The 60,356-nt window shown below is 37.6% G+C and overlaps 4 protein-coding genes across 8 annotated transcripts in view; all 4 read left to right on the top strand.

Annotated features, from left to right (window-relative positions):
* Positions 1 to 3,951: 3,951 nt before the first annotated feature.
* LOC139115961 (endoribonuclease LACTB2-like) lies at positions 3,952 to 19,637 on the top strand. Its single transcript, XM_070678432.1, has 7 exons — positions 3,952 to 4,137; positions 12,555 to 12,718; positions 15,362 to 15,491; positions 16,037 to 16,139; positions 16,842 to 17,066; positions 18,540 to 18,621; positions 19,173 to 19,637. The coding sequence occupies exons 1-7, from the start codon at positions 4,016 to 4,018 to the stop codon at positions 19,214 to 19,216; spliced, it is 870 nt and encodes a 289-aa protein (XP_070534533.1). The 5' UTR covers positions 3,952 to 4,015; the 3' UTR covers positions 19,217 to 19,637.
* Positions 19,638 to 26,706: 7,069 nt separating this feature from the next.
* On the top strand, positions 26,707 to 37,284 carry LOC139115960 (organic cation transporter protein-like). 2 transcript variants are annotated; one of them, XM_070678431.1, is made up of 10 exons: positions 26,707 to 27,336; positions 29,065 to 29,168; positions 29,559 to 29,713; positions 30,375 to 30,546; positions 31,400 to 31,579; positions 31,846 to 31,928; positions 32,251 to 32,459; positions 33,136 to 33,244; positions 34,338 to 34,547; positions 37,149 to 37,284. In XM_070678431.1, the coding sequence occupies exons 5-10, from the start codon at positions 31,421 to 31,423 to the stop codon at positions 37,273 to 37,275; spliced, it is 897 nt and encodes a 298-aa protein (XP_070534532.1). In that variant the 5' UTR covers positions 26,707 to 27,336; positions 29,065 to 29,168; positions 29,559 to 29,713; positions 30,375 to 30,546; positions 31,400 to 31,420; the 3' UTR covers positions 37,276 to 37,284. The 2 variants fall into 2 exon arrangements, with proteins under 2 accessions (XP_070534532.1, XP_070534531.1); XM_070678430.1 differs by having other exon boundaries at positions 26,709 to 27,336; positions 27,909 to 29,168.
* Positions 37,285 to 37,846: 562 nt separating this feature from the next.
* LOC139115959 (organic cation transporter protein-like) lies at positions 37,847 to 52,137 on the top strand. Of its 2 annotated transcripts, none has more exons than XM_070678429.1 (10): positions 37,847 to 37,966; positions 42,766 to 42,869; positions 43,265 to 43,419; positions 44,093 to 44,264; positions 44,832 to 45,012; positions 46,340 to 46,422; positions 46,727 to 46,935; positions 49,455 to 49,563; positions 50,570 to 50,779; positions 51,267 to 52,136. In XM_070678429.1, the coding sequence occupies exons 2-10, from the start codon at positions 42,793 to 42,795 to the stop codon at positions 51,391 to 51,393; spliced, it is 1,323 nt and encodes a 440-aa protein (XP_070534530.1). In that variant the 5' UTR covers positions 37,847 to 37,966; positions 42,766 to 42,792; the 3' UTR covers positions 51,394 to 52,136. The 2 variants fall into 2 exon arrangements, with proteins under 2 accessions (XP_070534530.1, XP_070534529.1); XM_070678428.1 differs by lacking the exon at positions 37,847 to 37,966 and adding an exon at positions 39,169 to 41,603 and having other exon boundaries at positions 51,267 to 52,137.
* A 6,126-nt stretch (positions 52,138 to 58,263) lies between these two features.
* LOC139115958 (organic cation transporter protein-like) overlaps positions 58,264 to 60,356 on the top strand; it is a 21,613-nt gene continuing 19,520 nt past the window's right edge. For 2 of the 3 annotated variants that reach the window (XM_070678426.1, XM_070678425.1), the window contains exon 1: positions 58,264 to 58,945. In XM_070678426.1, coding sequence (XP_070534527.1) covers positions 58,580 to 58,945 — 366 coding nt within the window. In that variant the 5' untranslated portion in view covers positions 58,264 to 58,579. The remainder of the gene's footprint in view (positions 58,946 to 60,356) is intronic. The other variant, XM_070678427.1, reaches the window with a different exon arrangement.

Genomic DNA, 60,356 nt, shown 5'->3' with positions numbered 1-60,356 from the left:
ATCAATTTTTTTTCTTCTCAAACTTTCAAAATAAAAAGTGCTTTAAAATCCTATTCCAAATTAATGCTGTTTGCGTTTGCTTTTGATTTTTTCTCTGATAAAAGAGAGTTCATAATCCGTGGCACAATTTGGCCAACCAATAAACCAATTTGCATTTTCAAAAAGAAAATCGAAATGGAGCTAATTTTCAATTTTCAAATGGTTTTATCATCATGATTATTAACTTTTAGGCCTATTTCTAAATTTAAAATCTTTGGGCTGAGATTGAAATATAGGAAACAGGTGTATACTGCTGTGAGGATGGCACTTTACGGCCATTCAAATTTCCCTCTGACAGACTCTATTTCCCACAATGCGTATTTCCGTTTTTTTTTCAATTTCCAATATACCAAATGTCCGATTTTCCCATTTCATTTGGGGCGTGGCCCAATATCTTTTCATACTATGGCGGAAATAACTGTATCGAATTGGAATGAAGGTGTAACATTTATCTCAGTGAGACCAAATGTTACGATAATTGGCACAAGATACTTTTAAAAATTAACGGGAATGAGGGACTGGTCAGTTTCTTCGGCCTTGGAGGCCCGTGGATTCATGGGGGTCACCCTGTTTTTCACTTTGGTGATGGGGTCACCTATTTTGAAATGCCCAATAAGGGGGTCAGTGTGTTTTTAAATTTCGACACGGGCTCATACTTGCCTAAAATGCATCAAATGCATCGTGCTAGCCATGAATTTCATCATTCAGTTTCATTTCTCGGCGCGCCCTTCGGGCGCGTAACTTTACTAATATGAGGTTATTACAAAAATACCGCAAAGGATGCACGAGGACATTGGCGCAGCGTATCGCTCGACGCGAAGCGGAGGGTGATGCACTGCGCCAATGTCCTTATTATTATTATACATTTTACATTCTTCACTGGGACATCAAATTGTCTAGCTGTGGAAACGCAGCTATCTGTTGGCGGGTAGGGTGCGTGCCTATGCAGGTCATCAAAAGGTCAACCCCGCCTTTTGATTACTCCGCATAGCGGCACACGATACCCCGCCAACAATAGCTGCGTTTCCACAGCTACAAATTGTCTGAGTAGTGACCGTTTTAGTGCAATATCAACATTTTTTCTTCCGATTTATAGTGCGAATGTAGAACTCAATCTCAGACGGCTTCTGCAAGCTCTAAAGTGTGTGTACTACACACGTACGTACAGAGCGCGCGAGGCTGAACAAACTATGACCAGTCCCTAACATCGTCTCACATACTGGAAGACAAGAAAAAAAACTGTTTTACGTGCTATCCATCAATGTCACAAACTTGTACGGTGTAAAAATTGTAACAGCCATCAGCCAAATCAGAGTGCGGCATCCACATTTAATTTTATTTGATTAATTTATTCATGATCACCTGTCAATCTTTGTACGCAATGATGTTCTCCGTACAATGATCTAGGTACCCTGTCATAGTTTTTAAACCGTATGCCGGCCAACTTTATGAATCGCATACACAACCCTATCCAAATCTTGACCTTGAAGGCGATAGTATCATGTTTGAGACAGTATCGTCTTACACTTCGTTCCCTGATTAACATAGACAGTAGAGTGGGACTCCCCCTCCACTGTCTAAGATTAAATCGGCGCAATTTGTGGCACAAAAAGCAGCATCGCGCCAACATCGGCTTGGCTCTCTATGGGAGCCCTGGCCAACGGAAACAATAATTTTGCTACGTGCAATAGCGCCAAACGGAGTTTATAGGTGATGCTATGAATGATAGGGTTGGCAGCTTGGCAGTCCATTGCGATTTTTTTTTCAATTTAGCACAGAATAGCAACCAAATTACTTGTCAGCTTGAAAGAAAAAAGTGTGATGTTGGCTTAGTGTGAAATACGTTCAAATTATGAATAGAAATTAAGTTTATGAAATCGAATTTAGGACGATCGGTAATCGGTCTACTTGGTGGTCTCCGTTTTTAAATTGCACCATTCCTAGTCGCCTTGCGTTCAGTGATACCGAGAGGCGGCATCGGACCGGTGCCACTGCAACTTTCAGTGACCTTTCAAGAGTACACCCCTCACAAAACAAATTCTATCGCTCTAAATACATCGTTATCATTGTACATTATACCATATAACGAGAATAATAATTCGGGCATGATTTCCGTGATTTAATTTCAAACTTCAAACTTATGCGCATGGAAAGAACGGTAAAATTTCGCACTTGGTTGCAAACACATCTTTGTGGTAAATCACAGTGATATAGGGGAAAGGGTGACGGACATCGTTTTCATCACCAGAAAGTCGCAATGAAATGTCACCGTGGTAACAGAGTGTTGGTAGACAAGTTTGCTACAGATGGGGGGGGGGACATGTGGATGCGCTATCCAATCATGCGATCTCTAAGTCGGAAGCAGTCACACTTAAAGTCCAAGCCGAAATGACAAAGTAAAATATTATTGGCTGATAATTTTGTGCAATTATCGTTACCGGGCCCGCCCTAAGTACATTTGGTCACGCGGAGACAAATGTTACACCTTAATTCCAACTCGATACAATTATTTCCGCCATAGTATCCAAAGATGCTGCAGCCACGCCCTAAATGAAAGGGGAAAATTGGTTATTGGTATATTGGAAATTGAAAAAAACGGAAATAGTGCATTGTTGGAAATAGAGTCTGTCAGAGGGAAATTTGAATGGCCGTAAAGTGCCATCCTCACAGCAGTATACACCTGTTTCCTATATTTCAATCTCAGCCCAAAGATTTTAAATTTAAAAATAGGCCTAAAATATAATAATGAAGATGATAAAACCATTTGAAAATTGAAAATTAGCTCCATTTCGATTTTCTTTTTGAAAATGCAAATTGGTTTATTGGTTGGCCGAATTGTGCCACGGACTGTTCATCTTGATACACATATGGCCATGTAACATTTTCGTTGAAAAAGGTGACCTGAGAAGTTACTGCATATGAAATACAATTTTTTCCAAGTAAAAGTTCACACAAAAGATGCGCGATTGCCATTAGTTGCCTTGTATGTCACAAATTTCAATTTCAAAGCAAGTTGATCCAGATATTGTTATCTTCGCTAATGCTAGCGTGCGTGCATTCACTAGAAAGATATGCTGGTCTCAGCCTATTCAGTGACACCCATAAACTCTTCACTAAACATTGAAACTGGCAAGAACTAATCAACTCATAGAAACCTTCAAGGTATGATGTGGTGGTAACACAACCTACTACCTTCAATAAAGCAGGTTGGTCTAAAACAGTGAAAAATTCTTTCTTCACCAGATGAGCCCTCGCAGATGAAAACATCACCGTAACCCATAAATTGGGCCAAACAACTTTAAAAAAGGGGAAGGTTTTGCTTCAAAGGCAATAATCAATGAAATGTTGTTTCACCAGATGGAGTGTAAAATAGGCTTATTTTGTTTTCGCTAATGTTTAATATTCTGCGTTTGACTTATTCTCAGGGTCTGTTGATAAATAATTAATGAAAGATGTTAGACATATAATTTCAAATCGATAATTAAACTCAATTACACGTTTGTTCTCTTTAACTTTAATGACGAAATTAATAATAGAGATCAATGAGATGCAACTATTCGAATATTGTCAATGTACACATCCACTGAAGTAGGATTTCCTTTTTTTTTTGCGTTTCACAGCTCGACTCGCACCGCAGCTCCGTCACCATCTGTTTGCTTTATTCGCCGTTGAAGGCGCACGATAAAGTCTATACAATCGTTGTTTTTGCCGGCGTCATAACAGTCGGTGATAATATCAGAATTTCTTTCAAAGGTCACGCGAAAGTGATTCATTTGCTCCCAACATAAGATCCTAGAAATATCCAACGATAACCGATGTGAAATACAGGAAATAACTGACAAAGCGAATTAACACTCCAAAGAAGTAATACCCCCCTCCTACCCAATGGATTCTTCCTAAAGCTGTCAGCTGTTCTGTACGGGAAACGGCGTGACCCTGACCTCGTTAGATCGAGCAGTCGCCGCTGTTATTAGCCATGACTGCCGTGTTACCGAAGGTGGAACAGCTTTCCCCAAGGGTTATTCGGATCCTTGGGGGTAATCCAGGGCCTTACACGTTACAGGGTACTAATACATACGTGGTTGGAACGGGAAAGAGGTAAGAACAAACCATAATACGCTCATCACAGTACTGCACTGCGCTGACCCTGCTTTGCTGGCTGAAACCTTACTCGCTCGTGTATATGACGCCGATCCATGGTCCCTATTGCAGGCTATATGGCACAGGAAAGAACCAAGTTATATAGATCATGAAATTACAACGATGATTCTATTGGTATAACAGTACCACGGCACTGTCCTCTTCCATCTCAACAGACAGCGGATCAAAATGTTCACGGTGGTATATTATTGACTTGCGGTCAAAGGTCTTTAACCTCTATCATTAAAACCAATGTTTGTCGCCACAGTGAGTGAGCCTACCCACAATTCCCCTTGATTTGTTCACTCAGACATTTTTTGCTATAGGCTTTTTCATTTTATCAGTTTCTTATAATTTTTAAGTTACAATTTAAGTTCAGGATTATTTGTTAAAACTATGTTCCAAAATTATTGATTATGTTTAAAATTCAAGAGTAAATTGAATGAGAAGTCGATGTTTGGAGGTGCTAAAAATTGTACACTTGTCAAGGTAAAGATATCAGCAACTAAGATGGTCTCATCATACCACCTGTCAGACATGCAAATTTCCTTTGTTACGAACATTAAAAAAAAATCAATATCCTTTCTTTTGCCAACACAGATGCAACTTATTCCCTTAGTTTCCTTGAAAATATTGTGTATGGCTGTCAAAAATCTATGTCGACAAAATTACAAAATTACTATCTCCTCCGCGAAAAAGGGGTTGATCTTCTCATTATTCACAGTGAGTAATCAAAAAATTATGATTATCAGAACAATGTTGCCAGAATTTTGAAATATGGACCGAGTTGTTCTGTGTACAGAAGAAATTTGCTTCAGTTCAGTGAGTGATCTCCGTGTGTACAGATCATGGAGAATTGTGGGTAGCCTCACTTACTGTGTGTCGTCAGACTTCATTTATCGCATTGAATTTGAAGTAGTTACCTGCAGCTGGCTATTCAAAAATGAAAGGGTGATTATGTCTTCATTTTGTGTAACTTTCATAGTCACACAAACAGTACTTGTACTGTTCGTGATCCTGAAACTATATTAAAAGAAAAAGAATCCAAAACAAGGTCTCTATAATATCTCAGAATTTCATCGATTGAGGAAATCCAAAGCAGTTAATTTAAACGCCTGAAGGCGAGGCTGTGCACGATGTTACCGAGAATAATTGTCTTGTGTCAGTTTTGCAGTTGACTGTATTATCCGGTTGCTGTCACAGCACCTACCCGGATGCAAACGCGGGTCATAACGATGCTATGTTTGCCTGATTCCTATAGAAAAGCAATTTGTCAACCTTCAAATGTTATTGTCGCCGAAAGCGTGCATTTGGTACTGAGAGTATTGTGACCCGAATCCTTTGTCGTCACTCAGTACAACAGTTATGTTTCAGTATAATCTAGTTCAATTCGCACCACAGGGAATCCAGGCTCCTAGTTATTAATTTCAATAAAAAAATGAAAGTTATTATTATTATTACCACCACCACCACCACCATCATCATTATCATCATCATCATCATCATCATCATCATCATCATCATCATCATCACCTATATAGGAAAGAGTAGTTTACATAAGGGTTGGCGAATCTTGGTTTGAATTTTCGCTGCACGGTGATGAAGATGATGAGGATGATGCTGCTGATAATTTTCATATTTTTACTAAAATTAATAACTAGGAGCCTGCATTCCCTTGTTCGCACCAGACTTCATGTATATTTCGTATGTTCCTTCGGGGAAATACAAACTGTGTAAGTGTCAGAAGTGTGGAATGAGTATCACATTTCCCCTGGCGGATTTCAAATTGGACTGTTTTTTTCCCGAGATCTTTGAATATTTCGTAACTGCGTAACAGTGATTTTTAGTCAAATAATACGGATAGTAAAATGCTGTTAGAAGGACTCGCTCTCACGATCTTTGCCAGTGTATGGAGATTTCTACTGGTAGTCCGTGGGCTAGAGGGGGTCTACGTGCACCCCCCACACAGGATAACAAACCTGTATTTTTCAGAAGCCTTGGGATCCCTAGAATACGAAATGGAATTTTAACAGAAAAAATATAGGGATGGAATAGCTGTTATGGTCATGTTTTGAAGGGTACCGCAAAATCACGATTTTCCAAGCCAAATGCATTTTCGTCAAATCTGTCTTCTTGTAAGTCATGTGCTGAGCTCATTTGTTAACATAACCTCACTTGTTTGGTATCATTAGAAAGGAAATTTATTCCTCTTTAAGATGACATATTGAACTATGCAATATCTTCTACAGTTTTTGTAAAATATAACCAAAACTTACCCCTTACCCAAAAATTTAACATTGCAAATTACAGTAAATCTCAAATTCTACCAATTTTTTAGCTAGGCATAATAAAAAATGCAATGTTTTGTCTGAAATCTGTTTTATTTGATACAAGGACATGTCAGAAATATGAAATAGACTTTTAACAGAAAAAATATTGGGAATCTACAGCTGTAACAGTCATATTTTGAAGGGTACCGCAAAATAACAGTGTAGCAGATTTGCATGCATTTTTGTTAAAACTGTCTTCCTGTAAGTTATCTGCTGAGCTTGTTTTTGAATATAACCTGGCTTGTTAGGTATCATTAGAAAGATAATTTACTAATCTTTAGAATGACATATTGTAACATGCAATATCTTCTATAGTTTTCATGATATATAACCAAAACTTACCCCTTACCCCAAAGTTTACATTGAAAATTTCAATCATAGCTAAAACCAAATTCTACAATTTTTTTAGCTTGACACAAAAAATCTGGCCGTTTTTGCTATTAAATCTATTTTATTTGGTACAGGGACATGTGAGAAATATAAAATAGACTTTAACAGAAAAAATATTAGGAATCTACAGCTGTAACGGTGATATTTTGAAGGGTACCGCAAAATAACAGTGTAGCAGATTTGCATGCATTTTTGTTAAAACTGTCTTCCTGTAAGTTATCGGCTGAGCTTATTTTTGAATATAACCTGGCTTGTTAGGTATCATTAGAAAGATAATTTACTAATCTTTAGAATGACATATTGTAACATGCAATATCTTCTATAGTTGTCATGATATATAACCAAAACCTACCCCATACCCCAAAGTTTACATTGAAAATTTCAGTCATAGCTAAAACCAAATTCTACAAATTTTTTAGCTAGAAACAAAAACTCTGGCCGTTTTTGCTATTAAATATGTTTTATTTGGTACAGGGACATGTGAGAAATATGAAATAGACTTTTAACAGAAAAAATATTAGGAATCTACAACTGTAGCGGTCATATTTTGAAGGGTAGCGCAAAATAACAGCGTTGCAGATTTGCATGCATTTTTGTTAAAACTGTCTTCCTGTAAGTTATCTACTGAGCTTGTTTTTGAATATAACCTGGTTTGTTAGGTATCATTAGAAAGATAATTTACTAATCTTCAGAATGACATATTGTAACATGCAATATCTTCTATAGTTTCATGATATATAACCAAAACTTACCCCATACCCCAAAGTTTACATTGAAAATTTCAGTCATAGCTAAAACCAAATTCTACAAATTTTTAGCTAGAAACAAAAACTCTGGCCGTTTTTGCTATTAAATCTGTTTTATTTGGTACAGGGACATGTGAGAAATATGAAATAGACTTTTAACAGAAAAAATATTAGGACTCTACAACTGTAGCGGTCATATTTTGAAGGGTACCGCAAAATAACAGCGTTGCAGATTTGCATGCATTTTTGTTAAAACTGTCTTCCTGTAAGTTATCTGCTGAGCTTGTTTTTGAATATAACCTGGTTTGTTAGGTATCATTAGAAAGATAATTTACTAATCTTTAAAATGACATATTGTAAAATGTAATATATTGCATACTTTTCATGAAATATGACCAAAACTTACCCCATACCCCAAAATTTACATTGAAAATTTCAGTCATAGCTAAAATCAAATTCTACCATTTTCTTTACCTAGACATATAAAACAGGCATTTATTTGTATGAAATCTATTTCATTCGGTAATGGGTCATGTCAAAAATATAAAATAGACTTTTAACAGAAAAAAGATTGGAATTCTGTAGTTGTAACAGTCAGATTTTGAAGGGTACAGCAAAATCTCAGTATTCCTGACTTGCGTGCATTTTTGTTGAATCTATCGTCTTGTAAGTCATCTGCTGAGCTTCTTATAGAATATAATGTAAGTTGTTAGGTATCATTAGTAAGATTATTTACTAGTCTTTAAAATGACATATTGTAACATGCAATATCTTGTACAGATTTTTATGAAATATGACCAAAACTTACCCCATACCCCAAAATTTACATCGAAAACTACTGTCATAGCTAATGTCAAATTCAAGCAATTTTTTACGCAGACATAAAAAATTAGGCAATTTTTTGTATGAAATCTGTTTTATTTTGTACTTGGCCATATCAGAAATATGAAATGAACTTTTAACAGAAAAAAATATTGGGATTCTATAGCTGTAACAGCTGTATTTTTAAGGGTACAGCAAAATCTCAGTATTCCTGATTCGCATGCGTTTTTGTTAAATCTGTCATCTTATAAGTCGTCTACTGAGCTTGTTATTGATTATAACCGGGTTTGTTTAGTATCATTAAAAAGGTAATTAACTGGTATTTACAACAGGCAATATCTTGTATAGTTTTCATGGAATATGACCAAAACGTACCCCATACCCCAAGGTTTATATTGAAAGTACTGTCATAGATAACGTGATCAATTTCCGTGAATTTTTAGCTAGACATGATAAAAATAGCTCTGTTTCGGTATTAGATCTATTGTATATGGTACTGGGTCATATCAGAAATGTGAAATAGACTTTTAACAGAAACAATATTTGGACTGTATAGTTGTAACAGCCATATTTTGAAGGGAAATGCAAAATCGCAGTACCGCAAACTGGCACCTTTTTTGTTAAATTCTTCTTCTTGTAAGTCATCTGCTGAACTTATTTTGTGACACAACCTGGCTTGTGAGGTATCATTAGTAGGGTAATTTATTCTTCTTTAAGATGACATATTGTAATATACAATGTCATTCATAGTTTTCCTGGAATATGGTCAAACTTTACCCCATACCCAAAAAGTTCAAATCGCAAATTAAGGCTCATCTTAAATTCTACCATTTTTTGCTGCAAATAATACAAAAGGCAATTCTTATTTAAAATCTGATTTATTTGTTACAAACGTATGTTACAAGTATAAAATTAACTTTTAACTGGAAGATGATACAATTTAGTAGCCACTTGGATCATTTTTGGAGGGGGCACTCATATATTGCAAATGTATGTGTTTCGGCAAATTTGCCTTGATACCTGGGTACCCTTCCAAATATGATCCAAAAGGCTACAAAATCATATTATGTTCCTGTTAAAAGTTAATTTCATATTTGTAACATACTTTTTTAACAAAAACACAGATGTCATAGATTGCATACAAGCATTGCCTTTGGTATGTAAAGTTAATAAATTGTAAAAGAAGGTAGAGTTTCAGATTTGCGGTAATTTGCAGTGTAAACCTTGGGGTATGGGGTAAGCTTTTGTCCTATTTCATGAAACCTAAACAAGACATTCCATATTACAATATGTCATTTTAAAAACTAGTAAATTACCTTTCTATTGATACCTAACAAGCCAGGTTATGTCAAAAATCAAGCTCAGCAGATGACTTATAAGAAGACAGATTTAACAAAAAAGCAAGCGAGTTTTCAATACTGTGATTTTGCGAGACCCTTCAAAATATGACTGTTACAGCTGTAGAGTCCCAATATATTTTCTGTTAAAAGTCTATTTCATATTTCTGACATGTTCCTGTACCAAATACAACAGATTCAATAGCAAAAATGGGCAGATTTTATATGTCTACGTAAAAAAATGGTAGAATTTGGTTTTAGCTATGACTGAAATTTTCAATGTAAACTTTGGAGTAAGGGGTAAGTTTTGGTTATATATCATGAAAACTATAGAAGATATTGCATGTTACAATATGTCATTCTGAAGATTAGTAAATTATCTGTCTAACGATACCTAACAAGCCAGGTTATATTCAAAAACAAGCTCAGCAGATAACTTATAAAGACAAATTTAACAAAAATGCATGCAAATCTGCAATACTGTGATTTTGCGGTACCCTTCAAAATATGACTGTTACAGCTGTAGATTCCCAATATTGTTTCTGTTAAAAGTCTATTTCATATTTCTCACATGTCCCTGTACCAAATAAAATAGATTTAATAGCAAAAAATGCCAGATTTTTTGTGTCAAGCTTAAAAAATTGTAGAATTTGGTTTTAGCTATGACAGAAATGTTCAATGTAAACTTTGGGGTATGGGGTAGATTTTGGTTATATATCATGAAAACTATAGAAGATATTGCATGTTACAATATGTCATTCTGAAGATTAGTAAATTATCTTTCTAACGATACCTAACAAGCCAGGTTATATTCAAAAACAAGCTCAGCAGATAACTTACAGGAAGACAGTTTTAACAAAAATGCATGCAAATCTGCAACGCTGTTATTTTGCGGTACCCTTCAAAATATGACCGTTACAGCTGTAGATTCCTAATATTTTTTCTGTTAAAAGTCTATTTCATATTTCTCACATGTCCCTGTACCAAATAAAATAGATTTAATAGCAAAAACGGCCAGATTTTTTGTGTCAAGCTAAAAAAATTGTAGAATTTGGTTTTAGCTATGATTGAAATTTTCAATGTAAACTTTGGGGTAAGGGGTAAGTTTTGGTTATATATCATGAAAACTATAGAAGATATTGCATGTTACAATATATCATTCTGAAGATTAGTGAATTATCTTTCTAATGATACCTAACAAGCCAGGTTATATTCAAAAACAAGCTCAGCAGATAACTTATAAGAAGACAAATTTAACAAAAATGTATGCAAATCTGCAACACTGTGATTTTGCTGTACCCTTCAAAATATGACTGTTACAGCTGTAGATTCCCAATATTTTTCTGTTAAAAGTCTATTTCATATTTCTGACATGTCCTGTATCAAATAAAACATATTTCAGACAAAACATTGCATTTTTTATTATGCCTAGCTAAAAATCGGTAGAATTTGAGATTTACTGTAATTTGCAATGTTAAATTTTGGGGTATGGGGTAAGTTTTGGTCATATTTCACAAAAACTGTAGAAGATATTGCATAGTTCAATATGTCATCTTAAAGAGGAATAAATTTCCTTTCTAATGATACCAAACAAGTGAGGTTATGTTAACAAATGAGCTCAGCATATGACTTACAAGAAGACAGATTTGACGAAAATGCATTTGGCTTGGAAAATCGTGATTTTGCGGTACCCTTCAAAACATGACCATAACAGCTATTCCATCCCTATATTTTTTCTGTTAAAATTCCATTTCGTATTCTAGGGATCCCAAGGCTTCTGAAAAATACAGGTTTGTTATCCTGTGTGGGGGGTGCACGTAGACCCCCTCTAGCCCACGGCCTATGGTATTAAAGAAATGCTAACGTATTGTGGACAAAAGAAATGGAAAATGACACGGAGAAAGTTATTCACAAATTTAAAGTATCGCAGATAGTATTTAAATAATATTTCAGCTCATTGTTTATTTTTTAGGCCTCATCAATATTGATTTAGGTATTGGCAAAAAAAAAAATGTTCACTACATTTTCAGGCCTATGACCCATACACGTATTACTGCAACCTGAAAAACTACGATACAATTTACCCTCATCTTTCGCAGAAGGAGCCGTAAACCTTTGAATCAATGACACGGAACATCCGTTGCGGGAGGGGGGTCTCGCCACGCTTGGGTGCGCCTTTTATCACCGATTGCGCAAACACAGTGAACCCAACATCAAAACACGGGTAACACCATAGCCCTGCAACGTCCACCTTCAACAACAAACAAATAGACAGACAAACAGACAGACAGACAGACAGACAGACAGATAAGTAAACAGACCAATGAAATGATAACAACATCAAGACACTGTGGATATTGGCAACCCAATTGCTACACCAATTGGCGCCGTGATGAAAGTGAGTGACTATCAGTGTAGTCAGCAAAGCAAACATGAAACAGTCGAGCCTCACTCTTACTTACGAATATTCCTTGACTGTCATCAGAGTGTCGTATCATAAACTGCATCAAGTTGAAGTTTTGCTATTTGAAAACGTAGATTTAAAATCACGGCATTATATTTCACTCTTGTCAAAGTTTAGATATTTACAAAAAAACCACTGTCGATGTGATATCGCTTTCATAACATCCGATAATGTTCACCCCATCAGCCACTATTTTGGTGCACGGAATCAGGGATTTGAGTTTACTACTAGTATCTGTCGAATCAGTTTATCTGCTTGGAATGATTCTTGCACTTCATTTTTGTAGCCGTATCTTGATAGATACGGGGGAGCCTGATATAGAGGAGTACTTGAATTCACTGACAACCACATTGAGTGATCACAGCGTTCAGATTGAAGCTATCCTGTGCACGCACTGGCATCATGATCACGTGGGTGGCATTGCAGGGATATGCAACAAGGTACAACCAGGTGAGTGTTTGTCCGCCAGTGTGATTCATAGTTGTTAGTCAGGCCGATGTTTGTGACGTCATCAATCTTTCCCATAAACGCTTGCGGGTTTCGTAATTGCCGCAGCGGCTGTTTCGGCGGTAATATTCTGAAGAGCAAATATCAGCATTTGGCAGATTACCTGCTGTTCATGATATGCGATCAGGAGTATATGAACCGTGATAATGTTCTGTCTCGTGTGCGACAAATGTTAACGCTGGCATTGCTCAAACCTTGTCAGGTTCAGACACCATTCTTAGACAACATTGTTACAAACTTTTGGATTCACTGCGTCGCCGTAAATGACTCACGGGACTCTGTGAGCAGCTCTGAGTTCGTGAGAATTAAGGGATGGACCATTTGACCTTGGGAGGGGGGTGGTCACAATGAAATTGTGAAAATTTTTTTTTTACTATCGTAAATTTCTGAATTTTTTTTTTCCAATTGAGATTAGCTGTGCAATTTTTTTTTTCAGAGTAAATTTTCAGATTTATAATTTTTTTTTAGTTCGTCGCTGTCTGAAGATAAAGAGGGCAAAGATGTGGTGCCAAGCACCATAAGCAGCCACGCAAGCGGTCACAGGGGGGGGAGAATTTGGAGAGGGGTGTCCCCCTGCTGCCGTTGGAGGTTTTGAAAAATAGAGATTAAAATGGTGTTATTTGGTGGCACTTGGGGAGTATTTTTGCGGGGGGTGGTCAGGAGGGGGTGTCCCCCTCCTGCCGTTGGAGCTTTTGAAAAATAGAGATTAAAATGGTGTTATTTGGTGGCACTTGGGGAGTATTTTGCGGGGGGGGGGGTGGTCAGAAAGGGGTTTGCCCCTACTGCCGTTTGGAGCTTTTGAAAATAGAGATTAAAATGGTGTTATTTGGTGGCACTTGGGGAGTATTTTTGCGGGGGTGGTCAGGAGGGGGGTGTCCCCCCTCCTGCTGTTGGAGCTTTTGAAAAATAGAGATAAAAATGGTGTTTTTTGGTGGCACTTTGGGAGCATTTTTTTCGGATTACACATCTTCCTCTGAAACATGGTCTTCTTGCTCCTCAGTAGCTTCCTATAGTTTTGAAAATTGACTATTTTGGTTTCCTGGCTTCCCTTTCTACTGCGTGGTGAAATGGCTACATTCACCCCACCAAACATCATGCATATCTCATGATTTATAATTGATTTTGACAAGCTGAGAAGCTAAAATAAGCTAAATAATATAGTTAAATTTGCATATTTGTGTTTTTAGAGCAATTGTTGCCCTTTTTTGATCAAAACATCTATTTCTCTGTAGCAGCATGTCCAAATTGATTGGATGTGTATAGATGTGTTGAAATTTCAATATTTGTCTTTTTAGGGCAATTTATGCCATTCATGGTCAAAAAATCTGTATTCTCTGAAAGGGCTTGTCCAATTTCTTTGAAATTTGCTACACAAAACGATTATTCATGCAGATTTATTCAGTATTTGCTATCGACGAGAAACTTTCAAAGTTCAACCCCTTTTGTGTGTTTTGTGTTGGGATTTGTTGGATAGATGGCATTCTACGTAGTGTATTGTTGAATGTTTAAAACATGTGTTGTTGTTGTTTTTTGAGGCTGTTTTTTGAGAAAAAAGAATTGAAAATGCCTTTTTAAAAGCAAAATAATACATAATGACTTGATATGTTGTTTTATCGGTATTGACGTGTTTCTACTTGTTCACCCATTCTTGCATTCATCATTGCAATAAAATGCTGTGAAAAAAATGAAACTGATGTGGCCTGCATCTGTTTACCTTGATCTTAAAAGGCGAATACAACTTTCTGTCTTGACAACCATACCATAGTTTCAATGTTTTACCTAGTGTACCTGCTTGGTTTGTACGCAGGAAACAAGTAGAAAACAGGTTCTATAATTTCATAATTTTCAAGTGATCAGAATACAAAAGTCCTGAAAAGATAATATAATCACAACTTCCAGTATAAGGGATACAGTCACTCTAAATGTATAAATTAAAATTAAAAATGTGCCGGGAGGATGTACTAAAAAATACAGAAAGTTGCTTTCTGTCAGTAAAATCTAAAAAAAATTCAAAATTTTAAAGACTTTTGCAGATTTTTTTTTTTACGCCTTTGTCTTCTTATTTATTTTTTTTTATTTTGCAAACTAGTTTGAAGATTTTTTTTTTCCTAACTTTCTGCTCTGAAAATTTTTTTTTTCTGTTTTTGACCACCCCCCTCCCAAGATCTAATGGTCCGTCCCTAAGCACAACGACTTTGCCTTACCTTGTTCAACAACATATAATGTCTATTTCTGATAATGTTGCTAGGCAGGGAACGTTGACTTTTCTGAGAAAATCTCGACGAGAAAAATTGTGCGAATGCTTTCCTCCGACACTTCTGTGTTAGATTATATCCTTAATCAACTTTAAAATACGTATTCCCTTTCCCTCCTCAAAGAAAATACATCACATATCAAAATATTATGATAAACACTGTTTACATATCTGAAGGGCTTAGTGTTTTAGAAACTTGGATAAGCGATCAAGAACATCGACACGGATTGGTATGATGGTAGAACCGGCCCATCACCGACGATCATAGATTTACCTTTTCCGATAGTCGCCATGGATATTTAAATTATAACATATTTGAACGCCATCAACAGATTTTCTGCCGAAAATTTCCAAATTACCAAGAAATCCCGAATCCAAAGAAGACGTGATAGGTTCCGATACTATGAAGTTCAACTACTTGAATGACGGTGACCTGATAAAAACTGAGGGCGCTACTTTGAGGTATGTGGACATTGAACTCACTTTTTCGATCTGCCCCGAAAGATTTTGTGGTGTGCGGGCGCCCTGAGACAGTCCAACCCGTTCACGACTGCGTCTACGGTCACGCACTTAGTTTTATGTATACGTTTCAATAGCAGTACTTATAGTCATTCTCAATACATGCACGTTTGCTTCCTGTACAAGGCCAATCATCAGATGTTCCAAATTATTTTGATGGTAAACCATGGAGACGACGTCACACCGCCATGCCATTGTTGAGCGCAGTCTCGTGTTGTATTAGACTCTTAATATATTCGGTCTTTCTTGGGGAGATTAATATACATTAATACTCGTGAACGATATCGGGGAAAATTTGCTGTGTATAAACGTTTCCCTTCTACTTCCATGGGTAAACTAACGGCGCCCTTTCATTATTTACTTAAGCAATTATATCAAACCATTTTTGCAAACACTGGCATTTTGGCTCATTTATGATGATAACCTACTTTAGTGCATGGAAATATGCGTTCTTCTGGAAAGTTTATGTCTTCCCCGCATGCGCACAGGGTTGTATACACTCCAGGACACACGGACGATCATATGGTACTGCTTCTCGAAGAGGATAATTTTGTCTTCACTGGTGATTGTGTGCTTGGAGAAGGAACATGCGTAAGTCAAGATTCTACTGAACTATGATGACAAACTTAACAAGTTGAGAATTGAAGGATTTTACACTTTTTAAGGTCGGTTGTCGATACTGTAGGTTATTTTATTTCTAAAAGAATTCTCAGTTGAGTTATTTTCCAGTTGATAATTGTCATGCGTGCTCAACAAAAACTTGCTTGTTCTGCATATCACATAAACATTTTGAAAAACGAAAGAAAAACCAGAATCCAACGTTAGGCTAACTTGCAATCACGACTTACATGAGTGTAAATTTTTCCACGCAAATTATGTTAACGATAACAAATCTTCGCATATACGCTGACCTGACAATGCATATGAAAGGGTTAGTAACTACTCATCATAATATTTCATTATTTTTTGTTTCAATGTCACCTTCACTTTCATGTTCTACTCTCCAAGGCTTATGGAAACACCTACTGCTTACTATTGAGGTTTTCATAGCGATATCTGTACGTGTAAAATACCTTGTTTTTGTTTACTTTTGAATTCTTGTCCGGACCAGATTCACTTGCCAACAATAACAATGCAATCTACACAGGCTGAGTTGACAAGCTGAATACTGTATATCTCAACCAATCTGAATAAAATCAAGAAACTGTAGTTGACAGTAAAGACAAAAATAGTCAAGAAATTAATTAAAAGTGAAAGCTACTGGTCATTTAACTACCTCTTGCATTTCCACAGGTTTTTGAAGATTTGTACACGTACATGAAGTCTCTACAGAAAATCGTTGACTTGAACCCCAGCGTGTTGTATCCTGGACATGGTCCTGTAGTTGACAATGCTGTCCCAAAGTTAAAGTACTATATCGATCACAGAAACATGAGAGAAAAACAGATTATCGACACACTACAGAAAAACCAAAGCGGATTTATGACTGCGATGGAATTAGTGAAAAATATCTACACCGTAAGGCTTTTAGGTCCTTCCCCAGTATTGAAATGTAATGTCCTGCATGTAAACATATACAGAGTAGTCTCTCCTACTGTCTGTAATATAACTAAATCCTTAAATACGCAACACCGCAAAGTAGTGTAATACACACCTAGCAATGGAAAGTTTTATACTGTAGACTACGCCCAAGTTTTCCCCTAGGAAGCTTTAAACCGTCGTTTCCGTAATCGAGAATAAAAATCATCATGGCCATCCTTAGAGAGTAAGATTAGAGTAACAAGTCGCTTAATTTCGCCGATATTGAAATTCAAGATGGCTGCTACTCTATGTGTTAGTTCTTTGAAGAAAAATAGATTTTCTTAAAAAGCAAGTTTGGTTAAAGTATTCATTTAATAGTCCCTTTACACATTATAATGTCGTGTGACAGATTCGTTGATGTTGCCATAGTATACGCGTATTGATCATTTTGGCTCTGTCGACGGAGGTCTCGCGTGGATGTAGGTATTTAAGGTAGAATGTACCTCGGGGATTTACAATCGGACGACGAAATTTTACAACGCTGTTTTGGTCTACTACTTTTACGTCCCCATATCGAAACTCATGGAGTAACTAAAGTTTTCACCGCCTTATATTTTTTGTGAGAATCTAAAACTGTCAAATTGTCAACCCAACATTGAAACAGGTAAGGCTGCCAGAGTTTGAATTTCAAATATCGGTAAATATCGGGTAATTGGTTTCTGTAGTACCAAATTCTGCACAGTGACCCCTTATTTTTATTCTTAATTTTGAAGGGGATGGTTTGAAGTGTCCTTACTGCAACTTTTAGCACAAGTTTAAGTCTTTAAATATCTAGTCTGTTTCTTAAGGTGTGCTGCGTGTCTCGGGGATCAGATCTTGAGACGGGTAGTCGGACGGAGCATGTGAATTTACCGCCTTCCAGTTGAAGATTCAGCATAGAATGAGAAATAACTTTCCAAAATTTCCATCTTTTACATTCTCAATCAACTTTCAAATCAAGGCTGAAAATTGTAGACAGTTTCCGATCTCCTGAATTTTGGTCGATTTTGATCGCCTCCATGCACAGTTATACATTTGGTAATTACGGTGCACTCTAAAACCTCGATAACCACAGGAAGAATAGGAAGTATTCCAGGGACTATTAGACTAAGACTTGATGTAAGTCTGTGGGTAAAAAAAATAATTTAGTAAATGCCACGCAGTAGAGTAATCCGACTGTGTTTTCTTACTGTCATGTAGTGGCGTTATCGCGAGATTTAGTATATCCAAACTGATCCAATTTCAGTCCACATGAAAATAAACAGAACCCAGGCACTCCTCCAGTAAAATAAATTTACATTAGATTTTAATGCAATGCTCTTCCCCTCGTATTTTACGTACACATTTACTTTAGCTTTAAATAGACAATGTAATTACAACATCATTCACACACTGTGAATCTGTGTCATGACCTTTGAACTTTTCTCTCAGGACACACCGGAGCATCTGCACATCGGAGCACGGAACAATGTGAATCATCATCTAAGTAAGCTAGAGAAAGAAGAAAGAGTAGGTAAGTTATTTAGTTTTTCTTGTAAACGAATTCAAGTAACTCTGCAAAGAGATTTTGAATGTACCGCTCTCTAGTGAACAAGCAAATCATCCGACAAAATTGCAACAAGTCAGGCGAAGGATAGTAAAGAACCATATGCCAATGATACAAGTTAGAGACACATTTTTTTATTACAGCACAGACGGGGGAGGGGGTCAGTTGATTTTCATAAGTATCCGTCCCGTCAAAAAGCAGTTTCATTGTTCAAAAATATTTTTGAGAAATAAAATCATATATGTAAATGGCTTAAAATACTACCAGCGATAAATGATAATATTGACCACTTTATTTTACATTTTCTGACAAGCACTATAACCCCTCTTTATATTGTTGCCAATAAAACATTCAAATATAAAAAACAACCATATTCCACGTTATATCTTAACTAGAAAGTTTAGAAGAGGTACAATAATTCTGAAACACACACTTATTAGAATCTGTTGACGGTTTAATTATAAAACAAACATCGTCCTACAAGGTTGTTTTATATTTTTATGCATTTTTTTCAATAGAGAAAAGGGAAGATGAAGAAGAGACGAAGTGGCGACTGAAGTAGTCTAGAGCACATTTCGGCGTGACTTGGTGACGTTCTTGTTTTGAATATCAAATTTTGGATTCCGGCGGTAACTGAGGTGCCTCCACATTGCTTTTAGACAGGCATGGTGGTCTTGATGTAACAGTGACATTTACTCACATCGTTCAGGTAAAATATTCTGTGGAAATCATCGCAATCGTCCAGACAAGACTGTAATCATCTGTTGGAGTTCTCATTCTGATCGTTGAATGGTGACAAATTTATACATCATGAGCAGCATGATGTGCGCTATCTTTCCGCTTAACCTAACACAATTGTTTTCCGAAAGCGTGACGAATTTGCAATTTTGCATTTTCAGGGTTACAAAAAATGATAGCGTTTGATTCAAATGTGTCACATGAATTCCTTGCAGAGAATTATAAATAAAATCATTGTCACATCATATCATTAACTCATTGCGAAGTTAATTTGTCTTTAAAAATACCTTCATTATCAGTCAGATTTTAATATTGATTCTTCACATTCATCGCAAATTAAAAGGTTGCTGTATGTTTTATGTCAATATCACAGCCGCCCTCTATGGCCCAATATGTCGCTTGTTTAATTTAAGCAACATTAAATATCTAATGCTATTTAGGTGAACATGGGGTAATTATCTTTAAAGGTATACAGTCACCTGTAATCTAAATAAGCCCATATATGGTCAAAGGGGATTTCCTTGGTATTCAAAATGCCCATGTGAGGGTGCTGTTTTTAAAAAGCGGCCACCCGCTTAAAATCTGTGATTGGTTAGATTTTCTGTTTCTTTATTAACTGTGGCAAAAGTGGAACATGTGACAGTATACCTTTAATGCCTTTATTTCACCAGCATGTTTTAGAATAATGGAATTCTTCCACAACATGAAGAGCAGGTTGCCAGTGATACAAAGGCGGTTTTAGTTTAAACTTTTTGTTAGATAAACACGTAAGGTAGAATATTATTATAATTGACATAAAGAAGGTAGAACTATAGAAACTAAAAACTAAAGATGTGTATAAATTTTAACTAGGTCAATTTTCGCAACCAGTCAGTATAATGAATTGGCGAAGGGAGTTCAAGCAGCCGCTGGCTAATTGGCTAGATATTTGAATATTTGCTACAAACTTACGTTTGAAAATAAAGTGCGCGCGTTTCATTGGAATTTTTTGGACAACAAATGCATAAATATTGTAAAATTGCACCTTTGGAAATTTAGGGAAAACTCTTTGTAAGCTTTGTAATTTGCATGATACAAATCAACATCGTTATTTTGAATGTGTTTTTGCTAGAGAAGTGTGGAAAAGGACAGAAAAAGACGTGTTCAAGAACTTGTATAATACATGGATATATTTATCTTGGCAAAATATAGTATGTGGAGTAGATTTTTATAGAAACTTGAATAGTAAACTCAACTTAATTGTGTTAGTAGCAAAATGGACAGTTCACAAATTTCATTTTTCAGAAACAAACAAGTTACATCTGAGACAATTATTGCAATATGAATTAAAACAACAGAATTTGATTTTATCATATCTTTTTCTGTTACACCATAAGTGTGTAGCATTAACACCAGCTTTGGAAAACGTTGTATGTGCATTTTGTGATGTAAAATTTATTTTTCATTGGGAATAAATGAAGAAGGAATTTTAAAGAAAAAATCTTTAATGGTATTCAGAATAAAAAAGTTTATGCATATGTTGCTCCCTTTTAGAACCGAATAAACTCTGTTAGTTTTGGAAGGGATCTGGATCGAACTAAAATAAAAATACATCACGAGATAATCTCGTGATTTATCGTTAAAAACGAAGATTTTTAACTCATCTAATCATATAACCAAGACAGCCTAGTAATTGGTCACAAGTCCTTAGCCCGGGCACTTAGCAAACCCTCATTCGCCGAGGTTTGCGCCTTTAGGATGGGTGCTGAGGAATCTAAAACTTGAACAATACTTCTCGGGTCTACAGAGTGGGTGGATACATAGACGATGAATTTCGCAGTGTTAAATCGAAAATTAAACACTTTCCATAGAGTTACATAAAAACTAGGAGCTGCTTTTTTAATTTCAGTTATCGACATAGTTAATTAGTCTCTCTAATAAAATGTCAACATTTGCACTTTTAACCATTGATATTTCTATTTGTTTGTGAAATAGGCGAGGACTTGGCATTGTTGATCGGGTCAAATCATCTGGTGACACTATACCGAAAGGTAGCTATTGAAGGCTAACACGAAATGACTCTTATTGAAGGTATTTCTTTTGGTGATACGATCGCGAGTGAGAAATGGTTAGCCATCTTTGATTTGCTAACCGTTATATCGAAACACTACCGATGAAAGGGCATTCGTTGGGGCCAAGGTCTGTTACCGAAGGGTAAGGTCATGTTTTTTGTGCGATTAGGCCATTGAGATTGTACTGGGCAAACGATCTAGCATAGCAGTACCTCCCATTCCGGGCTAGCGGCTCCAATTGTTCGTGTTTGATACTGGACAACGAACAACGGCCAGTGGGTAACTTGGGAAAGGCTGACGTTCGTACATTCACTTCTTGTATTAACTGACGTCAACGAAAAATCGATTGATTGAATATGTACATCAACCGCACTATATGTAAATGTTGACCTCGACCATAGATGTGAAAAAATAGACATCCATGCCTCAATAGACTTCATTTGCTCATGGTCACATAACGCACTATGAACTTCGACGGGATTTTAGCTGCTGTTGGCGAATTCGGACGCTACCAAAAATTCTGATTTTTCTGCTATGGCTTTCGAGTATACCAGCTCCTTGGTGTAGCCTGTCAAACGCATTTTACAGTGCGTCCACAGACCACTATTGTCGGGTGTTCGCCAACCAAACCTATCAACAAGACTCGCCATTGAAGAACTGTACAATTCCGTATGACGCAAACAACGGCTGGGACCAGTGCCATAGATACGACATCAATGTTTCTGATGGTATATCGCCTAATGTTTCTTTCTCTCGAGATGGCAAGATCAAATGTGACGGCGGCTGGGTATACGACAGATCTACATATGAAAACACCGTAGTATTTAACGTAAGTGACCGTCAACGCAGACGTAGCCGTGGCCTTAGCGCCTACGTGTTTGTCAGGAGTGATCGGCTAATGGCTTCGCCGCCCCTAGGGTGACATAGTCGGCGTACCTACAGCCAACGGCCTCAGTCACTTGCGGTTAGGTGCACGGAGGACGACCCCTCATTATTTGGGGTCCGGGTAAGAGTTAGGAATGGGGGCTTGGAACCTAGGGGGAAATGATTGAAAAGAAGGGTCCCTAATTTTTACTATCTTCACTCCCTTCCCCTCTTTTGCAGTATCCTATTACTCTATCCACGTCTTCTTCAGCCATCCTGCTGATACCTATGTGGAAGCAACGGTGATTAACGACAGAGAGTGAGGTGTTAGTTTTTAAATACACATTTTTACACAACAACCAATACCGCTACCGGGGCTCGAACCCAGCAGCGCAAGCATGTGAAGCACTACCTATAACCTGTGTTCCACGAGTTGCGAGGAAGGTATGCAATGTTCCATATAAACGTTTATATGATAATGCTAAGCAGGAACTGATTAATTTATAATGTTCACTTGTAATGATTTGAAAGTCTTTTACGCATTTTCCTTCTTTTATTGAATTTATGCCTCTGCATTGATTGCTTTATTGCCTGTCTTTATTTTTTCTTTGCATTGTCGTGTTTGTTGTGCAGATTTGTTATTGTTTGAATATTTTTTCATATTATTTGTTGTATTTGCATAGTTAACGCATAAAATTGTCGCTTGTTTAGGATGTTTTATATGTTGAAAACTTTGTGTTTGATATTTATTGTTGAATTTTGTCATTTGCTGCCTTTTTCAATACGAAAGGTGTGTGTTCCGTTTTTGACACGATACACTTTGTATAAAAGTGGTTCATCACTCAACATTTATGAAATGCAATATTTCATTGCTATTGTAGATGAAAACGTGAACAACAATTCGTTGGATATGCCACGAAAATTACATTATAAAAATTCCACCGATCGACGAAGTGAATTAAGTACAGAAGCAAACGAAATTCGCTGCCAATATAATGATTTAGAGTCCATATACTGTCACTAGCACGAACTCATTTCTTCGTCTGGTTTGTGCATTCCCAGTGTCACACATCAGCGGCAGTGGCCTCCTTACCGGTAAACTTAGGCGTGGCATTAGTTTGTAGACCGTCCAAAAATATATGGCACAATATGGTGTTATGTGCAGTGTTGAACCGATGAAGGATAACTCGAAGGATAAAGAATTGAAAATAGTGAGTCAAAATAGTGAGTCAACATTTTCGGTGAAATTCCAAATTTAAAGTTAAACTTCTTGTACGCATGTGCACTTGTAACCACCCTATGTTAATCACGTACAGTTGTCAAACGTCTATAAGTGCATAGATATCCCTAGTTTTATATTGAAAAATAGTTTTCATAGTTTTCTCATGTACTTCTGTGTATACTGAATCAACATTATTGATGAAATCCAAAAATATGTTTTTGTATACATATGCATGTTTTACCTTCCACCTGAAGCAAAGAATTACCAAACTCATACATGTATAAATGTAGGGATATAGCTTTTTATGGCAAAGATGTTAATATATTGCCCAATAGAATCCCATGAAGTATGATTTAATATTGTTGGACGAAGCACTATATCCGGCCACATTTTGCTTTCCTTTGGGGACTTCAAAATTATAGCAAGTCAGAAGAGACTTGAACGCATAGTGAGTTTGTTGGGGGATTTGAAAAAAAATCTTCGTACTGTACTGTACTGTACTGTACTGTATTGTACTGTACTGTACTGTACTGTAGTGTACTGTACTGTACTGAACCGACTATACTGTAGGTACCATACTGCACTACACTGCAGTGAATTGCATTACAATGCAATGCCATCCAGATGATACTGATCTCTTTAACCTGAACATTACATACTGTAGCCTTAGACCAAAATGTTGCTTGTCCCTTTTCATCATAGAATCAATAATTACACCAACAAACGTCTTTAACTTTACATACGAACTTCATGGGAGGCATCGTGGGGCAGTAGGTAGGGTAACGGTCTCACTTTCAGAGGATGGTGAGATGAAGACCCGGTAAGTCCAGAGTAACGGACTTACTGTCGGAGGATGGTAAGTTCGAGACCTTAACATTGTGTTGTGCCCTTGAGCAAGGCACTTTACTCCTCATTGCGCCATTGCTTGGTTAGTAGGTTACGGGTACCTTATCCTGTAATTGAGCATTCGCCTGTTCGATTATGGATTAAATAAAATTAAAAACATAAAATTCACCGTATATTTCAACCTTAATAAAAGAAGAAGGTTGAAGTTTGTTATCTGGCGCCATCACCTATTTCGCCTGTAAGAAGTCGTAACGAGCACATTCAAATTGTTCCCAGGGCCAGTTCAATGAAATGGTGCACTTTGCTCGACCCTCATTAAGTTTGATGTTACATAGACCAGCTTTTATCATAAGTTAATGTCGAATGCATACGGCAGTCTTTATGTATGATGAGTTTGTCCTAAATATAAATGTTAACAAAAATCACTTACAAAACGATATGCCTATGACATTGTCATGCTGTCCCCGCGTTGTTTATCGCAAAAAACTGCGCTTTCATAATTAGTGAGTTGGTGTGCTAGTGATTTCATTTACATGGATGGGCAAATGTGATTGCACAACTGATGTGGTTCTCAAAATATTATGAAATACCCTTTTAAGTTCTATAGTTAGATGAGTATGTATTTTAAGTTCTTCCTCAGGAGACAATGCTTCATCTCCCGAAAAGTTTGCAGTGCATTTTCGTTTACAATATATGTTTTAGACCGATAAGTGTCACACAGTCAACCGTTTGTTTTTGTTCTGTTTTGTTGTGGCTGTGGCAGGAGGAACGCCAGGGAACAGCAAGTTCATGTCCAGGGGGACGATGACACGCCGCCATCTGACGACAGCGATCACTTGGACAACTCATCTCCACATGCCGTCTTAATCTCAAATGATGACACGCAATGACAAAATTTGGAACGATAGTTTAGCACGCAAGGTTTTGCACCGTTACATGATGCCAAAGAAAGCAATGGTTATCATATTCCTCGACTATCTAAATATACATACGTTTTATTCAAAAACACTGCCTGGAAACAATGTGCACGTCACTCTGCTCACCAATGAATTCGCGTTCGAAACCGGTGAAAACTGTTGACACGATGACGGTCACACTTGCGCGTTGAGCCATCCTGTCCGTTGTCTCATATGCTCGATGGATCTGTTAACTGTATAGTTTCCACGGGCTGAACTTTTACACATAGTTCTCCGAGTCTGACGAAGAGGCTGACATCTGTTCAACTTTTTGTTCAATGCTCTCCGGGTACAGATATCTGGACTCAAATTTGTATTATATGTTTTTGTCGTTCGCTTCCAGGGGCTCATTTGGATGTTCATAGCTTTTTATGTAAAAAATTGTGAACATCGAAAATTTTAATTTTCCCTAGAGAGTTAGAGTTGGATCTCAATGTGAATTAAAGATATGGAATTTGATTTAATCGCATCTGTATTTCTGTTATACTTTAAGTGTGCAGCATTACCACCAGGTTTAGAAAATGTTGCATATGCATTTTGTTATGTAAAATTTATTTTTTATTGGGAATTATTAAAAAAGGAATTTTAAGGAAAAATACATTTAATGGTATTCAGAAAAAAGTTTATGCACATGTTTGCCATCTTGTAGAACCTAATAAACTCTCTTAGTTTCGGAAGGGATCTGGATCGAGCTAAAATAAAAATACATCACGAGGTTATCTCGTGATTTATGGGGGAATAAAATCCTTAAAAACGAAGATTTTTTACTCATCTAATCAAATAGCCAAGGCAGCGTAATAATGGGTCATTCTGACAAACAAGTCACTTAGCCAGGGCACTCAGCAAACCCTCATTCGCCCAGGTATGCACCTCTGGGATGGGTGCTGAGGAATCTAAAACTTGAACAGTACTTATCTGGTCTAACGAGTGTGTGGATATATATTGAATCATGTAGACTTTTTCGCAGTCTTAAATCGAAAATTAAACACTTTCCATAGAGTTACATAAAAATTAGGAGCTATTTTTTGATTTCAATTATCGACAAACTTTTAGGTAATCAGACTCTCTAATAAATGACAAAATTTGCATCATTAACCACTGACATTTCTATTTGCTGGTGAAATAGGCTAGGACTTGGCATCATTGTCGGGTCAAATCATAGGTGAAAGGTAGCCATTGACGTTACTAACACGAAATGGCTCTTATTGACAGTATTTCTCTTGTTGACGCGGGTGAGAAAAGTTTATACTATTACTATGTATACCGACATAAATTTTTAATATGAGTAATGAATATTTATAAGAGTAGCCATCTTTTATTTGTTAACCTTTATATAGAAACACTACCCATAAGGGCATTTGTTGGGGTCGAAGGGTGAGGTCATGTTGTTTTTGTGCGACTGGAGATGTTTTTCTCGAGCTTGGTTTCAGCAATTGCGATCGTACTGGGCAAACAATCTAGCCTAGAGTACCTCACGCTGTTCGCGTCTGATACTGGACAACGAACAAAGGCTTTTGGACAAAGCATAGACCCTCGAGGAAGGCTTGCGTTCGTACGTTCACTTCTGGTATTAACTGACGAAAGCGAAAGTCTGTCAGTATATGGATAACCTCCATAGTGAAACGTTACATAAGACAGTATGAACTTCGACGGGATTTTAGCTGCTGTTGGCGAATTTGGACGCTACCAGAAAATTCTGATTTTTCTGCTGTGGCTTTCGAGTATACCAACTACGTGGTGTAGTCTATCAAACACATTTTTCAGTGCGTCCACAGACCACTATTGTCGGGTGTCCGCCAACCAAATCTATCAACAAGACTCGCCATTGAAGAACTGTACAATTCCGTATGACGCAAACAACGGCTGGGACCAGTGCCATAGATACGACATCAATGTTTCTGATGGTATATCACCTAATGTCTGTTTTCCTCGAGATAACAAGACCAAGTGTGACGGCGGCTGGGTGTACGACAGATCCATTTATGAAAACACAGTGGTATTTGACGTAAGTGACAGTCAGCGCAGACATAGCCTTGGCCCTAAAGGCACAATGGGTGTATCTTTTAGCATTATTTTTGTGATTTTACTTCCAAACTTAAACAAGTTCGTGGGAATGTACTCATTGAGGGGTGTTTATACAAGTATAATAAACTGTCCACTGGGACTGCATGTGCAATTTTGAGCAGGATAAATAATAAACACACGTTAAACCATGGAGTTAGAAAACATGAGACCGATCTTTTTGTAAAGGCGCGTACATTGTCGTATGTCCTCCACCATACAGATTCCTTGAACTCAAGGACCTTTAGGTTTGTTTATTAATTAATTAATTAATTCATTTACTGGCTGGGAACAACGGGCTTTTGCCCAATTACAGTTCAAGCACAAGACATAAAGAAGTAACAAAAAGCACAACAAAGAAACAAGACAGTAACAACACAGCTAAAAAGGATAATCATTGGTAAAAACAAAACTAAAAGGAATTAACATTATCTCATGATTTAAAATAATATTCAAATTTTTTCATAGTTCTTTGTAAAACTGCTAAAGAATGAGCATTGACTCTTGATACATTAGGTTTAAAATGCTGTTTTGAGCGAAAACTGCGAGACGGCACATGCAAACAGATACGTTCTAGAATTTCGCAGCTATTATAAAAAGAGAACATACATTTGTAAAAGAAGGTCGCATCCAGAAAACTCCTTCGCTCTTGCAGAGGTGGAATATCGAAAAAGGTACGTGTGGGTTGTAGTAACCAGATGAGTAGGTTATGCCAGTTTTACCGCACAAGTATTTAAGAAATTTACATGAACTCTTTCAATACAGTGAAAGAGATACAGCTGGTGTGGAAACCATATTTTACTTGCATACTCAAGCTGGCTCCGGAAAAGTGTTATACAGTTTAGGGCAGCCATAAACAGATTGAGATAGAGCTTGCTACGTTTCTGCCTTTGCTTGTTCTTTTACATGCTCGTCAATTGATAGTCTCCTCAATAACTGTCATAGAATATCTCATTCAATCTCGCACCTTATAAGAGCCAGTGTGTAGGCCCGCCGGATGAGAGTTCCAAAGTGCAGTCTTTGTAAACGTGACTACATGGTTCTCGTGAGGTGACTATCAGCCAATGAGAACAGCACAAATCTTGCAAAAGTTAAAATGTCATCTGCACAATTTCATCGCATCGGACAGGCTTCGTCATTTTGTCATATTACAGATGTCCGTTATCCACCGTTGAAGGTCATTACCGTGACACCAAACATTGCAGTTCCACTGGGTATAAATATGCATCATTGGAAGGGTTTCTAGCAAAACATGTACACTTTCCATTTTTTTACCATTTTTCTAACCTCATATGTTTACATGCATCACACATCGAACCATAGATTTTTTGAGGGACGCTCACGATTCCAGTGAAAGTTTTTGATAAGTTCCAAAGTTCGACCGCTGCCCTGGATTTTGCAGGACAGTTATACTTTTCCCTTCAGGCCCGATCCACTTCTCCACAGTTAATGATTTTTCTTTTCAGAGAAGGGCGTGGCTCCCCTCAAAAGATCTAAGATTCATCTCCATTGCAACGATATTCACAAATTAACGCAGACTCGGCGAAAACACAATTCCTTATCCAGTCATTTAGCATGATATCAATAGCTCAGTCACTGTCCCTGACCTTCAGCTATGCTTTGCTTGCCGACGCGGGTGAATAACATATAGTGAAATCTTTGCATCTTTTAGTTCAATTTGGTGTGTGACCAAGACTGGATGAAGGAGTTGTTCAAATCCATCGTTGGTGTTGGTCAGCTGGTTGGTAGTGTGGTACTTGGACAACTAGCGGACATGTAAGTGGTAAATTTAGTCAGACGGGTGCAACAGACGCCGCCGTAAGGGCACATCAGGGTTCGTCGGTATGATCCGTCTAGAACAACCAGATAGTTGTTCACAATTATATTTTGGACGAATATGACAACAAATGACAAGTGGCTGCTAATAACGTTACTTGTTAGTTTAATGACACATAAAACATAATCAAATATGCAAAAGGATAAAAAATTGGATATGCTTTACATACAGTAACCTCAGATATGTTTTCTTGTAAGACTTTTGAACATTTCATTACCATCACCACCACCAGCATCATTGGCATCTTCTCAGTCGTTATCATCATCATCATCATCATCATCATCATCATCATCATCATCATCATCATTTACAACTATCTATTTCAACAGTTTTGGAAGAAAGCCTGTCATTATAGCTGGGTCGTTCGTGTTAGCCTTGACTGGTGTTGGTACGGCCTTCTCATCTTGGTTCCCAATGTTTGTGGTTGGACAGTTCCTTATTTCGGCACTCGGTATGGGAGTCAGTCTCACTCTATTTATTCTAGGTCAGTATTTCAGCGCCTTTTTTCGCTAGACATATCTTCTTCAATATTTTCTCCAAAGTACACGCTGCAGTAGACAGTCCATTGTCCGCTTGGTAAGGTCGCTGTATTATATTCTCCCTAGCTTAGTTGCTTTCAGGGAAAGTCACTGCCCTAGTAACGTTTAACAAATAACAAGTAAGGACAAGTCTACCTTCAGGCCACCTCATACCTGGAAATCACTTGAATCACGGACTTTCCTTGGAAGAAGCACACCAAATACAACTTTAAGAGGGGTTTAGAATAATGTGTTAGGGTTAGTTTAGGGTTTGCATACTTAAAATGCTTTATATCCTACCTACGAAAAAAGAAGGCCGTGGTGCGGATGCTGAACTCTTTAAAAACTAAGTCGCGAACAACAACAATTTAGCATCATTACTAGCCCACTCACTTCCCTTCTAGTAACAACATGCGCGAACATAGAGAAATTGACGATGCTGTAGATGTTCCGTGTCCCCTCCTGCTCCCCACACCTCCCACCCACCATACTGTAGGTTTAATAACTGTAACTCTCCGACTTGTCAAGGACAAGAGAGGTATCTTTGCACGTCATTTACCTCACTATATGTGGCAAAACTTCACACCAAGTTGACGACACTATAAATGCGATCGTCGTATTTGACAGGAGCAGAGTATGTAGGTTCCACATACCGTACGTCTTCGTTGGTGTTTGTGAAGAAGGGATCAACAGTCGGCTATTTAGCGTTGAGCGGGATCGCTTACGGATTGCAGGGAAACTGGAGACATCTTCAGCTCGTCACTGGATCAGTTTATTTTCTATTTCTTGCGCACTGTTGGTAGGTGTTTTCTGGTTTTAACGTATGCCAGCGTATGACGACATGTGTTTAAACTCTATGTTTTGCGTGTAAAGGACATTTAAGTACATTTTGAAGCCATTGACAGAATTGGAATAATGCTCCTTTGAGCCTAACGCAATATTTTACTTCAGCATTACGAGGCCATTCACTACTCAACGCTTGTAGATCCCTGGTGTCATTGACCTATGAAAATTAAATGTCCTCCCCAGCTCTCTCTCTCTCTCTCTCTCTCTCTCTCTCTCTCTCTCTCTCTCTCTCTCTCTCTCTCTCTCTCTCTCTCTCTCTCTCTCTCTCTCTCTCTCTCTCTCATTCATATTTCAAATTTGATGAAATATGCGGCATTGTCATTAGTTTTACTTCATGGTTGAGACCAAAAAATTAAATCATGCAATTTTAAAAATAATGACATCGATTCTATCTTGGCTTGGGGTTTGTAGGGTTGATTAGAAAATAACAATTGCGAACAGTCTCGTTTGTTATCAGATCTAATGTGTTCTATATTCTTGTAGTATATAATATTAGACGAAAGAAAATCCTGACATTTTACGAAAAATTGGCCTGTTGGGTAGCTTGATGTAGATATAGATCATAACCATTTTGAGAATGTCATTTCTCGGTTGGTGATTAGGCTCGTTCTTGGTCTTGTCGTTGATGGCGCTGATCTCATTTTCAAGTTCGCTATCCACAAGAAAAAAATATAGAGTTTATCGATTCTTTAAAAGACTAAATAAAAAAATAAATACATTAATAATTACATAATAAACAAATACATAAATAAATAAAAGATGTCACAGTGTAAAGTTGTAAGTTTTCATTTTTGTCTTATTTCTAGGTTGCTACCAGAGTCAGCAAGATGCTTATACAAAAGGAAAAATATAAAAAAGCTGAATCAGTAATTAAGAAGATGGCCAAAGCAAACGTCGCTCACATTCCTGAGAAGCTTTTTTCCGATGTTAGCGGTAGTGTGCAGGAACCCTCATCGGACAACACTGTAACCGTAAAAATTGTAAAGGTTTGTACTTAAAAATGATGAAAGCAACTACACTTCATATTTACCTAATTTTTATGACGCTGTGATCCACGCATGCTTAAATGATCATATAACAATGCATATTGGAAGATGATTTTATTATACTATTTGTGAATATATATATATATATATATATATATATATATATATATATATATATATATATATATATATATATATATATATATATACCCAGATATTTTCCTATTGGTTGAAGGATCTAAACACTCGTCGATTTTGTTTTCTAGGTAAAAGATCGACAGAATACGATGCTTGATTTATTCAAAACACCGAAACTCCGAAGTCGGACTCTTAATCTGTGTTTCAATTGGTGAGTAATTAACCAAATTCATGCTAACGATTTAATTCCACAGGTAGTCCGTTTTTACGTCATGGTTGTGTACTGATAGGGTCGCTTGTTAAGATGCCACGGAGAGAGCAATAGCAGCCGATGAAAGTAATTGTCAACGCAAATTTAATGAAAGAATTTGAGACGATAGAATCATAGACAGTATAAGGTAAGCCCCTGCTGGTGTTTATTTTATTTTAGGAACCACCATAGGTATTTTGGGAAAGGATGTCTCTGTATAGGCACCAAGTGCAAAGTTCTGTGCATCAGCTGGAAGTAATCAAAATATCATTTTCCTCTTCAGGTTCACAAACAGTTTCGTGTACTATGGAATAACATTTAACACGGACACCCTCCACGCTAACCCTTATATTTCGTCTGCTATCGTTGCTGCAGCGGACATTCCCGCTGCGCTGCCATCCTGGTGGGCAGTTCAAAAGTACGGAAGGCGGTGGCCACTGTGCCTCTCCATGGCTCTATGTGGTCTCTTTCTTTCTGGAAGTGCTTTTGTCAGTAAGTGTCAAGCTTAATCAATGTTCAAGTCCGAACTCCCCTATACTCCAACCCCTCTCACCAAAGGTTTCTTAAAGTAGACTGCGCCTTAAAAGTGAAGGACTCAAACTTGTACCGAAACTTACCTCAACGGAATTTTCATCGATTCTTTTACTGAATGAAGAAAAAATGGTCAGGAGTCACTTCGCAAACTTTGGTACCAGAGAAGCAAATTACCTGATATTTACCGATATTTTACATTCGAATTGGCCGCCAGCCATGTGTTAACTCTATGGGGAAAATACAATTTTGGATTTTCAAAAAAATAAATGATGAACATCTTTCTTATACCAAGAGCTTAAAGATGAGCTCCAACTAGTGGCAAATCAGATAAGTTTTGACAAAAAAATGACAGGTCGAATATCTCTCCCCGAGGCGCATTCTGTCTCGACATCAATTTAGTCAAACATACGCTCTTTACATATTGCATTACATACTTTAAAATCGGCTCGAACATTATATATTGTCTGACAGGGTCACATGATAGCTTCAAACGAATTCAACGGCAACTCACTGCTGCATAGATTTTTTAAGTGTAAGTAGATAAAAAGTGTTTCCTATTAATTGAGTGGACATAAACGCTTAACAAGTGCAGGTATCTCCCTTTGAAAAAATTCGTTTCTTCTCTCTTACACAGATAACCCTACTGCATTGATAGTGCTGGTGGCGGCTGCAAAGTTTTTCAATTCTGTGTCCTTTTCCACTATCTACATTTTCACGGCTGAACTCTTTCCGACAACTGTAAGGTATCGTCTTTTCCTCTTGACATCTTCCTTTCCAGATCTGGTTGTTGACTCAGAAAATTGAAAGTTTCATCGGTCAAGAACGCAGGTGATGAGCGATAAAGCGCTCGTCTAGACCGACACCATTTCAGTTTTTCCTCAACTATGAAGTAACCTATCGTTAAAACCGTTCAGTTATATACAGCGACCGTGGTGAAGGACCGGCCCTTGTCAGGTATCCATCACTGTATCAGGGAGATACACCCATTCGGGAGACACTAGAGGGCTGCCATTCGTGTTATGAAGATTTAACTTAGATTAAATAGCTGTAGGAAACATACACTTTCCACCATCGTCTACTTGTGCTCCCTATATCATTACTGTACTAAACAAATAAGATAGAGCTTATCTATCAAGTTTTGTTGATACAAGTTTATGTAAATGTGGGCCTATACTATATATTTCAATGCATCTTTGAACATTTTGATAGTTAAGTCGTGTAGTGACAACTGTTGTCTAAATTGGGACACGGCTATGTCCGTACGTCATAATGTATTGGAACTACCGTGACGTACTGGTTAGGCTTTGCCCAATCTCTTTGATTTATAGGCTATACTTTATCGTCCGCCTGTCGTTTACCATATTTCGGCAAGCTTCAAAAGGTGTAAAAAAAGTATCAAGCGCTATTTCCTGATAACGACAAGGCAAAATTATCTATAATTTATTCGGAATTTTGTGTGGCATTATGTTACGAGATCAGACCAAAAGCAGCGGGCTGATGTTCAGCATCGCGGAAGCTGATATCCAATCAGGTGGCTGAATCGTACCGTTATCATTAAATAATACAAAAAGACATCCCTTCGTTGCTGTGAATAGTGGTAAGGGACCAATCAAATATAACATTCCGAGCACGCTGCACATCAGCAGGAAGCAGCAGGAATGAAAACCGATGAATAACAGACAAAATTTGTCCAAAGTCTGTCTGAAACGGTGTCCTTCCATCGAAGAGTCAATCAGCACTATATAAGACTGTCGTATGTTTCTAGACCTAAGTTAACACAATGGTTAAAACTCTTTAAAGGTTTTCTCAATTCTCGTCTTTGATTGTTTCAAACAGAAATTCTGGCATAGGCATAACGTCGACTTTGGGACGTTTTGGAACTATTATGTCACCCTACGCCATGCTGCTGGTAAATATCTGGCATCCTTTGCCCTTTTTTGTCATGGGACTAACATCGTGTGTTGCTGGAGCTCTAGGACTTCTATTGCCAGAAACACTCAACCGTGATCTTCCGGATACCCTTGCAGAAGGAGAGACGTTTGAAACGTAAGTTGGCTAAAAACGAAAGAAAAACAACAACAACAACAACAAAAACATAGTTTTGTTGTCGCCATTTGACTTCTCTTATTTATCACTCGACTACATAGTTTATTAGTTTAGCTTTTCCACTTTTCAAACTTTCATGGTTTCTCATTAACGATTTGAAGATGTAATTTGGAACAACTCTGTAATAAGCAAATATTGTAGAATGGGGGAATGGGAGACTTGACCTGAGGACTTGAAAATATCAAGGGTATGTTGGGGCACTTGAAAGGTTTTGGGAACTTGAAACAAAACTGTCTCTGATTGATATGAAATATGTATTTGGTTGTCAATTTAAGCTATAACATTTGGCTACTTTGTTTCGTGTTTTCACTGCACTTTCTTGTTCTACTCCGTGAAAAGTATGAAAAGCCCAGCACTTCCATATGTTGACAGTCAGCAGTGTTATGTTTAAAATTGAAATGAAATCAGGACTAGAATTCATTCGTTATCACTAACAATGATTATGGTCTTTACACATAATACAGCAAGCTTTGTCAGGGGAATTATGCAATAGTTTACATGAAGACTACCATGAAAAGTGAGATAATAATTTTGGGTTAAATTTCAATATAATATTTGTTGTCCGCATCTTAGCTTTTGGACCCTATTTGAATCAAGAACATTCGTATCAATTGTCAAACACTTGTAAAAGCACAGATTATTTAAATTAGTATTGTAGATTGCAATGTAAAGTGAATCAACATTTGCAGTGAAATTCGAAAGTCAAATGTCTTGTACATATATGCACTTGTAACCACATTATTCTAATCAAGTACATATATGTCAATTATCAAAGGTCAATAATAGCACAGATGTTGCTAGTTTTATATCGGAAAGAATATTCACAGTTTTGCTGAAGACTACCGTGTATAGTGAATCAACATTCTCTGTGAAATTCCAAAATTAAATTTTTTGTGCAAATGTGCACTGATAACCACCCTATGCTAATCAAGTACAGTTATATCAATTATCAAACGTCTATAAGTGCACAGATATTGCTAGTTTTATATTGAAAAAAAAATGTTCATATTTTCTCATAGACTACCAAGTATGCTGAATCAATATTATTGATGAAATCCAAAATCAGTTTTTGTACACACATGTACCTTTTTACCTGCCACCTGAAGCAAAGTACGTTTGCATGAACAAACACATACATGTGAAGGATATATATATCTAAGGATATAGCTTTTTATGGCATAAATATTATTATATCATACCCGTATATTGATGGCGCAAATACAGCGATCTGATTGGCCGAGACGCCAAAAGAAACGTGGTATATTGGCGATATACCACGGCTGGCATACGCACGAGCTCTCAGCTTGAGCAAAAATCCGTTTTTGAAAATCCACGCCAGAATTTCAATACACTGTTATGATATAATAGCAATAAATCAGACCCAGCGACGGTATACCACTCGATTTTGACCAGTTCACTTTATATATGCACCCGCTATCGCTCGTGCATACATGTCGTTAACTGGTCAAAATATCGTGGTATACCATCGTTGAGTGTGATTGATTTCTTAAATATATTTCCCAATAGAATCCCATGAATTATTATTTGATGTTTTTGGACGAAGCACTATATCGGCCACATTTTGCCTTCCTTTGGGGGGAATTCAAAATTATAGCAAGTCAGAAGGGGACTTGAACGCACGGTAACTTTGTTGAGGGATTTGAAAAAATCTGCGAACTGCATCGTGCTGCACCGACTGTACTATAGGTACTGTACTGCACTACACTGCATTGAACTGCACTACAAAGCAATGCAGTGCAAGATGATATTGCTTTCTTTAACCTGAACAATAAATACTGAAGCCCTAGACCAAGTTCGATACCCTAAAATTGTGTTGTGCTCTTGCGCAAGGCACTTTACACCTCATTGCGCCACTGCTTGGGTAGTAGGTTACGGGTACCTTGTCCTGTAATTGAGCATTCGCCTGTTCGATTATAGATTAAAAAAATAAAAAATATAATTCACCGTATATTTCAACCTTGATAAAAGAAGAAGGTTGAAGTTTGTTGTCTGGCGCCATCACCAACTTCTCCTGTAAGAAGTCGTCACGAGCATATTAAAATTGTTCTCGGGGCCAATTCAATGAAATGCGGCGCTTTGCTCGACCTGCATTTAGTTTGACGCTACGTAGACCAGCTAGTATCACAAGTTCATGTCGAATGCAAACGGTAGTCTTTATGTATGATGAGTTTGCCAAAAAATAAACATTACAAAACCATCACTTACAAAACGACATGCCCCTGACATTGTCATTTGGTTATCGCTAAAAAGTGCGCTTTCATAATAAGTGAATTGATGTAGTTGTGATTTCATTTACATACTGGCAAATGTGATTGCACTTCTGATGTGGTTCTCAAAATATTCTGAAATAACCTTCAAAGTTCTAGTGTTAGAAGAGTGTGTATTTTAGTTCTTCTTCAGGAGACCATGCTTCCTCTCCCGAATAGTTTGCCTTGCATTTTTTGTTTACAGTCTATGTTTTTGACCGCTAAGTGTCACACTATCAACCGTTTGTTTTTGTTTTTGTTTTGGCTGTGGCAGGAGGAACGCCAGGGAACAGCAAGTTCACGTCCGGGTGGACAACGACTCGCCGCAAAATGACGACAACGATCACTTAGACAACTCATCGCCGCATGCCGTCTTAATCTCAAATGATGACACGCAATGACAAAATTAGGAACGATAGTTTAGCACACGAGGTTTTGCAACGTTATATGATGTCAAAGAAAGCAATGATTATCGGATTCTACAGCTGTCTAAATATACATACGTTTTGTTCAAAAACACTGCCTGGAAACAATTTGCACGTCACTCTCCTCACCAATGACTCCGTGTTCGAAAACACGATGACGATCAGACTTGCAAGTTGAGCCACCCTGTTCGATGTCTCATATGCTCGATTGATTTGTTAACTGTATCTTGTCCTAGGGCTGAACATTTTACACATAGAGTTCTCCGAGTCTGACCACGAGGCTGACATCTGTTCAACTTTTTGTTCAATGCCCCCCGGGACAGATATTTGGACTCAAATTTGTATTATATGTTTTTGTCGTTCGCTAAGCCTTGCAGGGGCTCATTTGGATGTTCATGGCTTTTTATGTAAAAATTTTTGAACATCGAAAATTTTAATTTTCCCTAGAGAGTTAGAGCTTTTAAATTGGCTAACACGGGGATGACGGCCATTTTGAATTTCAAATATCGGGAAATATTTGGTAATTCTTACTCCATTACCAACGTTTGTACAGTGACACTTGACTTTTATTTTTATTTGGAAAGGGAATGGCTTAAAGTTATCTCACCTAAAGTTTGAGCAAAGAAATATGAATGGTTGGAGAAGTCCCTGATCAAGTTGCTAAGAGGTCTGTATAATGATATGTCTTCACCACCAACACCATCCAAAGCTCACAAATATATCAGGTTGGTCAGAATCTACGGGCAGCGCGTCAGTACTTCCTAACAATCGCATTGTATGTAACGGAGAACGAGCAAAGAATAAACATGGTTTGCATATTCACTTATACAAAGTGACCAAAGCACTAAGTCTGCAGGAATGCTATACGATTTTTTAAATTTGTTCGTCGTTGGCCATACAGCTACTCACATGTATGGTCAAATAAAGCACAATGAACTTAGACGGGATCAAAGCCACTTTTCAGGAGTTGTCAACGAAGCTGTTCGAGCAAAAACGTGTTCGCGCCAAGTTTTTTTCAGCGGGCGGGCAAATTTAAAGAAACTAATCTGCGGGCGCCGGGCGGGGAGAAAAAATCAATTGTTTACAGTGGGCGCGGAAGACATTTCAGCTTTCGGCGCCCCGGGGAGCAATTTTCCGGCAGTAGATACCATAAAATAGGTAGAGGGGCGAGAATGCCATTTTTGGTAGAACTTTAGAGAAAATTAAGCGCTTAACTTAGAGGGTCGAATTGTCCAAAGGTTGAAATAACAAGTATAACGGCCCTGTAGCTTTACTCTGAACACAGGTGGAAAAGATTGCATCAATGCACAGAACAAAGGCACACTGGGTGACAGATAAATATAGTTGCACAAATGAAATGTATGTGTGAGAATATGTATATCTAGTGGACAATGGAGAATTTTTTTTGGAGAGGGTTGTGGGGATTTTGAACTGTTGTGGGAAGTGGGGAGCGGGCAGAATATAGATACTTGAGGGCACACTAGTACAGAAATTTGCGAGAAATTTGCGAGCAATGGACACTTTCTCGCTGTATTGCAAGAAGTAAGCGAGAATACATACTTTCTCGCGATCAAGCTGCGAGAACTGTGCTTTCTCCTAAGCATCTGCGAGAAATTGAATTCTCGCTATCAATCAACGAGATCTATGTTTTCTCGCTCTGCATCTGCGTGAAATTGTGAAATTTTTGTGAAATGCTTACACAGAAGAATACAATTTCTCGCAGATGCAGAGCGAGAAAACAAATTTATCGCTGATTGATTGCGAGAATTCAGTTTCTCGCAGATGCTGAGCAAGAAAACACAGTTCTCGCCAGCTGATTGCGAGAAAATTAAATTCTCGTTAAGTTATTGCGAGAAAGTATGTATTCTCGCTTACTTCTCGCAAAAAGCGAGAAAGTGTCCATTTCTCGCAAATTTCTCGCAAATTTCTGTTCTAGTGGCAGTTGGTATCATAATTCAGCGTGACGGCATATTTTCTGGGTATGTCGAACACTATTTAGGTGAACATGAGGTATATTATCTTTAATGCCTATATTTTATCAGCATTTTTTAAAGCCATGCAACTCTTCCACAACATAAAGAGCAGGTAGGCAGTGATGCAAAGACGATTTTGTGGAATTCTAATTTTAAAGTTTTTGTGAGATTAAGACGTAAGGTAGAACATATTGTAATTGACAAAAAGAAGGTAGAACTACAGATACTAAAAACTTCAGATGTATACAAATTTTACGTCAATTTTTCGCATACAGCCAGTATAATGAATTGGCGAGAAGATTCACAGTCGATGGCTAATTGGCAAGATATTTGGATATCTGCTAACAAACTTGCATTTGAAAATAAAGTGCGCACGTTTCAATGATAATTTTTGCACAAGAAATGCATAAATAATGTAAAATTGCACCCTTGGAATTGTGGAAAAAATTCTGTTTGTGTGTTTTGTAATTTGCATGATACAACTAAACATCGTTATTTTGAATGTGTTATTGCTAGGGAAGTGTGGAAAAAGAATGAAAGTGAAGTGTTTCAGAACATATATAATACATTTATCTTTATAAAAATCTATATAATATATTTATCATTTATCCGGATACATTTATCTTGGCAAAATATAGTATGTGGAGTAGATGTTTATAGAAACTTAAATAGCAAACTCAACTTAATTGTGTTAGTAGCAAAATGGACAGTTCACAAATTTCAGAAACAAAAAGTCACATCTGAAACAATTATTGCAATGTGAATTGCAACTACGGAATTTGATTTAATCTCATCTTTTTTTCTCTTATACTTACATGTAGCATTACCACCAGGTTTGAAAATTTTGTATATGCATTTTGTGATGTAAAATTTATTTTTTATTTGGAATAAATACAGAAGGAATTTTAAAGAAAAATAATCTTTAATGGTATTCAGAATAAAAAGTTTATGCACATGTTTGCCATCTTTTAGAACCGAATAAACTGTTAGTTTCGAGGTAATCTCGTGATTTATAGGGGAATAAAATTGTAAAAAAATAAAGATTTTTGACTCATTTAATCATATAGCCAGACAGCCTAATAATGGATCATTCTGATAGATAATACTTCGCTGGTCAACCGTGCGTGTGGGTACATATTGAATCATGTAGACGATGAATTTTTGCAGTCTTAAATCGAAAATTAAACACTCCCCATAGAGTTATATAAAAATTAGGAGCTGTCTTTTTTTTAATTTCAATTATCGACAAATTATAGAAACTGTTAATTAGTCTTTATAATAAAATGTCAAATTTTCACCTTTAACCAATGATATTCCTATTTGTTTGTGACATAGTCGAGGACTTGGCACTGTTGGTCGGGTCAAATCATTGGTGACACTATACAGAAAGGTAGCCATTGACGGTACTAACACGAAGTGACTCTTATTGACGGTATTTCTTTTGGTGACACGATCGCGAGTGAGAAAAGGTTATATTACTCAGATGTATTCTGACATAAATATTTATTGTGAGTAATGAATATTTATAAGAGTAGCCATCTTTTATTTGTTAACCGTTATATCGAAACACTACCCATAAAAGGGCATTTGTTGGGGTCAAGGTCTGTGACCGAAGGGTGAGGTCATGTTGTTTTTGTGCGACTGGAGATGTTTTTCTCGAGCTCGCTGTCAGCGATTGCAATCGTATTTGGCAAACGATCTAGTCTAGAGTACCTCTCGCTGTTCGCGTCTGATACTGGACAACGAACAAAGGCTTCTGGACAAAGCATAGACCCTCTAGGAAGCTGACGTTCGTACGTTCACTTCTGGTATTAACTGACGAAAGCGGAAGTCTGTCAGTACATGGATAACCTCCATAGTGGAAACCAGGTGCTATTGTTTGTAAATGTTGACCTCGACCATTGACGTAAAAATAGACATCCATGCCGGGACAGACTTCAGTAGTTTATAGTTACATGAGACGGTATGAACTTCGACAGGATTTTAGCAGCCGTTGGCGAATTTGGACGTTACCAGAAAATTCTAATTTTTCTGCTGTGGCTTTCGAGTATACCACCTCCTTGGTGTAGTCTGTCAAACACATTTTTCAGTGCGTCCACAGACCACTATTGTCGGGTGTTCGCCAACCAAACCTATCAACAAGACTCGCCATTGAAGAACTGTACAATTCCGTATCACGCGAGCAAAGGCTGGGACCAGTGCCATAGATACGATATCAATGTTTCTGATGGCATATCGCCTAATGTCTGTTTTCCTCGAGGTAACAAGATCAAATGTGACGGCGGCTGGGTATACGACAGATCCTTGTATGAAGACACCGTAGTATTCAACGTAAGTGATCGTCAGTACAGACTTAGCCTTGACCTTAGCGCCTACGTGTTTGTCAGGAGTGATTTTATGGCTCCGCCGTCCCTACATAGTCGGCGTACCTACAGCCAACGGTCTCATTCACTTGTGGTTTTCACGGCGGAGGATCCCTCAGGCTGTCACTCGGACCGTTTGGCACACCCAGACACAAGCATACGAGCCGAACACACGCAATGCCCGTTAGACCATGCAGGCATAAAAAAGATGAGACCGCTCTTGATGTAAAGGCGCGTACATTCCTGTATGTCCGCCACCATACAGATTCCTTGAATACAAGAACCTGTATGACAGCCAAATCTGATTGAGAAAGAGCTTGCGACTTTTCTGCCTTTGCTTGTTCTTGTCGTGATCGTTTTTATAATCGATAGTCGCATCAATAACTGTCATAGAATATCCCATTCAAATCTTGTAAGAGCCAGTGTGTAGACCCGCCGGATGAGAGTTCCCAAGTGCAGTCTTTGTAAACGTGACTACATGGTTGTCGTGAGGTGACTATTAGCCAACGAAAACGGCAAAAAACTGGCTAAGATTAAAACGTCATCTGCACAATTTCACATCATCGGACAGGCCACGTCATTTTGTCATAGTACAGATGTCCGTTATGCACCGTTGAAGGTCATTACCGTGGCACCAAACATTGCAATTACACTGGGTATAAATATGCATCATTTGAACAAGTATCCGGTAAAACATGTACATTTTCCATTTTCCAACCATTTTGCTAACATCGAGTGTTTACATGTATCACACAACGAACCATGAGATCTTTGGAGGAGTGCTCATGATGCCAGTGAAATTTTTTACAAGTTCAAAAGTTCGACATTGCCCGGATTTAGCAGGATAGATATACCTTTCCCTCCAGGTCCGGATCCATGCTTTTTTCGTTCGCTCTCCATAGTTAATGATTTTTTTCAGAGAGGAGCATGGCTCCCCTCCAAAGATCTTAAATTCGTCTCCATGGCAAAGATATTCACAAATTTACGCAGACTCGGCGAAAACGCAATTCCCCATCCGGCCATTCAGCACGATATCAATAGCTTAGTCGCTTTCTCCGACCTTGTGATCAACTAGACTTTGCTTGCCGAGGCAGGTGAATAGTATATGATGAAATCTTTGCATCTTTCAGTTCAATTTGGTGTGTGACCAAGACTGGATGAAGGAGTTGTCCAAATCTATAGTTGGTGTTGGTCAGCTGGCTGGTAGCGTGGTTCTTGGACAACTAGCGGACATGTAAGTAGTACAGTGAGTCAGACGAGTGGAACAGACTCCGCCGTAAGGTTTCGTCGCCATGACCCCTCTGTAGAATCGCCAGGACTGTTGTTCACAATCATTCTTTGGACGAATGTGAGAAAAAATGACAAATGACTGCTAATAACGTTGCCCGCTAGTTAAATTACACCAAAACATAATGAAATATGCAAAAGGATAAAAACTGGATATGCTGGACATACAGTCACCTCTGTATGTTTTCTTGTAAGACTTTTGAGCATTTCATTACCGACACTAACAGCAGCATCATTAGCATCTTAGTTATCGTCATCATCATCATCAACATCATCATCATTATCATTAATATCATCTTCGTCATAATCATTTACCATCTTCAAAACTGTCTATTTCAACAGTTTTGGAAGAAAGCCTGTCATTATAGCTGGGTCGTTCGTGTTAGCCTTGACTGGTGTTGGTACGGCCTTCTCACCTTGGTTCCCCATGTTTGTGGTTGGACAGTTCCTTATATCAGCACTTGGCATGGGAATCAATCTTACTGTATTTATTCTAGGTAAGTATTTCAACGCCTTTTCTTCGCTAGACATATCTTCTTCAACATTTCTCCAAAGTACACTCTGCAGTAGACAGCCCATTGTCCAGTCTGCATGGGTTGGTAAGGTCCTCGTATTATGGTCTCCCTAGTCCGTTTCTTTTTCGGCAAAAATCACAGTCCAAGTAAGATTTAACAAATGACAAGTAAGAGCAAGACTACCCTTAGGCCACTTCATGCCTGGAAACCACTTTAATCGTGGACTTTTCTTGGTAGAAGCAATGAAATACAACTTTTGAAGGGGTTTAAAATGACGGTTTAGGATTAGTTTTAGGGTAGGCATACTTATAAATGCTTTATATCCTACCTAAGAAAAAAGAAGGCTGTGGAGGGACCCAGTGGAAGTCTTTCCCAGGTAAGTCGCGAACAACAATATTTGCATTATCACTCGCCCATTCACTTCACTCCTGACTACAACACGCGCGAGCATAGAGATATTGACGATGCTGTAGATGTTCTGTGTCCCCTCATACTCCCTGCACCTCTCACCCACCATACTATAGGGTAATAGCTGTAACTCTCCGACTTGTCAAGCACAAGAAAGATACCTTAGTCATTTATCTCACAATATGAGGGAAAACTTCACACCATTTTGACGACACTATAAATACTACACGATCGTCTTATTCGACAGGAACAGAGTATGTAGGTCCCACATACCGTACGTCTTCGTTGATGTTTTTGCTGACGGGATTATCAGTCGGGTATTTAGCGTTGAGCGGGATTGCTTACGGATTGCAGGGAAACTGGAGGCATCTTCAGCTCGTCACCGGATCAGTTTATTTTCTATTCCTTGCACACTGTTGGTAGGTGTTCTTTGCTGTTAATGTATGACGGTGTATGGCGACCTGTGTGTATTCTGTTTTTTGCGCATAACGGAATTGAAGAACATTTTGAATCCATTGACAGAATTGGAATAATATGCCCCTTTGAACCTGACGTATAATTCTTTTTACTTTAGCATTCTGAGGCGTTCACTACTCAACACTTGTAGATTCCTGGTGTCCATGGACTACTGAAAATAAAAACGTTATCTCTCTCTCTCTCTCTCTCTCTCTCTCTCTCTCTCTCTCTCTCTCTCTCTCTCTCTCTCTCTCTCTCTCTCTCTCTCTCTCTCGTGAGCATTCATATTTCAAATTTCATGAAATATCTGTCATTCTTTTTCACTTGATGATTACGACAGAAAAATTAAATATGAAAATAATGACGTCTTATTTTCAAGTTGAATTTCCATAAGAAATAAAGGAGGATTAATCAATTCGCGAAAAGACTAAATAAATACATAAATATTAAACAGATACAAAAATAAATACAAATTATGACAGTTTCATGTTGTAAACTGTTGATTCGTTTCATTTATGTCTTAATTCTAGGTTACTACCGGAGTCAGCAAGATGGCTTATACAAAAGAAAAAATATCAGAAAGCTGGATCAATTATTAAGAAGATGGCCACAACAAACTGCGCCCGCATTCCTGAGAACCTATTTCCCGTATTGAGCGGTAGTGTGCAGGAACCTTCTTCGGACAACACTGTAAACGTAGAAATTGCAAAGGTTTGTACTTAAAAAGAATAAGGCTTCTACACTTCATTTTCACCTCATTTTGTATGGCGCTGGGATCAACGCTTGCTTCAATGATCATATGACAATGCGTATGGGAAGATTATTTCATTGTTTTCAAAAACAAATAAAACAACAATAACACAGAATATATTTTTTAACCTTCCGCATGCTCGAATTGTATTTTAGGTCCCGTTTGATTCTCTTCATATATATATATATATATATATATATATATATATATATATATATATATATATATATATATATATATATATATATATATATATATATATATATATATATATTTTAAAAACTATCTACTGTTGATTGACCAATCAGAGTGCTCAATTCAGGGTGTTTTATCTACTCTTAAAGCCTTGGTCACAAAATTCCAGAAACGAATGACAGCGCCGTAGTAAAGTACTGTCCAATCAAAAGTGAACATGTCATATTCTGTAGACATCTGGTACGTTTTAATATTCAAATTTGGTAACACAGCGGAAACCAGCTGCAACACAAAATCTGCTGTGCTACAAACATAAACTAATGTGCCCTAGGGCATTATAGGATGTTCCATTACATTGGAAGGCTATTTCACAAAATCTGCTGTGGTACAAACATAAACTAATGTGCCCTAGGGCATTTATAGGATGTTCCATTACATTGGAAGGCTATTTCACAAATAATAATTTTATATTCATATCCTAAACATGTTACATTGACAAAGGGACGGTTGACGTAAACACGTTGAAACGAAAATATATCAGTTTCGGGGCGATAGCTTTTTAAGTCGGATAAAACCCTCGTACTCGGGCTCTTCTGGTGTATAAAGTCCAACCCTACGATAAAATGTCTCGGCCTGCGGCCTCTACATTTTATCGTTGGGTTGGACTTTACATACCAGAAGAGCCCTCGTACTCGGGCTTATCCTATACATATATATATATATATATATATATATATATATATATATATATATATATATATATATATATATATATATATATATATATATATATATATATATATATATAAAATTTTCTTCTGTCAGATGATTGCAGGGTGCATGAAACTTAAGTAACAGATATCATTACCTTGTACTTGAAGTAATTTTGTGTTATCAGATATATATGTATATATATATATATATATATATATATATATATATATATATATATATATATATATATATATATATATATATATATATATATATATATATATATATATATATATATATATATATATATATATATATATGCTCCATATGTTTCTGATTGGTTGAAGGATCCTAACACTAATCGATTCTGTTTTCTAGGTAACAGATCGACAGAATACGATGTTTGATTTATTCAAAACACCTAAACTCCGATGTCGAACTCTTAATCTGTGTTTCATTTGGTGAGTAATTAATCAAATTCATGCTAACGAAAAATTCAACAGGTGGCCCATTTTGCGTCATGGTTATGTTTTTAGAGGGTCCCTTGTTTTGAGAGCAATAGTAGCCGATGAAAGTAATTTTCAACGAAAATTTAATAAAAACGTTTGAGGCGATAGAATCATAGACGGTATAAGGGAAGACCCTGCTGGTGTTTATTTAATTTTAGAAACCACCAAAGGTATCTTTGGAAAGGATGTCTCTGTGTGGCACCACGTGCAAACTTCTATGCATCAGCTGGAATCAAAATATCATTTTCCTCTTCAGGTTCACAAACAGTTTCGTGTACTATGGAATAACATTTAACACGGACACCCTTCACGCTAACCCTTACATTTCGGCAGCTATCGTTGCTGGAGTGGAAATTCCCGCTGCGCTGCCAGCCTGGTGGGTAATTCACAAGTACGGAAGGCGGTGGCCACTGTGCCTCTCCATGGCTCTATGTGGTCTTTTCCTATCTGGAAGTGCTTTTATGAGTAAGTGTCAACCTAAGCCAACGTTGAAATCCGAACTCCTCATACTCCCATCCGTCTGACCCTACAAAATGGTACTTCACCAAAGGTTTCTTTCTTTAGCATATTAAGGTAGTATGCTCCCTTAAAGTGAAGGACTTAAACTTTAACCGAAACGTACCTCAATGAAATTTTCATCGACTATCTTACTATCATGAAAAAAAGTCAGGAGTCACTTTGCAAACTTTGGTATTAGAGAAACAAATTTCTTTACATTTACCGATATTTTACATTCGAAATGGCCGCCTGGCATGTACTAAGGGAGCGTTCAGTTATTATGGCCGGGGGTGGGCCGGCAAATTCTTCCTGCGCATCAGTCAAAATAAGTGAACCCCTTACTCATTGTACCAAAAAATTGATGACCCCCTTTCAAGATTACAAAAATTTCATGACCCCCCCCCCCACATTGCTTAAGTAAATTAGCTGCACACACAAACACCTCAGGGGTATGGAGCGATCGAATCCCCCAAAAAAGAGCTTAGATTTTTTCAAAAGACCTTCCTTACAAACTCAAAATGTGTTAATGCTCAGATTTCCCATTCTGACTTGCTATAATTTTGAAATTACCCCTCAAAGGGGTTGGACAGAAATTACTGGTGGATCGCAATATTTTTGCGCAAGCGTGTGTGTACATATTTTGATATTTGGATTTAATTAAAAAATCAGCTGTTGATAATGTTGATTCACTATACATGGTATACATATATTTTCTCATACATGTATTAGGAATCTATGTAATACTTTCTCAATGCAAAACTATATCTATGCATCATAGATATTTGATAATTTACATAAATGTACTTAAATGAAATAGGGTTGTTACAACTGGCATGTGGACAAAAAGTTTGACCTTAGAATTTCACCAAAAATGTTCATCCACTATACATGGGAGTCAATGATAAAATTGTGCATAATTTTTTTTCCAATGAAAAACTTGGTATACTTGTGCATATTCAGACGTTCAATAATTAACATAATTGTACATGATTAGAAATGATGGTTGAAGGTGCATATTATGTGTACAAGAAATCTGATTATGGAATTTCACTGAAAATGTTCATCCACTATACATGGGAGTCTATGAGGAAAGTATGAATAATTTTTTTCCAATACAAAAATAGGTAAACCCATGTATTTATGTACTCTCGATTATTGATATCAATGTACTTGATTAGATTAGGGTGGGAACAAATGGATGTGTTCGCCAGAAATTGGATTTTGGAATTATACCAAAATGTAGATTCACTGTACATGGGAGTCTATGAGGAAAATATGAATAATTTTTTTCCAATAAAAAACTATCAAAATCTGTGTATTTATAGACATTTGATAATTCATTTTAAAGTACTTAGTTAGCCTAGGATGGTTAAAGGTTGATATGTGTGCAAAAAATTAGATTTTGGAATTTCACCGAAATGCTGATTCACTATACACTGGAGTCTATGAGAAAACTAAGAATAATTTTTTTACAATGCTAAACTAAATTAATTTGTGCGTTTTTAGGTGTTTGATAATTGCTACAAATGTACTTGATTCAAATAGGGTATTTAAAAGTTCAGATGTGGACAACAATTATGATATTGGAATTTCACCTAAAAGTATTATTTTACTTATCATGGTACTAGTAGTCTACTAGTACTAGTACAGGTAACTGTTAAATAATTCCCTGACAAAACTTGCTATATCTCCAATATGTAAGTAATAGGAATTGTTCATTGCCCTCAGTGCAGTGAGCTTGATTGACAATAAGACAAGCCTCAGAGTTGTCAAGTCAAGATGTTCATGTGACAGATAATTATACTTTTGTTCAGATTTACAGGTGAATAACTTCAGAGAATGAAATCATGCAATGAAACATTTTTATCTCCCAGAATATTTCTGAACACTGAAACTGCTTTTTGACGGGACGGATACTTATGAAAATTAAGTGACCCCCCTCTGAGCTGTTTGAAAAATACATGACCCCCCCCCCTTTGCAGTTTTCAAATTTGAGGTGACCCCTCCCCCTGGATTCTGCCTGCCCACCCCAGGCCATAATAACTGAACGCTCCCTAACTCTACAGGGAAAATACAATATTGAATATCGAAAAGATAGATGGTGAACATTTTTCTTATATCAAGAACTTAAAGATGAACTCCCACTAGTGGCAAATCAGAAAAGTCTTGGAAAAAATTGACAGCTCGAATATTTGTCCCCGAGGCGCATTCTACCTCATGATCAATTTAGTCGAACATACGCTCTTTACCATATTGCATAACACACTTTAGTGCAATTGGTCCGACTTACTCTAAATCGGCTCGAACATTCTATATTGTCTGACAGGGTCACATGATAGCTGCAAACCAATTCAACGGCAACTCACTGCGTACATTTGTTAGTTTCTTGCGTGTTGACAAGCACAGATGACTGATTGGACATAAACGCTCAGAAAGTGCAGGTATCTCCCTTTGAAAAAAAATGTCATTTCTTTTCTCTTACACAGATAACCCCACTGCATTGATAGCACTGGTAGTGGCTGCAAAGTTTTCCAATTCTGTGTCCTTTTCCACCATCTACATTTTCACGGCTGAACTCTTTCCGACAACTGTCAGGTATCGTCTGTTACTCTTGACATCTTTCTTGCCAGTCAGTCTGATCTGGTTTTTGACTCAGAAATTTGAGTTTCATAGGTCAAGAGCGCAGGTGATGAGCGATAAAGCGTTCGTATAGACTGACAGTATTTGAGTTTGTTCTACACTATAGTAGCCTATTATTGCAACTGTACAGTTTTATACATCGACCATGGTGTTAACGGGCCATGTTAAGGTATTTATCACTGTGTCGGGGAGATCCTCTCATTGAGAAGGCACTAGAGAGTTGCCATTCGTGTAATGAAGGTTTAACTTTAATTAAATAGCTATAGGTAACATAGACTGCCACCTCCTCCTTTCTTATATCATTACTGTACGAAAGTAATCAAGAAAGAGCTTATCTATCAATTGTTATTGATACAAGTTTATGTAAATGTGGGCTTTTACTATATGTTGTAATGCATCCATGAACACATTTGATACACATGTTCGTACGTCATAATGTATTGGCACTACTGTAACGTAATGGTTAGGCTTGCCCAATCTCTTCCATTAATAGACTATACTTTCTTGTTCACATTGAATATTGGTCATGCAGGTCCCACAGCTGGTCAGTAACCTGTCGTTTACAATATTTTGGCAAGCTTTAAAGGTGTTTACAAAGTATTAAGCGCTATTTCCTGACAAAATCACTGGCAAAACTACCTATAATTAATTATTTATTCGGAATATTTTGTGTGGCAATCGGAAATAACGTATATGTGATTGATCAAAGTGACATTTTGTCACCAATGTTTTGATGAAACCATAAATAATATGTCACGGGATCAGACCAAAAGCAGCAGAAATGAAAACCGATGAATAACAGACAAAATTTGTCCAAAGTCTGTCGGAAACGGTGTCCTTCCATCGAAGAGTCATGCAATCAGCATTGTATAAGACTGTCGCGTGTTTCTAGATCTAAGTTAACACAATGGTAAACGTCTTAAATGTTTTCTCAATTCTCGTCTTTGATTGTTTCAAACAGAAATTCTGGCATAGGCATAACTTCGACTTTGGCACGTTTTGGAACTATAGTGTCACCCTACGCCATGCTGCTGGTAAATATCTGGCATCCTTTGCCGTTTTTTGTCATGGGACTAACATCGTGTGTTGCTGGAGCTCTAGGACTTCTATTGCCAGAAACTCTCAATCGTGATCTTCCGGACACACTCGCAGAAGGAGAGACGTTTGAAACGTAAGTTTGCTAAAAACAAAATAAATAAAACAACAAAAACAAAGATTTGTTGTTAGCATTTGTCTTCTCTTTTTAATCACTTGACGAAAAATTTAGTTTAGCTTTGCAACTTTTAAAACTGTCATGGTTTCTTATGAACAATTTGAAGATATAATTTGGAACAACTCTGGTGTAAGCAAGTGCTGTAGAATAGGGGAACATATAGGGACGTTAAAATATCAAGGATATGTTAGAAATTCTGAAAAGGATTTGGGCAAATTCAATGGGCAAATATAATTGTACATCTGATGTGGTTCTCAACATATTCTGACATAACCTTCAAAGTTCTATTGTTAGAAGAGTGTATTTTACGTTCTTCCTCGAGAGACCATACTTTCTCTTCCGAATAGTTTGCCGTGCAAATTTTGTTTACAATATATGTTTAGATCGCTAAGTGTCACACTTTTCAACCGTTTGTTTTGTTTTTGGTTTTTTTTGGCTACGGTAGGAGGAACGCCAGGGAACAGCAAGTTCATGTCCAGGGGGACGACGACTCGCTGCCAAATGACGACAACGATCACTTAGACAACTCATCGCCGCATGCCGCCTTAATCTCAAATGATGACACGCAATGACAAAATTCGGAACGATAGTTTAGCACACAAGGTTTTGCTCCGTTACATGATGCCAAAGACAGCAATGGTTATCGGATTCTATGGCTGTTTAAATATACATACGTTTTATTCAAAAGCACTGGCTGGAAACAATATACACGTCACTCTGCTCACCAATGAATTCGTATTCGAAAACACGATGACGATCACACTTTCAAGTTGAGCCACCCTGTTCGTTGTCTCATATGCTCGATTGATCTGTTAACTGTATCTTGTCCACGGGCTGAACATTCATTTTACACATAGAGTTCTCCGAGTCTGACAACGAGGCTGACATCTGTTCAACTTTTTGTTCAATGCTCCTCGAGGACAGATATTTGGACATAATTTAAGTTATACGTTTTTGGTCTTTCGCTTGTAGGGGCTAATGTGGATGTTCATGGAGTAAATAAAATTTTCTATGGCCTTTTTGTAAAACTTTGTGAGCATCGAAAATTTTAATTTTCCCTTTTGAGTTAACACGGGGATGACGGCCATTTTGAATTTCAAATATATCGGGAAATATTGGGTAAATCTTACTCCAGTACCAACGTTTGTACAGTGACACATGAATTTTATTCTTGATTTGGAAAGGGAATGGCTTAAAGTTATCTCACCTAAAGTTTGAGCAAAGAAATATGAATGGTTGGAGAAGTCCCTGATCAAGTTGCTAAGAGGTCTGTATAACGATATGCCTTCACCACCAACACCATCCAAAGCTCACAATATATCAGGTTGGTCAGATCTACTGGTGGCACGTCAGTACTTCCTACAATCGCGAGCAAAGGATAAACATGGTTTGCACGTTCGCTAATTATACAAACTGACCAAAGCACTAAGTCTGTAGGAATACTATACGATTTTGTAAATTGGTTCGTAGCTGATCCTACAGTTACTCACATGTATGGTCAAATAAAGCACAGTGAACTTCGACGGAATTTAAGCTACTCTTCAGGTGCTGTAAACGAAGCTGTTCATGCAAAAGTGTGTTCGCGCGAAGTTTTCTCAGCGGGCAGGCAAATTTAAACCAATCATCGGGAGGAGGGGCAATTTTCCGGCAGTATATACCATGGAATAGGTAGAGTGAGGCGAATACCATGGTTGATAGAACTTTCAAAAAGATTAAGCGCCTAACGTAGAGGGGCGCAATGTCCAAAGGTTGAACTAACAAGTATAACAGCCCGGTAACTTTACTCCGAACACAGGAAAAGATTGCATCAATGCACAGAACGAAGGCACACAGGGTGACAGATAAATATAGTTGCATAAATGAAATGTATGTGTGAGAATATGTATATCTAGTGGACAATGTAGAATTTTTCAGTGGCTGGGAGAGGGCAGTGGGGAGCTTGAACTGTCGTGGGAAGTGGGAGCGGGCAGACCATAGATACTGCAGGGCAGTGGGCATCAAAATTCATCAGCTAGAAGGGCATATTTTCCGGTTATACCCGTGGTTTACTTTCCCGTCCAAAGTTTTAAGTCAAATCAGTACATCAACATTCGAAACGTTTTGTCGGTTTTTTGTTTTGTTGTTTTTGTTTTTGTTTGTTTTGTAGAATTAACTAAATTTACTGGTTGACCGCACCCGACTCTTGGTGAATTTCGAAGCTACCAAAAATTATAATCGTTCTGATGTGGCTTTCGGCCATACCGATTCCGTGCTGTACTCTGTCAAACATATTTTTCAGTGAGTCCACATACCACTTTTGTCATTTATTTATTTATTTAGGTAGACCAACAGGCATAAAGCCCATTTACAGGCACCTTAGAAATATATTAAACTTAACATATAAAAAAGAAAAGCTATACGCAAAAAAATAAAAGATGACATCACAATCATAACCAACACATAGTTAAAAACAACAATCAAGGAAACTAGTAAAAACATGCACCCTGCAGCGCATGCCGAAAGGTGGAAGTAGAACTAAATAAATCAATATTTGGATGATCTTTTAAAATTCCATTGATAGTATTTAAACATCTTAAAATTGGAGAGTGTTTCCTGAGATTAATTCTAGAGGCACTGATGCGGAAAATGTAACTATTACGCAGCCGTCTGCACGGTACATAAAAAGGTATTTTGCACAAAATGGACAAGCAATTATAGTGTGCATTGACAAGTTTGAAAACAAAAGTGCCATGTAAAAATGTACGCCTCCTTACCAGTGGAGGAAGTTTAACCTGGTACTGAGACAATAATACTCTGCTGAAGTATATTGCAGATTTGATTTAAAGCTTAAAAAATTAATAAACTTTTGCTGCACTCGCTCGATTTTATCAATTTGTGTTACTTACCATGGAGACCATATAACACTGCAGTGTTCTAGGTGGCTTCTCACGTGGCTCACATACAACGACCTCAGAGTAGAAATATTTGAAAAATTAGCGTATGTACGCTTAATAAAACCCATCATTCTAATTCTCAGGGATTTTACGGGTTGGTCAACATCGCGAAAGATAGGAAAGGTTATAACTCCTTTTTCATTTACATATCTTTGAAGTGTTGACCAACTCTTGATAAGTCCACGGATTAGCATAATTAGTTATGTTGACTAATTAATTACAAGATGTGTATATGAGAGATAAACGTACTTGTAATGGGTGTAAAATGAATAAGGGGTTTATAAGAGGCTAGGTTAGATTATATAACCGATTATTTTATTTACTCCGATCATTCAGAGCTTGAAGACACAGTCCCTATATCCATAGAGGGACTGTGATAAGAAAAGGAGAGGAACTGATAGAGAAAACAGTGAGAAAATCTCAATAATAAGCTTATTCATTCTGTCTGGGTAGCCTGTGGTGAAACCATATCTGCTCAGTTTATGTGACAATAAGGAAAGTGATACAGTGTCGAAAGCCTTACTGAAATCAGTATAAATGTCATTCAAGCCTATCAACAAGACTCGCCAGTGAAGAACTGTACAGTGCCGTATGACACAAGCAACGGCTGGGACCAGTGCTGTAGATACGATATCAATTTTTCTAATGGTATATCGCCTGATGTTTGTTTTCCACGAAGAAGAAAGCTCAAATGTGACGATGGATGGGTGTAAAACAGATTTACGTATGAAAATACCGTAGTGTTTGATGTAAGTGATTAATTACATCGCAGTAGAGTCCTACCTCTGTGTGCAAGATCATGTGTTCCTTGTTTAAAACTGCTCCGTAGATTTTGTATGCTACCCACAAAATTGGGAGGTTCTTGACAAGTCCTAGTGTGTCTCTGTTGCCCAGTGACCTCCATCATGCAGACTCCACGAACACATAGAGTTTACATATAGGGCAGGCTTAATATTAAGCCTGCCCTAGATATATTATCGTGTAACACATGTCTAGAAGACGAATAGTTCTAATTACATGTGTTTCAAATAGATATGTGGGTTGTTTTTTTCATTTCCCCAAGGTTTGACCCATTATATTGTATGATGGGTCAAACTACACGTTATTATATTGCAGCTGTTCAAAAAATTTTAGCTGTGAATTCTGTTCTCTCTAACTACTGTATGCATGCGACCACCTTTTCATATCTGCATATCGGAGCACGGAACAATATGAATCATAATCTCAGCAAACTAGAGAACGAAGACTGAGATGGTTAGTTGGTTAGTTTTCTTGCATACGAATTCAATAACTCCGCAGAGAGACTTTGAATATAGCCGCTTTCTGAACCATACAATCATCTGACAAAGTTATAAGAAATCGGGTGAATTCTAGACTGGTCCCCAGTCGCCTGGATTTTCTTGGCAGCAGTTACTGGCTCTGGGCCAATGCGTTCACCCAACGATCTATGCAATAGCCTACCACTGAGCGTCACAGTCTGCTGAAGTTTATTCCTTCAATTTACTCTGTTTTGATGTTAAATGCATCATTCAAATATTCAAAACATAAAAATATTATTTTCATATATAAAAAGCAACTGCATAGCAAGAATTATCTTCATGGGAAAGTTTAGTTTGAAGAGCAATAATTCTGAAATTTACACTTATTAGAATAAATAAACAATCGTCGCAGTAGGTTGTTTCATATTTTTTCTGCGTTTTTCTGTTCTGTAGAAAAAGGGTAGCTGAAGAGGAAACCAAATTGCGACTGAAGTAGTCGAGAGCACATTTCGGAGCGACTTGATTACGTTCTAGTTTCGAATCACGTCAAAATTTAGACTCAGCGGATACCAAGGTGTCTCCACATTGCTTTTAGACAAGCATTTTGTGGTCTTACAGTAAAAGCGACATTTTCTTACATCGCTCAGGTAAAAGATTCTGTGAAAATCAATGCAATCGTCCAAACAAGACTGTGATCATGTCCTGGAGTTCTCACTCTGATTGTTGAATTATGACAAATTTTTACATCATGAGCAGCATGATGTGCGCTATCTTTCCGCTACACCTAACACAATTGTTTTCCGAAAGTGTGACGAATTCTGCAATTTTTGCATTTTAGGGTTAAAAAATGATAGCGTTTGATTCAAATGTGGCACATGCATTCTTTGCAGGAAATTATAAATCAAATCATTGCCGCAACATATCATTAACCCATTATGAGTCATCATGAGTATCATTATGAGTCAGCTTCAAATGTTTGTTCTTCACATTCATCACAAATTAAACGGTTGCTGTATGTTTCATGTCAATATCACAGCCGCCCTCTATAGCCGACTGGGTCGCTTATTTGATTTAAGCAACATGAAATGTCGGACACTAATGATATAAATCTCAGGGTGAACATGACGTAAATATATGTAACGGTATTCAGAATACAAAGTGTATGTACATGTTTGTCCCCTTTGGAAACTATGTTAGTTTCGGAAGGGATCTGGATCAAAAAAATAATAAAAAGACATCACGCGATACTCCCGTGATTTATTTAAACAAAATATTGTAAACAAATTTGTACTCTTATAATCATATAGTCTATTGCCAGATACACTTAAAGCAGCGTAGTAATTGGTCATTCCGACAGACAAAACACTTAGTAAACACTCATTCGCTCGAGATTGCGCCTCTGGGATGGGTGTTATGGTATCTTATACTTGAACGAATACTCTGCTTGTCTACAGCGTGTGTGGACACAGATTGAATCTTGTGGAGCAATATAATTTTCACAGTCTCACATTAAACACTTTCGACAGGAGCCATATCTGAATTTCAATATCGGTAAATTTTTGGTAATAAGTCTCACTAATACCATAATTTGCACCTTTTCAACCCCTTATATTCCATATTGCTTGTGAAGGGAACGAGCATCTGGCATTATTGATCGAGTCAAATCATTACAGCCCTCAAACTGCAATCAAATACGTCAAAAATATTTGATGCATGGTGCATATTCATTTCTTTCCGATGTCACCGTGAAAATCAACACAAGAAGATTGAATGAATTAGATGAGCAAAGTAAATTTAAAAATAAACTGATATGATGTCAAATAGTGTTCTCCGTATTGGTTGTATGTTTTACGTGTGTGTGTGTGTGTGTGTGTGTATGTGTGTGTGTGTGTGTGTGTGTGCTGTTGCATGTGATATTCATAACGTGTCGTTGCAAACTTGAAATCGACAGGGTCTGATAAGCAGAAGTTAGCAAGTGTCTTATAAAAGTGTCACCTCGTTGAATTTTTATTATTAAATGTGATAAACACAAGCACTTTTCCTGCAGAGATTTCAAGCATTGGCAATATTCTGCGTCACAGCGCGACAAAATATATATTCACGCGATGTACCCCTAGATGAATATTGTTACAGAAATTTTACCTTTTTATATAAAATCTGTCTTATAAAAGAAAGCTGATTTGGTGTGAAATTCTTTGCGTGTTTTTATTTCGAATTCATCCAGTTATCCAGTTACTCGCCTACCTTGGGATTTTAAGTGCACGCAAGGCAAAGGATCATTTTAATTACTTTTTACGAATTGTCTGAGAATGCGTCTTGAAAGTGAAAGACTTAAACTTTTAATCAAACTTTCCCAATGCTAATTTTGAACCATTCTCTTGCAAAACCGAGAAAAAGTCTTGGGGTCATAGCGCAAAAATTTCGGTACCAGATGGGCGGATTACTAATATTCACCGAAATTCAAAATTCGCCTCCATCCGTGGTAAGTCTATGGGAATTATTTAAATGTTTACCAAATGCAAGATGGTGAAAATGTTATTTACGCCAAGAGCTTCGAAACGAGTCTACAAAGGTGGTAGATTTTCTTGATGTGGCTATCCCCAAGGCAGGATTTCGACTCGGAGATGTGCTAGCAAGCTTATCCAAGGTGTGTCGCGACGTTTGTTTGGGTTACTCTGCACCGAATGTCGCACAGCTATAGGCGTGAAAAGTCTAACAAAATAATATAATACAAACATTAAAATGTCATATAATTTGTGAAATACGATTTTAGTATTTCCCTGAGTTTCGTTTCCGCTGTGATAGCCTTCTACAGTGCGTCCAATATAGTGGTGTATAAAAGGATATTGGAGGCGCTATGTTTGTCGAGTACGGATCGAAAGATATCACTGGCTGAATCATTCACGGTCCCTCCTGAAGGGACCGTGAATGCCATCTACCGCTATGTGTTTATAGCTTGGAATCGGAGTTTACTCAGAACAATAAGCCGGTAGGACCATGACAAATTGGAATGTCACTCATTGTGATTTTTCACCCGAAAATTATATTGTTTTATATTAGGAAAAAATGAGATCGGTCTATACATGTCAAATTCAACAAAGTGCTATTGTGATGGTATGCGCATTGAAGTCACTCGTGACTATGATACAGTGGAGCGTCCTCAGCGGCAGCAGCATACAATATGTAGATAAAGGACCTTCCTTCGTTTATCCTTTCGTTGGGGTCAAGGCCTATTATCAAAGGTTATGCACATTCAGCTGGCCATATAGATTAGGGTTCGTGTAGCTTCCGTCCGCAGTCATCTGATCTTTGGCGACTGGAGATACTTTATCGTGCTCGCTGTCGGAAATTACGATCGTAGTAGGCAAACAATCGAGCATCATAGAGTACCCCCTACCGTTCGCGTTTGTCACTGGACAACAAAGGCCGGACCCGGAACAAAGGCTAAACGTTCGTGCGATCACTTTCAGAAACGACGGCCAAAGCGGAAGTCTGTGGTAATCAGATACGATTTTGTGAATGTTGACCTCCACAGACTTCAATTGCTTATGGGCACATAACGCACTATGAACTGCGACGGGATTTTAGCTGCCGTTGGCGAATTTGGACGCTACCAGAAAATTCTGATCTTTCTGCTGTGGCTTTCGGTCATACCGATTCCTTGGTGTAGTCTGTCAAACACATTTTTCAGTGCGTCCACAGACCACTATTGTCGGGTGTTCGCCAACCAAACCTATCAACAAGACTCGCCATTGAAGAACTGTACAATTCCGTATGACGCAAGCAACGGCTGGGACCAGTGCCATAGATACGATATCAATGTTTCTGATGGTATATCGCCTGATGTTTGTTTTCCTCGGGATAGCAAGATCAAATGCGACAACGGCTGGGTATACGACAGATCTACGTATGAAAACACGGTAGTATTTGACGTAAGTGATTGTCAGCGCAAACGTAACCTTTCTACGAGTAGGGAGTGCTCGACTCATGGCTTGGCCCACGGTTACGTGTGGTTCGATACGCAGCGGCCGCCTTGGTATGATGATGCATATCCATACTACGGCGAACGCTTTGTATCGAACCACACGTAGGCCTAACTTTGGCTTGGCCGCCACTAGATCACAGTCGGCGTAACTATAGCCAACATCCACAGCCGCATGTGGCTATAGGTACACGGTTTAAACCACTTCAGGCTGTAACCTGGGTCTTCTGCCGTGAACCTAACCACAAGCCCGCGAGGCGAACGCACCCGATAGCGACACGACACACCGGCACGACACCTTGCCCTGCGTACAGATCTGTGTGTTCCCGGCCTTACATTATAAGGAAGGCCTCCACGCAGGGCTACACCTCACCAAGCTCTTTGTAAAGGCGCGTGCGCAAGTCGACGTCCTTATCAGAGGTTAGTAAACATTGGAAAGATAGAGATGTAAATGCAATTTAGGTAACCTTTCCTATCTTTCGTGATGATGGCCAACCGGCAAAATCCCTGATAAGTCCACGGATTAGCATAATTAGTTGTGTTGACTAATTAATTACAACATGTGTGTATGAGAGCACGGTCCCTCCACAAGAGGGACCGTGATGAGAGATTTACGTCCTTGTAATGGGGTGTAAAATAAAGAGTCACAGAGGCTAGGTTAGGTTATATAACCATTTATTTTATTTACTCCGATCAGTCAGAGCGTGAAGCAAAGAAGAGAAAATGATAGAGAAAACAGTGAGAAAAACTCAGTAAGGGACTGGTCAGTTTCTTCGGCCTGGGGGCCGGTGGATTATTTTTTGTATTATATTATGTTTTACATATATTTATATTTTAAACAGTCATTGTGTGTTTTAATGAAATTGTTGATATGTCAGTTGTAAGATAGGAATTTCAAAGTCTTAATCTTAAAGTTTGAATGTACATTTTGAATGAGCTGTGAATGTATTTCATACTTCTTGTGCTTAACCAGATGTCCTGAACTGTTGTACAGAAATGGATGTCAATCATTAATATCAAGGACGAAAAAGCAGTAAATCAAAAACTTTGATGGGTGTTAAGACTTGCCAGCCATCCCATTTAATCTCCCGAGAATAGAGAGCTATTTTAGCCAAACCTGATGTGTGCAGTGTCTGAGAGGGCCTTTTCTTGTAACATTGAAACCATAAAAGCACACCTAATAATGATGAAAACTGCCGTTTTTAACTGTTATTTTGTTCATAAAAAGCATCTTCCCACAGAAAACCTGAGACAAAAAGGAAATAGTTGCATCAATGAGAAGGAAAGATATCTTGTCATTTTTCTATCTCTAAAATAAGTCACTGTATCAAATATATATATTGTGAAATATTAGTCCATGT

The sequence above is a fragment of the Ptychodera flava genome, chromosome 17 (assembly GCF_041260155.1).
Source record: "Ptychodera flava strain L36383 chromosome 17, AS_Pfla_20210202, whole genome shotgun sequence".
Lineage (NCBI taxonomy): Eukaryota > Metazoa > Hemichordata > Enteropneusta > Ptychoderidae > Ptychodera > Ptychodera flava.
The sequence above is the reverse complement of the archived record's forward strand: the minus strand, read 5'-3'. Positions and strand labels throughout refer to the sequence as shown.

Coding starts and splice junctions, on each gene's coding strand:
- LOC139115961 (XM_070678432.1), top strand. CDS start 4,016: ATGACTGCCGTGTTACCGAAGGTGGAACAGCTTTCCCCAAGGGTTATT. Junction 15,492..16,036: donor ACTGAGGGCGCTACTTTGAG/GTATGTGGACAT, acceptor GCATGCGCACAG/GGTTGTATACACTCCAGGAC. Junction 17,067..18,539: donor TAGTGAAAAATATCTACACC/GTAAGGCTTTTA, acceptor CTTTTCTCTCAG/GACACACCGGAGCATCTGCA.
- LOC139115959 (XM_070678428.1), top strand. CDS start 41,238: ATGAACTTCGACAGGATTTTAGCAGCCGTTGGCGAATTTGGACGTTAC. Junction 43,420..44,092: donor TCTTACTGTATTTATTCTAG/GTAAGTATTTCA, acceptor CTTATTCGACAG/GAACAGAGTATGTAGGTCCC. Junction 49,564..50,569: donor CTCTTTCCGACAACTGTCAG/GTATCGTCTGTT, acceptor TGTTTCAAACAG/AAATTCTGGCATAGGCATAA.
- LOC139115960 (XM_070678431.1), top strand. CDS start 31,421: ATGCTTATACAAAAGGAAAAATATAAAAAAGCTGAATCAGTAATTAAG. Junction 31,580..31,845: donor TAACCGTAAAAATTGTAAAG/GTTTGTACTTAA, acceptor TTTGTTTTCTAG/GTAAAAGATCGACAGAATAC. Junction 32,460..33,135: donor TTCTGGAAGTGCTTTTGTCA/GTAAGTGTCAAG, acceptor TCTCTTACACAG/ATAACCCTACTGCATTGATA.